A 72,089-nucleotide genomic window follows, 5' to 3' on the forward strand; every position below is an offset into this window, starting at 1 on the left:
CTCTGTAGACAATGTGATGCTTACATGCTGCATGTTGCGCCGCCATCTTGGGAGGATCATACTGCTGTAATTGTTTTGATGTGTACCGCACTTGCTTTGTTCAATATCTGGGGAAATCGAAAGTGAAAGTACCAGGGGCTTTTCCTAAACGACTTTGCGTAATGCTATTGCAGTTTTTAGCACGGCAACACTAAAGAAATAGCTTTATTTCCCAATCAAACAAGAACATCTAAATACTGCATTGAACACACTAGCAGTGATCCTCCCAAGATGGCGCAACATTCAACAAGGCTTGACGTAGCTTCACATTCTTTATTGGTGGATTCATACACTGACATCTCAGATCAAATCTCAAATCATGTTTACAAAGTAATCTTTGTTAGACCTTACATAAAAGATCCCTATTCAGCATTTCTCTACGTGTACATAATTTCTCAGTATCTTTGGAGGAGGTTAGCTTCGACGGATAGACCATTAAACAAGGCATGCAGCACACACACACATACGTTAGTTGAAATTAATCACTAACGCTCCACACCCTCATATCCCTTTCAAAGACGTCTAATGTCTAACCCAAGAGGCAATAGACTCCTTAATTTATTCTGGTTATTCTCTTAAGGTGTGAAAAGGCATACTTATTGACGCACGTAACCATCATGAGAGCTATAATAACGCTAACTATCGGTCATTCATTCACAGAGGTACTGATGCAGTGACATACTTGAGAAGTATTCCGGCTCTTTGAAGCAAGAACACCTTGTGAATGTTATGATCAAATGATTCAATGTCAATATCTGTGATTTGTTTTCATTGTCAGGTGAGAATAACAGCAGTATCACTTCCTGTTGCTTACATTACCAATTAACTGATAAATCTTTATTCTTCAACCCGAAGGTGTGGGTTACTCGTGATGTAAGTTGAAATGTTCCAAATGAATAAACAACAATAAATATCAATGACAGACTTTATTCAATGCATAACCATGTCAATAAGTTGTTGTTGATGACACCACAACTGGTTTTGACGAAATACATATTGAAATTAACTTTATCAATATTAACATTTTGGGATTCAAAATCTGGGACAGAAGTAAAATGCTCAAATGTACTTACAAACATTTAAGTTGTCATTTACATTTTATTTAATAAAGTTAATAAAAACCAACCCCTTGGAAATGAACATGCACGAGACTTTAAGTGCAATATTTTTCGGTTTACACATGCGCTCGTGTGCACAGGCACTCGAGGTGTTTATCTCAGGTTAAAGTGAGCCAGGTGGCGTTTGAGGAATGATTGCTAGCGGCAGGTCAAGCGAGCACACAATGGCCTGGTCATTTTAATGTGGCTGAGGTCAGAGTTCACATGTGTCTGTAGATATCATTAATATAAAGATTGATCTGTCTGTCTCTCTGTGTGTGCTGTACCTGTAGGGATGGCTGTAACCTTGTGCCGAATTCCACCACATTTACACAAATAACACCTGGGCAAATGTTACTTTTATACTATTACAAATACTATTACTTTTTATAGAATTAAAAAATATATATGTTATGTTTAAGAATGAGAGCTATTAGAAATGTAGGATGAAATACAGTTTAACATATTATGAAAACTCACTTATGGCTCATTTATTAACAATACTAGATGCAATGAGGGATACATTTTTACAGCTTGAATAAAGCTTTGTGCATATTCGTTCACTGTGCATTAACCAATGTTCTCTTTTGATTTCAAAATATATTTGTTCATGTTCAAATTTGCATGTCTTACGAACAATTGTATCGGCATTAAATAACATAAAATTATGAACTAATGTGTCATGTTATCACTAGTTGTGTGGATTGGCTAACATAAACTAACCAAGAGCAATATACATTATTTCTCAGCATGTATTAATCTTTTATTGTTAGTAAATGCTAATTGTTCGAGTTCACTGTGAGCAAATAAAATCTTATGTGTTAGATGAATAAAAACAGAATTGTTCATTGTTAATTGTTGTTATCTTAACTAATGAAAGTTCATTGTAAAGTTTCCAATAAAACAATATCATTAGTTTGACCTCTTCATGATAAAAACATTTATATATTAAGATATTTGTATTGCAGTGTTCTATAAAAAAACAGGATTTACATTTACAAAGCCAACATGCCAGTATTGATTCCTTGTTTCTTAGCGAGGGGTCTCCAAGGATCTGGGTGTTAAGTGAATAATATGTTTTTAACATTATCCCAGTCTGTGCCATCAAACACATGACCTAAAGTGCATTACTTGAAAAACACATTAGGAGGAAAGTCAAATGACTTTAATGGGTTTGACAGAGCAGGTGCAAGAACACATTCATGATCTATAAAAGTGTTGTTGTGTCTGCATTTAAATCAATAACCTCAAATATAGGCCAGCAAAGGGCTTTTGTTGTAGGGTATGTGTGTGCGGGGGGATGTAACATCCTCATTACAGATCCTCACACAGTGTTTGGTTTTCGTAGATATTATACAAGCTCTCGAGTAAGTTAACATCACATAGCTGTACAGTAGCTTCCACACTGTGAACCATTAACAGTGTAGCAAAGCGTGACAGCGCTGATCTGAAAATGCCATTTCAAAGGTGACATGCCACGCATACATTAAAACCTTGTTAAAAGAGAGCCAATGAAAGCACGAGGTCAAGAGCACATGACCCGAGAGTCGCTCTCCATCCCGAGGAATTCAACGTCCTCACGTATGCAGTCCTGACCACACGAAATCTCTTTATGCAGATCCTTCCGATGGTAAATCGTGTCGCATAACAAGTTTCAGTGGGCAAGAGGTGAGAACATAACAATGTGTCATGTGAAAAAAAGTCACATTAAATAACATTCAATCTTAAAGACAGAGAGCTGAGATCTCCATGGAAATAATGAAGTTAGAGGGCCACCTGGTGGTACTTCCCAGCACGTCCTCTCAATAAAGCCCAGTTAAGTTATTGTGGGAAAGGATTTCATGAGGTGTATTTGGGCCATTTTAAAATGATTTTTGACATGGTACTGTGGCAGCACCGTGATAATGTTTAAAGCTCTGTAACCTGGAGAAGCCTTTGAATGATGGCACGATAAAGTGGTACGGCCATTATTAAGTGACCGCACTTTATGTGTTGTTTTTTTAGAATCTTTTTTTGAATTTTAGAATCTTTTAGACTGTAAATCTTATTCTACAATCTTATTCTTATTCTACCAACTGATTTGAGACCTGTAGCATGCATTACATTTTAAATGAGCTAATTTAGTGGATAAAAGTGCAAAGTTTATCAGCTTAAACATTTGCTATGTTATCTATGTTCTATTGTGAATAAAATATTGGCTCATGTGATTTGAAATTCCTTTAGCTTTTATTTAATTCAAATTTAAAAAACGTCCCAACTTTTCCGGATTTCGGTTTGTATTTGTATTGTCATTGTGTTGAATGTCTGTACTAGAAGCTTCCAACACCAAAGAAGATTCCTTGTGTGTGCAAGCACACTTGGCAATAAAGCTCTTCTGATTCTGATCTCAAAATGAATTCATGCAAAGAGATTTTGCATCAATACACAAACAAAAGTACAAGATTTTGCGTTGAATTGTGTTGGTTTCTTTTTCTTCAAGCAAGCAAATTTAGGAGAAACATCTAGAAACACAACTTACGTCTGGAATACACTACAAGGTCTGAACAGATTTATTTTGAACTCATTGCAGACTTTTAGAAAGTTTCAGATAGAAACACACTATCTGATCCAATCTGCAGACTGGAACAGACTTTCTGCAACAAGTCGAGACTGAAAATATGAGCAAAAGCCATGATTTGTATTTTAGCCTTAAGACCTATCTCAAATCTGAGCAATTATTATTACATACCAGCGTGTCTAAGTCAGATTTCATTTAGCAGCTTTGAGCAGGTGTGTTTTGTGTTTTCTCATGATATAGTTTAGGCCGTTCAGCCACAAAAGACAGCTGGATCAAGTTTAGTCCGCAACTATCTTTAAAAGATCATCTTGGAATTAAGTATTTTTCCGTATCCGCTTTTCCCCTCTCCCTCCTCATCCAAATACACTTCCCCTACATTCAAAGACATTTCAGTATGAATCTGCCTATATTACAAAAAGAAGAAGCTGCTGTGTTCATGCACCCCTGATCATGCGGCTGACAGGCCCACAGTGTCGGGACGGGCCGCTGGGCAGGCGCTGAAGTGGGCGTAATGAAACCCGCAGACAGGTCAGTCATATTCAGACAAGCCCGACGAGGACCAGAGCACTTACATTAAAAACAGAGCTGAGTCAGAGGTGACGGGCTGGAGACAGTGGTAAGAGGCAGACATCATGCATCAGTGCATGTAAAGGGACGTTCTGTCCTGGGTATGCAAAACACCCACACGCTACCAAATTTAAACACATTCACATTTTAAAGGAGACCATTACCAATTCATGAAAGGTTTGAGAAATGTGTCCCCTCAATATCAAGGTGTCTTAACAAAGTTGCTACACGACAGGTTTCCAGCGACAAGTAGATTTTCCATCACAAGAATGTTTACATGAATGCGTTCGGCAAGGAGACTAGTAGGCTAGTAGGTTGTTGCTATAATTTAAAGTGTCATTTTCAAAATAACCACATTGCCACCATTTTGATTTGAGAAATAGTGTTCGGGACACATTGTAACCGCAAGGTGCCCTCTTAGAGAAGCTGTTATAAACGGAGCCACTGGCTCCACTTTAGATTCATTTAGTATGCCGGTGATACACGGCCTTTACAGGCTCAGGTTATCCATGTCGCCAAAATGACACTTCCCTCTTGTCCTAACACGTCTAAATGAGCAGCGGCCCTGTATCGCTTCCCAGAGTGCTCAGCGGTGATTTGACAGATGGGCCAAGAGTGGAAAGAGGGGGGGCGGAGGGCCACCCACCCGCCTGTCACAGCTGTCAAAGGGCTGCGCTCCAATCATCTTCAAATGACAACATGACCCGCCCCACATCTTAACTCTGAATGGCTAATGAGAGCCCATGGGACACCTTTACTTGTCCTCTTTGCAGGTGGCAGGGTCATTTGCATGAGTAGAGCGAACGGCTGGAAAAGAGGAAGCGAGTGAAGTGGGCAGTGCTCGACACCGATCTAAGATATTGATCAGCTCACGTGCACAGCTAATGATGATGAACATGTGAACCTGTTTCGAGAGATCATTACCCGTATAAGAGGCGATAGTGGTGTACCGCGGTTCGACTTACGAACATATCTGTCAATGCGTTTTAGGAGGTATGTTTCTCAGGGCCTCAAGACGGCTTTTTAAAATAAGCGACAAATAAAGAATTCAAGATATTATTTATGTGATTGGCCATATTTATAAGTATACGTGTGCCTAATATACAGCTACAGTACATCTATAGACCTCTTCAATGCTGGTCTGTAAGAACTTCCCGTTTCAGTTACACGGACGTTTGAACAATATACCACCAACATGAATATTTATAACCGATTAAAAAAGTTAAACATATATCAATAAGATTTGATTACTTATGTAGGATGAAAAACGGTAACACTTTACAATAAGGTGCTTTTGGTTAACTTTAGTAAATGCATTGGCTAGCAATGAACAATTTAGTTTTTTGTGTTTATAAATACTTGTCAATGCTAGTTCATGTTAATAGTTATATATGTTAGTTCATGGTGCATAAACTGACGTTAACTGACACAACGTTTGATTTCAATAATGTTTTAGTCAACATTTACATTTATTCGTTTGATTTCAATAATGTATTAGTCAACATTTACATTTATTCATTTGGCAGACGCTTTTATCCAAAGCGAATTACAAGTAGTTTTTTTACAGTGACACATTACTGCAGAGCAATCAGGGGTAAGGTGCCTTGCTCAAGGGCCCTTCAGTCATGACCTGATGGCACTGAGATTTGAACAGGCAACCTTCTGATCACAAGCCCAACACTCTAACCCCGAGGCTACAACTGTATATGCTGTACTAGTATTGTTCAATTTAGGTAAAGTGTTACCAAAATAACGAATAATAAATAAATACAACTGAAACCTGAAGTTCTTGGAGCAGTGTGTACATCTTACTGCAACTTTTTATTAAATTATACTATACTGACTATATGGTCTTCTATATTGTTAAGTGCCAGGATTGTCACATCCATAACAATACATCCTCATAATATACATATCCTCATAAATGGACACATGAATATTTGAATGAAGTAGCTATTTTATGTTCTATGAAGAGGCATTCCTTCTCCATTTGTTGGGTATTATTGCTTGTGGTTTTATTTCAATCTTTAAAAACTATCATTTTTGTCACGTTTATATCCCTTTTTTAAATAGAAAACTTGTGCATCGATGAATACTTTTCTGCCATTAAGACTCTATCAACAAGGGTCAAGTCAAATATAAACAGATGGTTCAGTATTTATGTCATATCGCTCGTTGCACCCTGAATTTTTTGTAAGTCACTTTGGATAAAAGCGTCTGCTATGACTAAATGTAAATTTAGTAACAGCAACATTCTCTGAGTGTTTATATCCATAACGCAAAATGTCACATCCATAATGCTGGAATTGCCCTTCTAATGTTATCTTTTTGTACTCCAACCAGACATATTTGTTATTGAATATCCTGTTTCAAGTCAGAAATATGTCACATTATGAAATGCAATGTGTGATTTCATTTCTTCCTCTCGTTTGGAAAACTAATGTTCAAAACGTCAGATCTTAAAATGTAAAAAAAGGACTTTATAAATACAAAATATGTACACACGTCTATAAAAAAGATCACTAAAAGTAACCTGAAGAACTGTCCTCTCAAACACATGCACACCTATGTAGAAATCTCAGCAGCACAAATAACAGTCACAACAGTATTGAATTCATTTATCGAGCACCCGCGTGAGCGCCACAGCTCGTCACGCGTGGAAATGAACATTAGCATTTTAAAGAGCCTGATTTAATCTCATTAGATTTCATTTTGCACCTTCAATAAAAAAAGCGTCGCCTGCCAAGGCGTCGGCTAATGAGTTTAACAGGCTTTTCATTATGCAGAGTTATTAAAGGGCTAAACATCAGCGCTCCATCAAACGCAACACTGCGGGCCATAAAGAGAAACATTAGGATGTGATTTCACACCGCAAGGGATCAAACATAAAAAGACTGTTTCGCTGCCATATGTTCTCTTCTCGCTGTGTGCCGTGTTTAAAGCCAAACAGACCACCATATTCACATGTTAAATCCTGTTTTGGTCAAATCAGACAATTAAAAAGAAATGATTCACGGAACATGTAATATCACTGACAGAACGACACAAATGCAAAATGTAAAACATTCCATTTTTTGAGAATTAAGTTAATGCAGAGAGAGGCCGATCGCGCTCTGGATCTTTCAGGATGGATGTCAGGGCCTCCAGAGCTTCAACAGTCACCACGAGACGGCCCATGACTTCACTGCTGTCCTGAACATCCACGACTAAATAATGCAAAGAAAAAACAGAGAAGGCATTAAAGAGCCATCAAGTGGCATTGTACATGGGTTTCTCTGCTTGCTCATTGTAAGTGTTGGATTTATAAGAAAAAACATAATTGTTGAAAATGATTGTGAAAAAATTCAAACAATATTGAGTTTGATTAATTTTTTATTACTTATTAATTAATTTACTTTTAATGTTGACTTCATATTTTTACTAGAACATGAAAGATCACTTCAGTCTTGGTTTACAAAAGCCTATAATTTGAGCAAGCAGTTACATCATTTTTACACTTGCTGAGGTGGTGTTGGTCAGTTTCAGATTCAAATCTTCTTCCACTGCCTTAAATTTTTAAGCTGTATTTTGTACTATCAACAGCCATTCATTTTTTCTAACAAGCCTTTTTAAGGCTTAAAGTCATTTACTCAGTGTTACACCTGTTTAATGTTTAAAGGGATATTTCAGTAACGAATCAACATTTCCCCATGCATCACCCTCAAGGTATACTAACTAAATATGGTTGTCTTCTGGAAGAATAGTGCAGTCTGAGTTATAAAACCACGTATCATTCTGCTTCAAAGCGGTAGAATTGGGAGTGAAAGGGTGTTGATTTTTTGAAGCTCCAAAAAGTGCATCCATCTATCAAAGAACTGCTTGACACGCCTCACCTTAACAAAGGTCTTCTGAAGGGAATAGATGCGTTTGTTCAAGAGAAATATCCATATTGACAGCGCTATTAACGTTGATGTCTAGCTAACGTCATCTCTCGAATGCGAGTGAACCAGAGGCTTGTTCTTCCAGCAAATGACGGTGACGAAATCTCCCGCCAGAGTAGACGCTATCCCACTGGCTTAAAACGAAAAATTAAGCATTCGTCACCAGAACTTACGACACCCCTGTGTCATCTGCCGGAAGAACAAGCCTCTTGTTCGAGAGCGTGCCTCTTGTTTACAATCGAGAGATGACGGAAGCTCATTTAAATGTTAACTAGATTGTGTTCCCTTCCTGTCTAGCCACGTGTGTTTAAAGTGAAAGTGACCTATTTGTCAGTTATGGTGAACCATACCTGAAATGTGACCTCTGCATTTAACCCATCCAGTGAGTAGTGAACACACGCACAGCAAGTGGGGAAAACACAAACACCCGGAGCAGTGGGCAGCTATCACTGCAGCGCCCGGGGAGCAGGTAGGGGTAAGGTGCCTTGCTCAAGGGCACCTCAGTCGTTTCCTGCCAGCCCTGAGGATCGAACTGGCAACTTTCTGGTCACGAGTCCAGCTCTCTAACCATTAGGCCACGACTGCCCACATATGAAATAAAATAAACTTTTGTCTAGTCAAAAGTGATATCCTGCTTCAAGATTTGGTTAATTGAGTTGGCTTCGGTAAAGAGCTTTATTTCTGTGAGAGACCTTCAAATATTGTCCAGTGATTTCTGGATAGGGGACTAAGGCTTTTATATGTTTTCCCAGCCCAGTGTCATTTTTTACAACTAAGTAGTTGTTTAAACTTAACCTAAAACACTGGTAGTAAATACAGCATTATGACAAACAATTCTCTCAGCTCCACCAAAGTCTGTTTACGGAAGTCGTGCCGCTCGGAGGCCCATGTTTGTAACACCCCTGGCAGCTATTAATGTCATGGAAAGTCCTCAGTCCTAGCTCCTTCAATGGGGGAAGGCAGATATTTCTATTTCACTAGCAAAAAGCACAATTAAACATCATATTTCCCTAATAAATATGCTATCAAATATTTAAAAATAACATAAACTGTATCATAACTTAGGTTTGCTATGCTTAATTGCCCTTAAAATTGCCTTTTTCAAGACCAGCTCATTTACTGGTCTGCGGACAGGCTGGCAAGCGCCTTACAAGAGCCCCGCCCCAGAGAATCGTCAGTCTTTACCGATTGACAAATGGCTCGTTTTACTGGAAGGCTGGACTTCCTTTGTTCGGTGGCCATATTGTTAGTTGCATTCCTCGCCATTCATTGTAACGTCAGTGGCACATCTTATTTATGGCTCAACGTTCTTCTGCAAGTCATAGGCAGAAAGCGCTTCAACAGTAATCGAACTTACTGTTCAGACTGACGTCCTTCATGTCTCTTTGTTTATCCACGATATCAAGGATACGTAGGTAAGCCACACCCACATCCTCACACTCTTCCTCTTGCTCCGCCTCCTCCGGAGGGTCACTCACTAATGTGAACTTTATGCTGCAAGAGCGAATCAGAGAGCCGGTCAGTTAATCCAGCTATAAGACGACATTACAAATGTATGAGAACAGACTGTAGAAGAGAAAGGGTCTCACTGCTCGAGCTGTCTGTTACGACCCTCCAGCACCGTCCGCAGAGTCTGACGTCTGGATTGGTTATTTTTCATATCCACGTGGATCGCTGTCAAAACAAACAATGTACATGTAATGTCACATTTACTGTTTACAATTACTAAACAAGTACATGCGCAAATTATTTGATCGAATTATTTTAAGAAGCAATTACAGGGCTTGCAGTATAACCAAAACAACTGCCAAAGATGAAGCTGCATAGAGTAGGCCTACTAGTTAAATGTATGAGCATGTTACAGAATATTAAATTAAACATAACCTTTTAAGCATTATAGTAGCCTAAACATCATCTGACCTGAATTTGATAAGGATTGAGAATAATCTTTGAATACTGTTCCTTACCATTGCTGAAGTTGTAGGAGACACTTTGTCCAGGCAAAGGTTTCTTTAGTGACAGCGGGGTCTCGACTGATGGCAGGCCCAGGAAACAGTACTCCACAAACAGCCGGACGATGTCACTGTCTTCCACTACTCTGGATCCCGGCTTTAAACTGAGAGACACAATCTCCACACGAATGCACTCGGCCGGCTGGTGAAGCAAAGCATCACGTGACCTCATCACAACTGACACATGATCGTAGACCAACTGACCACGTCTCTCAACTCGGTTTTAAGCTCACGATACTGTGCTAAAGAAATGCACCTAGTAAGATACTCCTCATGTAATCCTATCTAACCCATATGCTGTTTAATACCTGAAGCAAAAATGTGCATTAACCTACTGAAGTGCAAACGCTTAAATATTTGTTTTTAAGTTATAATTATGTTTAAATACAAATTAAAATATTATATTTTAATGTGTAAATATAAATAAATACATACATAAATGAATATATATATATATACAGTCATGGATTTAAAATGGACAATTTATATGCATGTGTTTAGGTAAAATGATCATTTTTATTCAATTCCGTCAACTACTAACAATATTTATACCAAATAAAAAAAAGAACAATATTGTTTTTATTTGCGGAAAATTAAAACTGTATTGCTCTGTATTTTTTCAGATCTCAAATACGGCAAGGAAAACAAGTGAGTTTCACAGCAAAAGGTCTGAATACTTGGGACCATGTGATATTTCAGTTTATCTTTTTTAATAAATCTGCAAAAATGTGAACAATTCTGTCAATGTGGGCTGTTGTGTGTACATTAATGAGAAAAAAAAGAACTTAAATGATTTTAGCAAATGGCTGCAATATAACAAAGAGTGAAAACGTTAAGGGGGTCTGAATACTTTCAACACAATCAAACCTCAGGAGTGACAAAAGCAATGTGAAAGACAGCATATCATTATATACAGTAACTATACTGTATATTTATAAACTTTAAATATTTAAGGCACAGAACAACCACACGCTTCATTTGTTCAGCTCTACCCACCTGTGTTTTATTCTGTCTGCTCTGAGCGGGAACAATGCACTCATCACTGTCCTCATCTGGACCTGCAGAGAACAAACGTTTTCTTTATTAACCTTCCTAGAACAATTCTTTGCCAGTTATGTCAAGCACCAAAACATCGTTGGATGGATCGTTGTTATTGTATCACATGGATGTGGTTTTGTTTACTATACTGCTGTCTCGAGCACACATAAGCAGGTACGAGAGAGGTGTTAGACATTAACACTTTAAAGACAGCCTCTTGGCCAAGGTCAACACACATTAACATTCATGTTGTTGGCTGTCATTGAAAAACTAAACTGGTTATTGGCAGCAGTGAATGCAATATTAATGATTCTCCATCAGTCAGGCCTGAAAAACAAAAACAAAACTGAATACCATCGCACTTCGCAATACGTTCGTATGAAGCTCAAGAGAGTACAAGTTCTGCTGGGGCCAAAGCAGCACATGGGCCTTCCCTTCTGCAATAACATAAATAAAACACACACTTTCCATACTACAAGCACTTTTGTTTTTGGCAACACTGAATAGTGTCAACTCTTCCGGTTTTAGAAGACTCGAAACTATAACGTGTCGTCGCACCTGTTAATGGATCCTGAAGGTCCTCAGAAATCTCAGACTCATCTGACTGAGAGCTGGAAGTGATCAGCTGACCCTCAGAGACGCGAGACTCCTCATCTTCATCTTCACTGACTGCAGCGGGCTGCATGGCCTCCACCACGCTGACCGTCTGAGGAATGGAACGTGACGGTGTGTAAATGTTTAGCTTTGGAACGGGAAAAAAAGAGTGTGTTGAATGTACCTTTGGTTCAGGGGTTACAGGTGAGGCCGTCTCATCATCATCATCAGCTGCTGTAGTCTGCTCCATCTAGGGGTGATCATTACAAACACACAATGTATGAATGAAGGTGATGTAGAACTGTAATACACTGCATCATTTTACATGTATAAAGGTTCATGCTCTTTTTGTAAATGATTTATACACACACAAACACGCACGCACACACAAATAAATAAATACAAATCCTCCCTTGTCTCCTTCACAACTTGACACAACTACTTTTAATACTTCACCAGGCAAAAACGCTCAAAAAGAGACTCATCACTTAAATAAATCATTACATGTCATCAATTTACAATGAAAGTTAAACTCTTAACCCCAAGTACAAGCACTAGACATAGTATTGTTTTGTTTAATGGCAAACACATCAGTATTAACACCGGAGCAGACGTAATTTACCTGTTTTTCAAGCTCTGAGACGTCCATAAAAGAAACTCTTTTAATGGTTGATTTTGTTAGAGTCCTCTGTCTGGGTTTGGGCACTGGAGTCTACAATATTTGTCAACACAGAATCAATAAGTATGAATAAATACACAGTTAAGGGCGATTTATGGTTCTGTGTCAGACATACGCCATATCTTGGGTTTTTATTTATACATGTGCATTGGTAACACATGCCAACCGCTAGTAGGCAGTGTCCACGGGCATGTTGCTGGCAGTATAAAGGCAAGCGCCAAAGAAGACGCGGCTTGTTGCGTACACCGTATTATAGAGGGTATGGATGCTACCTGCTTACTATATCAGGAAACGCACAACATTTCAGTGTCCAGGAACACCTGATTCCCTTGTAAGTCGTAGGGAAGCCGTGAGGATCGCCTTTGAATCCAGCTTCTTGTAATTTCAGCAAATAATTGCGTGTTTTAGTCCGGGTTTCTTTGTTTCTCCTATTCACATTTTCCTGTGTGTTTTACTCAGGGGGACGTGTCCTGGCACTCAAGGGGGGCGTGTCTCAGCGTGTTCACGTGGCAAAGTGATGCCAATGCATACCCTCTATATTATGCAGTACGCCCTCGGATAAGCATTTAGCAGTGATAGCTGAAAATAGACGGTGCGTTTTGTTGCAGCTTGAATTGTTAAATATAGAACAAATCATTTGTTAATTCATTTGGAAAGGCATACGAGTAAAACTACAGCAGAGTTTTTTTACCTGAAGGAGGGGTTCAAGCAGACCAATCACAGTGCTTGCGGTCTGCGTCCAGTTGACGCGTTAATTGTAACATTTTAAGAGAGGTGCTACGGCGTAGGGTATGGTGCACTGCGTAGCCTATGGCGTAGGGTATGGTGCACTGCGTAGCCTATGGCGTAGGGTAGGGTGCACTGCGTAGCCTATGGCGTAGGGTATGGTGCACTGCGTAGCCTATGGCGTAGGGTATGGTGCACTGCGTAGCCTATGGCGTAGGGTATGGTGCACTGCGTAGCCTATGGCGTAGGGTATGGTGCACTGCGTAGCCTATGGCGTAGGGTATGGTGCACTGTGTAGCCTATGGCGTAGGGTATGGTGCACTGTGTAGCCTATGGCGTAGGGTATGGTGCACTGCGTAGCCTATGGCGTAGGGTATGGTGCACTGTGTAGCCTATGGCGTAGGGTATGGTGCACTGCGTAGCCTATGGCGTAGGGTATGGTGCACTGCGTAGCCTATGGCGTAGGGTTAGTGCACTGCGTAGGCTATGGCGTAGGTTTGACGTAGAACCTTAAATCACCTTTAAGAGCTTCGATTTGAACCGCCTGTTCACTATTGTGTATCAGCAGCAAAAATGACATTTTTGAGAAAACATGTTAATCAATTGCTTGAGAAAATGTATAGGACATGTTGGCTAAGCCACTGTATGTTACCAATGTAGTCACTCTACTGCAGCACTGTATGTAAAAAAAGTCTGAATATATTAAAAGGGATAGTTCACACCCAAATAAAATTCTGTCATCATTTACGAACTCTCACGTTGTTCCAAATCTGTATAACTGTCGTTGTTACTTAACATTTCTTAAATACTTCATAGTCATTTTGCAGTCAGTGATTATTGACATCACCTCAGAAGTGACGGGCCGAGGTAATACACGAAGGTCTTTAGGCATCAGCGTCTCGCTTGGTAGTGTTTCCGTCTGTAATGTCGGTCTCTCTGGTGTCTCACTGCTGGCCATTTTGGTCTGTTGTGTTGTGACGGCTGAGGATGCTGCAGGGAGGTGTGTGAACTTCCATTTTAGCGTAACATTAATTTGACCGCTGGGCAGTCCCGCGGGGTCTGTGAGCTCAAACATACCTTAAAAGATACAATCACAGGAAACAGATTATGAAATTGCAACTAACTTTCTAATAATAACGTTCATACAGTTTTCATGCGAGACGTTCTAGAAAGCATTTTACTGGACAAAAACTTGTATACTGATGATTGTGGAAAGTAATTTGGTATACACTACATCATCCTCCACTTCCACGTCGATCTCTGCTTAACTTTCTATGCACTGATGATAATAGCTTGTCGGAAATCACAAACTCTCAATAAAAATAAGCGACTTGCGTTCATGACTTCTGTGTTTCTTCTCACCCGTGATGGTTTTATCGTGGGCCAGTGAGATGAGAGGTACTCTGGCCTTCCCCAGATACATCTCATCCTCGACATCCAAATCGTCAAACACGTACAACAGCAGATCCTCTGACCTCAGGAACGCATCAAGGTCAGAGTTCATGGCCAAGGGAAAGACCATGTGATCTTCAAACTGTGGCTCATTGGTTGAGGAAATGATTGGCGTATCATGATCAGGCAAGTGGTGGAGTTTGTAGATGACGTAGGGGCTGGGTTGGGTGTGTGGACCTCTGGATTTCAGATTACAGCAGGAGTGTATGGTGATGTTTAGTTCATTTAGATCACCCTCACTCAATGATGAAGAACGAGGAACATTATCCGACAAAACCTGGAGGAAAAAGCAGCGGTCAGTCATGGCGCAAACTACAAGGTTCTTACAAACTAGCATGTTTACCAGCTCCAGACTGGTTTGTGCAGTATATAATACCTGACTGTATCTGGTGCTTGTGTTGAGGTAACCAAGTGCTTTGACTCTCTCCTTATAAAGGCGAATGGCTTGTTCCATAGGAACCCTCAGTTTGAGCCAGAACTCTAGAGTACCAAACACCTGGATCTCATCTGTAACACCTACAAACATAGAAAAACAGATTGTAAGAATCTAGCTGCTGGTGAAGAGATTGTGCACATTTAGTACTTCTTTGCAAACTGATATCTCTTAAGACTAAGAAAGAGGTGAAAAGAGCAACAATATAGTGTAGTCCGATGAATCTGCCATTATTTCACCATTTAGCTGCTCTGGCGAATATATCGATTAAACCAATAATATGCCCGCTTAGCATTAAAGGGAAGGTTCACCCCAAAACTCCAATTTGCTGTTTATTTACTCACCCCCAGACCATCCGAGATGTAGGTGACATTTTATTTTTAGTAGAACCATAAAGAAGATTGTTTGGTAAATCCGATGCCCTCTTTGCTTAATATAATGGCATACCAGTGTCTGGTGCGTTTAGCACCACCTGCAGAAAGGGAGTGTTGAGCGACTGTTTCAGAAATGACGCTCTGTTTTATGAAAATATCGAATGATTCGCTTCACAAGATGTCAACATGTCGCCAGGAGCCGCTGTTTTGGATTTATGTGCTTTAGGAACTCTTAGACAGGTGGAGTCCATAGACTCCCATTATATGAAGCAAACAATCTTCTTTGATGGTTCTACTCAAGAAAAAAAGCACATCTCAGATGGCCTGGGGGTGAGTAAATAAACAGCAAATTTGAGTTTTTGGGTGAACTTTAAGTGTTTGCTTTCCTCAATTTTAATATATACCCAAAGCATTGTCAAGTACTACATGTTTGTTTTTCTCAATTTTTAATAAATAGGCGAATGTCAAACAATTGTTTTAAAGGCGTACATATATGAAAAGGACAGTTCACCCAAAAATGAAAATTCTCTCATGTATTACTCAACCTCAAGTTGTTCTGTGGCATCATTGACACCCATTAAAATGGTTTTCAAAGGTGCCCCAGAACAGTTTGTTTTCCAGAATGTGTCCAAATATTTTATTATAGAATAATTATTTATACTATGGTAGTCAGTTGCTAACATTCTTCTAAATATATTTCTTTCTGTTCAACCAAACAAAGAAATGTATACCGGTTTGGAACAACTTGAGGGTGAGTAATGACATTTTTGGGCGAACTGCCCCTTTAAGCCTTTCACGATTACTTGATCAAACACAAGTACACAATAAAAAAAACAGATTACCTTCACAAGTAAAGAATGTCACTTAAGTTGGACTATTTGACATAAATAAAATGCAAAAATGAACTTATTACCTGGATAATATGAAATCAAGTCGATTTGCACATCGGTTTCAAATACAAGCCTGAAGTCTTGTCAGATTGGCTATAAAAACCTCAAATAAATCAAAAGCTACGAATAAATGCATTTTATATTAATAAGACCCACCGACTAACTGGACGGTGCCAAACACCTTCCCATCCCGCTCCAGCAGCTGATTTAGCCTGAGCTGTCCAGCGGCCACTGTACGGAAACTTAAGCCCTCAGCATGCTGAACCTCGATGGTCACAGAGCTGCTGTGGAGGTAATTCAAGAAGAGCTCGTCCACTCTCACGATGTACTGAGATGTGAAGTCATATGCTGGACGGGCACCTCGGACCACAGCTGTGGACTGCAGCTCAAAGTCATAGAAGGCATATGTGCAGAAAGTGGATGGATCTTTGTCCTTCAAACACTCTACAGCTTCAGGTAAGAACTCGGCTCTTCCCAGATGGATCTCCAGAAGGTTTTCTCCTCGAGCCAGAAGAAGACTTTCATTAAACTCATCCGTAACGTCCTCATCGGTTGGATCGGGTTTAAAAACGTGGGTCTTGGTTCCATATGCAATGTCTTTCATCTGGGCTGCATGGACACGTGACAAATCGTTTTAAAGACAAATATCTGATTTATCTCGAAAGCCTTTACAAAGATAACGCTGATGCAGTCATACCTTCGAGTTTCTTGATCTTAGCAGCTCTCATGTCCAGAAGCTGAGCCAGTTTCTCTGTTTTCAACTCGTATTCAAGCCTTAGATCATTCATTTTCCGGGTAACCACGTCAACCTCAGCCTACAAACACAGAGATGGTAATAGTCAACATACCTAAAACATTTTCCTTTGGTTTCAACCTAAATTTTGGATCAAGGAAATTTGCGCTGGACAAGTTCATCCAAGATGATCATAAAAAGGTCATTGAGACTTGAGGACTTACCTGATAGTCTTTATTGATCTTGTGCTGGATGATAAGCATGTTCCTGGTCTTCTCCAGCTCTTGAATGGTCTCAGCGTGTGTGGCCTGCAGATGCTTTAGAGAACGCTCCTCATCCACCTTCACGTCCTCCTCCACCCTCTCTAGGAAACCCAGATCTCCACTCTTCTGACTCCTACGAACCTATCCAGTCATAGAACGGGTCTCATAAATAAGATACATGTGATGCGTCTTGTTCATTTCTGGTAGTTTCTCATTATTAGAATTTACCTTAATGAGCATCAGGGCTTCGCTGAGTTCTGCGGCATCTATTTCACTTTCCTATAGAAAGAATTGCAACTTTTAGACCCCAAAATTTAATCAAAATGTCGTTTTTATGTTAACCCTTTCATGCATAAAATATATGTTCTTTGATAAAAACAAGATCTAAACTTGTTTCTGACTAAAGAGACACTGTAGCCTTAATCTTAATTTCTTATTAAGAAATTACCCCAAAATTAAGAATTCCTTATAAAGAACTGTACCAAATGAAATGTTTAAAAATGGAAAACTTCCTTGTATTTCACTACAGCTATATGTAAAGCATTCACCTTGGTAAAAAACTTCATGCGATCCTCGATCTTATCCTGCTGTTGCTTCTGCTCAAGGTAACGCAGCTGATGTTCTTTGTTTTCCTCCTTGAGCTTTTCATTCAAATCTTGAGTAAAAGTCAAATAACAATGAGTCAAACAAAACCACAGTTTTGTACTACAGTGTGGTACTGTACCTCTCTCTGCCTTGATCTTATCCAGGATCTGGTTTTTATCTTGGAGGTCACATTTTAACGCCGTTTCCAGCTGAGCAATCTGAAGTTTGAGCTGCTGTTCCCTCGTCTTCCATTTCGGCTCCAGGCTCACATCGAATGCACTACACACAACACAAAAAAACAGATGTGACCCACAAGAGTAACAACTAACTTACATCAGTTTTAAATTCAGATGTCAAACTGCCATAAACTAAATTTTCACATCTCTCAAAAAAACTATCATACACGTCTTGTTTGGAATGCTTGATTCTGATTGGCCAGTAGCGACATTTGCAGGTTCGTTACTCCCAGATAACAACCTCTCAAAATTGATAACACAAGGTGAGCCGGATGTAGCAAATTATATATATTTTTTTCACATATGAAATATAAATGTCTTTTTAATAACACTTGTACGTCGTTTTGTACCTTAAAACCGAAAGTAAACGGCTGTTCCTCACGGAAGGTCAGCATTCGGTAAAAATAAGCTAATAAGATATTTCATAATATGAATGCTAATGTTCACTCAAGCAAATATGACTGATATGTTTCAAATAAAGAATATATACAAAACAAGGTTGTTTTTGTTTGTGTTTTTCTACCTTTTCATGAACTTATCACAGTTTTCCTTGAGCAGGTCTCTTTCCATTTCCAAGTCTTGGATTCGGTCTTGCAACTGTGGATTGTTTTGACAGAAAAATGTGGTATTTCAATTGCCAATTTATTGTAGACTTTTACAGTTCCGTCGGTCCGCTAGCATTCCAGTAATGAACCGCTGCTGTGTATTGTTACAGAATTATGAACAGTTGTGTATGTATGTACAGTATGATCCACCTCATGAGCGTGTCTCTGGTCCAGAGCTCTGGACTCAATCTGTGTCTCCAGCTCTAAAGTCTTCAATCTCTCCTCCTTCAGCTGTTTGCTGACTTCGTCCACCTTCAGCAGAGCTGCATTATGACTGGCCTTCAGAGACTTTAGACTCTACACAACACACACAAACACAGAGCATATGCATACATGACCAGCAGAGGGCGCAAAACCATAGAAAATGATATTTGCTGACACATTTTTATATTTGATGGAGCTACATTCTCTGTGTAACATTGGTCATTCTCACGAAACCACTGAAACATCAAGGCTGGAAAGATTTTGGTAATAAAACATAATTCGGTAAAACAAAATAAAAAATGTATACCTTGGACAAAGCATAATTTAAACATAGAAATGTGTATTTTATTGCTTTTTCAATATTTGAAAATACATTTATGGAAAATGTTCCTTTTTTCACGGTCAAATATTATATAGTAAATTTATATTTGAACATAAGCAAACTGACACTTTTTTTATATTTATTTAAATCTAGAGTGCAATAACATCATTAAGATATCAGTAAAACAGTAGATGTCATGTGTAAGTCTTTACTTAATATCTTTAGAATCAAATGGCTGCGGTTTCTTGTACCTCTTGTTGCTGTAGAAATCTGCCCTCCAGCACTGCGACTATGTTTCCCTTCTCTGCCAGCAGCTTCTGGAGTTTGATCATCTCCACGTTGTCCTTTATAGTCAACCTAAAAAAACACATTTTATTTATGCATGAGTTACAATAACATTCATTCAAACATTATCATTCTATATTTCACTAAAACGGCATACAATTATATTCTATATGAAAATGACAAAACAGCACCTCTGTCCACTGGCCTGATGTTCTCTCATATGGAGGAGTGACTCCTCATGCTCCCTCTCTTTTCTCCTCAGCTGATCTCGTAACATGTCAGCTGATCTCTCCATCTCCTCCATCTGAGCTCGCAGGCTCTCCGACACATTCTCCCTGTGATCAGTGCAAACAGGCAACAATAACATACATGCGTAATGTCATTTATTTGTCTGCAGAAATTGTATTGCAGTCCTCACAGGTTACGAATTTCTGCACGGGCCTCGTCCAGCAGACTGTGACCATAGCGTGGTAACAGACCCTGAGGTGGCTTTGCACTCGTGTCCCCTTCGACAAGCCTGAAACCTTTGAGACAAAACAACAGAAGCAAAAAGAGAACTTTCAATATGATCGTTTCTCCAATATCTCAAAGTGATAATGGAATAGAAAAGGAGCTTTATTATAGTACAGTACAATAGAATAGAATTAGATTTTTTATGAATAAAAGTACCTGTTTTTGGAGTGTGTGGTCTTGATGATGTCATAGGCATGTCGCCTCGGAGTCTGCGCAGGCCGGAATTAATGCGTGGTTGGATGTGGCTGTATGGAGTCTGCCTGTGGGTTTGGACCTGCAGCTGCTGCTTGGCTGCTAGCAGACGACGTTTGAGCCCTTCGTTCTGTTTCTCCAGCTCTTGAACCTTCTCCTGCAGCTCCTCCATCATCTCCTCCATCTCAACATCACGGCCGCCCGCCACACGACCCCCTGAGGACGCCCGCTCGACCTGCTTACGGTCCTTCACCAGACGAATCAACTTTGTGGCCATTCTGACACGCCAATACACATTTTACAATTGAAACCATTTTCTTTTTTGTTAATTTCACAGATATCATAACTTGCAGAATAAATAAACACGTTTGTGCTTGTTGTGTTTCTGGAGTTGTGTCTTATGCGTGTGGGAGTGTATGAACCTGTGTGCGTGTCTGTATTCTGTGTGTGTTCGCTTTTTTTGTATAGTTTTTACTTGTATAACTGTAAGACTGTTTTACTTATAGTCAATATGTTTCAGATACAGCTGCTTTGTAATAACGAAAACTGTAAAAAGCACCACCTAAATAAAGTTGACTTTACACAACAATTTTTATCTAAAATCACAGTCAACAGGAGCTATGTATAGAGATGAAATATAAAGACACCTGCGGATCTTGTCTTCTTGTTTGAATGCGTGTTGTTTATGTACAAGGTTTTCCTCCTGCATGCGTAAATATTTGTCTTCCAGTTCCTCCCGGCTGACCTTGGACACATTCTGCCTCTCTCTGGTGTTCTGAGACAACAGGGACTCTACAAACAGAGGGTGGATAATCATATTGTCACCCCTTGACTAAAAACTAATTCTGATAAAGACATTTAGCAGAAAATACTTGTTGATGTGATGTAATCTGGATTTTCTCCAGACCTGGTAATGTGGCACCGTTGGGGTTAAGAAGAGTGATGTCCTTGACAGGAATATCACCAGCCGTCTCATCATGGGCAAACATCATTCAATCTGAAAACATTCATTGCGATTAGTCCATCCAGATATTAAGAAACAGCAGAGACAGAGACAAAGTGATGTTTTATGCAAAAATAACAACAAATCAAACTTGGATTTCATTCAGCATAGAGCAGTCTGGGATTCTAGTACAACAAATGTTACCAAAGCCCATAGCAAAATGTTCATTTCAAAGAATTACATTGGTCAAGTCACAATATTATTTTATTTATTTATTTTGCTGCTTTTACTTATTTAGCCTTGAAGGGATACTTTGTAAAGGTACAAAAAAGTTGTCACAAATCAGTTTAAGTTTCTTTGTTCTGATGAACACAGAGAAAGATATTTGGAAGAATGATTATAATTTAACAGATTTTGCCCCCCATCGATTCCCATAGTAGGAAAAATTACTTTATCTTTTTTTCTATTGAACGCAAAAGAAAACAATTTGAAGAATGAAGGACAGCAAAGAGTTCTGGGGCACTTTTGACAACCATTGTATTTTTTCCCTGCTATGGGAGTCAATGGGGGTCAATATCTGTCTGGTTATAAGCATTCTTCCAAATATCTTAAAATTAGACCACGTTGTTCTGAAACTCAATCATACCGTATTATCTAAATATCCACAGACAGCGTGTATACAACAGGCATAATAGATGCGACATATGCATTTATACAGCATTTCCATTTGCAAGTCTAGTAACATACATAACAACAAGAATTTCTAAACGCACTCGCTCGCCCACGTTCAAGAAAAATGCAACTAGGTCGTAACCCCACAGAGAAACACAAACGACAATAATCAGTCTTCACAAAACAAAACATTAAATTAAAAAATACAATATTACCGTTCAAACGCGCTACACACAGTGCACGGCGACTGTTGCTAACAAACAACTAATCCACTTCCGCTTTGAAACTACGGTTTCCGGCGAACGCCTGTGGGTAATGTAGTTTCTTACCCCTACATTTAGCGGTTGAATTTCCACTGAAATCCCACAGCAGACGTGTTTAATGTGGACATTATGCTTAAATTATAAAGGACTGACACAGAAACGATTGAAATACGTTGTTTTAAAAACAGAAAAACTGTTATCTAAAAACCAAACTCGTTTTATAATGAGTTATGTCAACGGATGGATGGCATAATAAAAGCAGAAAGTGGGCGGGACGTCCACTTCCGTCTGACAGGGCCTGCGCACAGATGAAATTCGCATTCGTAGTTACGTCAAGTACTCTGCGCATCTCCTTCTCCTATTCGCTTCGGTTCGCACTTGGCGTAACTCAAAGACAGCCGGGGTGATCTGTCAGTCAAAGGACATTTAAATGGCTACACTATGCAGAACTGTGCTGTCATGAGATACTCTTATTTCGTCCGGTTTCTTTACTAGCTGCACTTCTTTTTTACATGACTGGAGATTATAGTTACGCGTATAAGTAAATCTACACGCGCCAGTCCTAAAATGAGCGACGAAGAGGATACATTGCAGAAAACAAGACATGCATTTGAAGATCTGTGTCGAGCTCTGAATATGGACGAGGAGTCGAGCAACAGCGCGTGGACGAGTTATGAAAACATTAACAAACATTACACGCTCGAGGTAAAAACTAACATTACGCAAATTTAGGCCGATATCACGAGACGTGAATTTGCGTGCTCTTGCGCGTACGCATTTGAATTGACACGCGTCACTGTTTTTGTTGTGAGTGTGCAGTATGTGCTTTAACACGTGTTTATTTACCGCACGTTTAAGCTCGTGCATCTCAAACGTGCGCATATGTATTTGACATGAGTGCAGAATGCGTGTGAGCGGGGCAGTGACGTCATGTGCGTTAGTAACGTCATCAGTGGACATTGGACATAATCTAGTAAACTGTATATACTTCAAAGTAAAAGGGTTTGAGGGTTACCATGGTAAAAGAATGGTATTGGATGGCATAGCTACTGTTGGTACAGAATTATTACAATATTACTATAAAGAATGTTTTTTTACATGCACATAATAATGTGCTGCACAGTGCACACCAATCTTGTAAAAAATGCACCTTTTGCGCTTAAAAATATGACTTTATTTAAATTGTATATGAATATTACATAAACCTTTTATTTTATTTTGCTCTCTCTCTCTCTCTCTCTCTCTCTCTCTCTCTCTCTCTCTCTCTCTCTCTCTCTCTCTCTCTCTCTCAGGGTAGTGAGCTGCACTGGTTGGCATGTGCACTGTATGTGGCGTGTCGGACTTCAGTGCCCACAGTCGGTAAAGGCACGGCAGAGGGAAATTATGTGTCGCTGACCAGAATACTACAATGTTCAAAACAGAGGTCAGCAAACCTTACGTTATCCTGAATATCGATGTTGTATAACAGTGTACAGTTTAATGTGGTTCAGACACACAGCCAGCTACTGTATATGTTGTGTTATTCCCAAGACAACAAGGTCAGCTGTGCATCCAGAGGGATTTGGATGAGCCAATGAGCTTTTACCATCGTACGGCTTGTTCACTATAGATAATAATACAATAGGCTTCTGTAATGAAGTAATAGCATATGTACATAAGTTGATTGTCATTCCAAGACCATCTTTGAGCTGTAGCTTTAGTATTGCCGATACAATTCTAGAAGTAATAAGAAAACTGCACTTTGCGGACAAAGTAGCAAATGTATTCTGAACACACTGTTAGGGCTCCTCACAGTTGTTGTGTCCTTGGGTAAATAAGCGTTTTTTTCTCTTTCAGTCTGATTGAGTTTTTTAATAAAATGAAGAAATGGCAGGACATGGCCAACCTACCCGAGGAGTTTCAGCAGAGCACTGAGAAACTCGAGAGAAACTTCACCGTAACAGCAGTCATCTTTAAGAAATATGTGCCTATTTTCAAAGATATCTTTAAGACGCCCACTGAACAATTACCCAGAACGCACAGGGGCAGGAAGCAGAGGTACTTGAACTAAACCCTTTCACTCAATGAAATGCATTATGGGTATTTTGTAATTAATGTTAACCACACCACCCATATACAGTAGCATCATACTTATGGTTGCTGAATAATTGTCTGAGGCAAATAATAGAAATTCCTAGTAAACAATGCAAGATCCAAACAATATTTATGCATTCGGGTTTGAGATTTCATAAATAACAGGTTTATAAATAAGAACATTTTACAATGGTTTAACATCGCTCACAAAAAAAATTAACTAAACAGCTTATACATATTGATATTTACATTTAACAAAACAATAACCGTTGAAGGATGAAATAAATACATTAATGGTTATTTTCTGAGCTCTTGGCTTTAAGTCAGTTGTTTATAATAGTTTTGGACTGATTTATATTTGTGTCCTCAGACGGCATCCCTGCACCGTCACCGAGGTCTTCAACTTCTGCTGGGTCCTGTTCGTACATGCTAAAGGTAACTAGGCCTTTTGATGCATTTTTCTGAACTCATCTCAGCAATACTAGTCAAGGTTTCTTGCACCAAAAACAGCCACAATATATTCTTGACCAAATTAGAGAGAAATCTTGAGCCGAACAGATTAGCTGATAAGGAGGAGATGGGGGAGGCGGTACAGTGTTCGATATTTTTGTTCCTCTTGTGAAGTGCCACACTGCCAAGAGGGTTATGAGCCAGGCGGTGTATCAAACATAAAGATGGGCCGTGATTGGCTGGGCGTGCAGATAGCTTGATCATGTGACCGTATGTTCATTATTTGGGCCTGTGCAGGCATGTTTGCCTCAGTCAGAGGCCACTGGGGACACAGCCAGCAGATTGTCTTGCATATGATCAGACATTGACATTTGTGATGTTTGTATAAGGGCGAATTGGGTATTTATTTGCCAGAAGGGTTTGTTTTAACCGATGAACTTTTGCCCGAACTGATCGTTTTTATTATTTATTATTCTTCGCGGAAGTTAACACTGTGTTGAAACTGTGTTGAAATTTCAACAAATATTAACAGATTTGTTTGTTTAGTTTGATTTTAGATTTGTTTATTAAACCACTGCTACACTCAACCCCAGACATCATTGCAGCGCAGTTGCTAGGGTGTTCTGAATGGTTGCTATGTGGCATGGATGCAGCAACATGCGAATGTTGTAAGTTAGTGATGTCGTTGTTGAAATCCGCTTTGATAAATTTAACAAAATGGGCCAATAATTGGAGGGTTGTTGAGATAAAGTGAGCAGCATCCAGGTGGTCATGGGATCTCAACATAAGCACTCCGTATAAAGTGAGAATATATTTTTAAATGTCTTTATTTTAAATATTTCTGAATGTACTTTAAATGAGCCAATAGCTTTAAGTACAAACGTATGAGCAATAGAAATGGCAATGGCTGTCTTTGCAATCGCCATTGACTAGAGAAGTCATGAATAAAGCTGAAATCTGCAGAGCACATGCTGGCTGAGCGCATTATTTCCTCATGTGTAACACACGTCACGTTTCATAGCAACCAGCCCAGATGACAAGTCAGGACTTGTCTGTGTGTGAGGGTTGTCTGGGGCCGATCTGTGTCCCTTTACAACTTTACAGAAAAATCATTCATTCTGCAGCTCATCCTGTAAGGATTCTCTGTGATTGTCAATGGTTGTCACAGTGTTTGGGAATTTAAGGAGAAATGGAATGTAAGTACTAAATGCAGATTCAATTAATTCAACTTAGCTTGAGAAAAGAAAAATGCTTGTATACGCAATGTATAGTTAGAGGTATAGAGGACAGGCTATCGATTTCTGGGTTATTGCTGCACATAAATACATATTTACTAGTGCATGCTATCAGCATTTCTGTGTCTTTTAATGTGGTTTGACATGTTTTTTTCTTTCCTGATCTTCCAATGAGAAAGGGAAATTTGGGCGGGACACACTGTAAAGGCCTTGACATTTTTACATAGTCAATTGCCAATAGTTCATAACAGCCTGTTAGTTTTATCATTAAATGTGAAATCGAAAATGACGAATGCTACTTCATCACGTGGCCTTATTAGATGCGTTTTTAACTGTGTGAGTGGGGCCCAGTTATCATCTTAGAAGAAATGCATTTCGTGTTTCATTCAAAATTGGTGTAAAATGTCTCTTGACAGACCAATCAAATAATAAGTAAGGATGGGGATGTTACAAAATATTTTTGGTTCATTTGTGGTTCAGGTCAAGTTGAGTGCATTGCATTGTGGGATACCTGTTGTGTACTGCAGATGTTGAGAAATGTCATTGGTTAGCTGCGATGGTTATCTTCAGGAGTACTATGGTGCTATGCCATTAAATAAAAAGAGGAATTGCAAATATTCTTTGGTATTTTTAACCAATGGCATTGTACTGAACAAAAATGTGGTATGTGCACCTTTGACCAAGATGCAATTCCATTTTTACGGCAGAGAAAACTGAAAAATGTCAATCTTTGTACTGCACATTTTAATCGGAAGTATTTTGTAATTTTTTAGGATTACACAGTAAACACAACAAAATCTGTTAATAGAATTCTTTATAATTTCCTTTTTCCATCAACTACACAAATTTGCTTTGTTATAGCCGTGTTATTACATATAGGACCAATGGTTTCTTTGCCTTGCACGGTCAGGTTACTCTTAAACTGAATGAAACAGGAAAGAATAAATCTAAACACTGTGGCCTAACAGCGTCATTTCATTTTTGCAGACTTTTCCTGTTGGTAAGGTAGACGAGGTAGAGCTGGCTGCCTGTCACCGTGATTTATATGATTTGGAGTATTTTTCTGCTGAAAACAATTCTTTCGTTTGACAGCTTCATTTGAAGAAATATGTTCCAACCCAACTCCGTGCTTAAAATGAAGCTTTCAGTCGGGAACAACAAGGGTTTTACTGTTTGGTGTCATGCAAGAGTATATTTTCATGTTATGAAACACTTTTTTCTATGATAAAAAATATTTATATACACGTATATTGTAGGTTCGGTGCATATCATCAGTGGTATGCTGCTGATTTCCAGAAATAGTACACTTAAAGCAAGCGGTAACAACAGTGAATCAATTCACATTCCAAACTGAGAGATTGGGCAGAGATTAGAGAACCTTACTTTCATTGTTTCGTGTAGGAAACTTCCCTATGATCAGTGATGATCTGGTGAACTCGTATCATCTGCTCTTGTGTGCTCTGGATCTGGTTTACTGCAACTCCCTCCTGTGTTCGAGTCGTAAAGATCTGCTGAACCCCTCTTTTAAAGGTGCCACACACATCACATCCTTCAAAACCCAGAACAAATCACTTCTTTAGTCCAGATAACAGAGTGTCCGTGTGTGTCTGTCTGTCCTCAGCACTGCCGGAGGATTTTAGCAGTAAGGATTATAAACCAGGCCCGGGTTCATTGTGTTTCATAGAGCAGTTGTGTGAACTTCATGATGGTCTGGTGCTGGAGGCCAAAGGGGTGAAGGAGCATTTCTGGAAGCCCTTCATCAAAAAACTCTTTGAACGCAAGGTACCTCAAATAGCACACAATGGACATCTATGTAATTACTTTACATCCTACAAACTCATTAAAGCCTTTGTTATTTTCTCTGCAACTTTTTTTAATTGTAAATAAATTCCTGTAAATAAAATACCAGATTTTGAAAGGGAAAGAAGACACGCTGACAGGAATCTTTGAGCCAGTGAATTTCAGTGACAGTCTGTAAGTTGCTTGCAGTCAAACACACTAGACATAAAGATGTTTAGATGTTCCTCCTAAATCTCTTGCTTCTCCCCCTTTTATTTCAAGCTCATCTCTGAACCGAGTGTACGAGGAACATGTGTTATCATCTGGTTCTTTGGATGAGAGAATATTTCTAGGAGAGGCAGCCAGAGAAGACGTCGGTACCCCCGGACCCTGTTTATGTGAGGGCATAGAGAACCAGGAGAGATCGGCCAACACCCTTGAGAACTCTCTGACAGTATGTGTAACCTATACACACAATCTGTTTGTTTTCATGAACAATAATAATGTTGTCGGATGTGTTTGTTTCCAGGCTCTTAGGGTTTCCACTCCACTCACAGGAAGGAGGTACGTTCCAGACAGCAGCATCGGTACCCCCGTATCCACTGCGATGCAGAGTGTGGGCCGCCTTCACACTCTGCTGACAGGATTTAAATACAAACCCAGCACGAGACTTAGAGACACATTCAGGTAATCCTATTTCAAACTAGTTTTCTTTTCTGTTATAAACTATATATATATATAAAATTTACATACTTTTGACTGCAATCACTGTCATCACATTTCACTGGAATCACTGCATCACTTTAATGGAGTTGTTTACCTTCAAAATGAAAATGAAAATCCATAATTTAAAAAGTCATCATTTAGTCATAAATCTCTTGTCATTTCAGACCTGAATGACTTTCTTTCGCAGAACACAATAGACGATATTTTGAAGAATGTTGTAAACAGCCCCCCACTCACTTGCATTGGTTACAATGGAAGTGACCGGGTGCTGTGCTGTTCTTTTAACAGCATTCTTCAAATATTTGATTTTGTGTTCTGCAGAGAAAGAATGTGATAAATGTTTAAAATCTCATTTCACGGCAATTAAAATTCACTGGAAACACTGTCATCACAATTGGCTGCACTTACAATTCACTGGACTCACAATTGGCTGCAGTCACTCCCGTCACATTTAACTTGAATCAATCGCATCACAGTTCTTCTAAACAATTTAACTAAAATAATATAAATTGCACCAATAAAATCAGATTTTTAGGGATTTAAATTACAATCACAATTCTTGTAAATGTAAATTCACTGAATTTAGGGCGCATTCTCACTTTAAGTTCGGTTCATTTGGTCCGGACCAAAGGCAAAAATTATACATTGTAGCATTTTTCAGTGGTGTTGGTTCCTTTTCACACCACACTGATTGCTTTGGTCCGAACCAGTTGAAACAAACCAAAATGCAGTCACGTGACAACATCCACATCACTCGTTGGCAAGAACTTATTTCCTAAACTGCTTTTTTAAAGTAAAAAAACTCACCGTCAACATGGTGTGTCAGTTTGCCCGGTCAACTGTGCTAGCATAATTTGCATCATTGTTAGCGGTGATGGCAATCCCAACAACATCCACCGGATCAACTTCTGGTTTTCTCCCAAGTAAATCATCGAGGTCATTGTATCAGGGGAACTTGTACAGTACTGCTGGCAGAGTTTCTTTACTTTAACCCTGGCACTTTACCACAGATACATTAAACTGCCATGCTAGTGCAACTGTCAACAAACACTTGTCCTCATTCCATAATGCACAGCGCAGCTGACTACGGCAGCTGGTTAAGTCCACAAAAGTGCAGTACTTTTTGCATTTGGGTCTGTTCGACAAACTAACAGCTCCCGGGTATGAAAGCGTACCTCTTCAAGGAGGTCTCGGTACGCTTTTGGTGCATATTCGAGTGGGATTGCTGAATTCACATACCCAAACGAACGGCATCAAGAAGAAAAAAGAAATGCAGTGCGATTCAACCGTACTAAATGAGTCTGTTGTGAAAGCACTCTTAGATTGCAGTAAAAATGCACTAAATTCACTGGTGACTTTTATTAAAATATAATCAGATCTTGTGGGAAAGACCCCAGTGAGTCGATAGCAGCCAGACTGAAGGAGATGTCAGAGACTTATCTTCAGAATTATGAAGGAAAAGGTGAAAACAACAAGTGTCTGGCAAGAGGTGTGCAAGTTATGTCATATTTCATTATAACAATTGTTTTAATGTTTGTAGTTTTTGGCACTGTTCAGACACTAACATCTATTTTGGTCATATACGGCAGATGTTGCAGTAAAGTATTTCTGTCTGGCTGAAGCTTTATATTTCAAATCACTGGAAGCAATAATCAACCAGGAGAAGAAACGTCTGGGAGACGTGGATCTGTCTGTAAGTTCATAAAAATGAATGGATCTGTAAGCGGTGATTGGTGCATTTAAGAACGGATCTTGTATACACTTAATGTCTACTAAACATAACATTGTGTGTCTCAGGGAATTCTACAACAGGACGTGTTTCACCGCTCGTTGATCGCCTGCTGTCTGGAGATCGTCATCTTCTCGTATCGACCACCGGGAGAGTTCCCTCGAGTCTTACAGATCTTTAACCTTCCCGCTTATCACTTTTACAAGGTAAATGAACACACAACAATGAATGACACACACTGTGTGTGTTTCTTGAACCATTTTTGTAACTTTTATTGAAGGTTATTGAAGTGCTGGTCCGGGCTGAGGAGGGTCTGTTCCGGGAAGTGGTCAAGCATCTTAATCATGTAGAGGAGCAGGTACTGGAATGTTTGGCATGGAAGGCAAATTCCCTGCTTTGGGACAGCATCCAAGAGGCCAAGAACTGCGTTCCTGCCTGCCAGGAGGTCAGAACAATACAACTGCTTAGTGGTGAAATAAACCTTAGAAGTTTGAATACATTCATGTCCATCCAAAAAGAGTAATTGTTGAAGTGTGAAGCTTTCTGCATGACAGGTGGTGCCTCCTCAACACCTGGAGGACAATTTAGAAAATAACAAAGTCACTTCAAGCAAGAGTGAATTCAGTGCCAACATCCCAACAGCAGGGAAAGGTAATACACTAAAAACAAGGTTTTGGATGGGCAGGGAGTTTTTACCCAGAACCATACCGCCAATGTAAACTAATGTGCTAATTGTTAATCATTTTGACGGTAGTGAACCCGGCAGAACTATAGTATAGTCTTCTCATTTGCCCAATAATGTGTAATGTTTTAAGTCTTTTAATTTGTCGTTTGATTCCTCCTCAGGTGTTTCTCCGTCCCCCACCTCTCTCCACGAGCGTTACAGTTCGCCCCCTACAGGCATGGCTAGACGCCGGCTGTTTGTCGATGGAGAGACGACCTCTGATCCCGCCCAACCTGTCAAGCTGGCTCAACCCTCTCTAGTCACCACCATCCCGGCCGGACAGACTGTGGTCACCATGGCAACAGCTACTGTCACTGCAAACAACGGCCAGACGGTCACCATACCTGTTCAAGGTACCTCAAGTCATTTGGACAATTTTTTTATGCCATTTTTCAATTCCTGATAGTCCCGCCCTTAATTTTTCTTTGTTAAATATCCTGTTTTTGACAGAAATCATTAGGGAAGTTTTGATATGCTGTGAATAGTGTTTCATGTTGACAAATATAGTTCAAGCTGTATATTAGTTTTATAAGTTGCTACAGTTTTAAATCGATTCAACATCTATGTTTGCAGGTATAGCCAATGAAAGTGGTGGTATCACATTCATCCCAGTGCAAGTGAGTGTGACGGGTCAGAGTGGAGGGGCTCTGCCAACCTTTAGTGCCCATTCTCTGACAGGCACACTTACTGCCCAACAGCTGACTGCCACGCCTGCCGGGACCGTCCAGAACAAGGCCACTCCTGCCAAACAGGACAGAAAGATCCCTCAGCAAGGGACGCCCACCAGCCGCACACAGAAGACCGGTTCGCTTTGTCTGTTCTTCCGCAAGGTACAAAGATCATCCGTGTTTATTTCTATATGGTTTAAATGACTTTAACCGAAAACAACGGCATCGACTCCGGCAGGTGTATCACCTGGCTAGTGTGCGTCTCAGAGACCTGTGCGCTAAACTGGATATCAGTACAGACCTGCGCAGGAAGATCTGGACGTGTTTCGAGTATTCACTTGTGCACTGCACTGACCTCATGATGGACCGACATCTGGACCAGCTGCTCATGTGTGCCATCTATGTCATGACAAAGGTATTACAGCCAAACATTTTTTATTTTAGTATTTTTTATTATATTACATGCACTGGTGTAGTTTATCTTCATGCTTGTGGGCAGTCAGATGTATTTAGACGGGTGTAATGACATTATAATGAAGATATTTATAAAGTCAGTATTGTGTGGAGTCAAGTTCTCCATAAAGCAGTTCCTTTAACTTCATGATTGTTGTTTAGGTTACTAAAGAGGACAAGTCCTTTCAGAACATCATGAAGTGCTACAGATCTCAACCTCAAGCCAAAAGCAGCGTAAGTATGACCTCATTTAACGCGAGATGGGATGAAGATGATAATGCAATGATATTAATGGAGTTGATGATGTCATCTCAGGTGTACAGGAGTGTGTTGATCACGGCGAGGAAGAAACGTCACTCAGGGAACAGTGAAAACACACACAGACAGAGCTCGCCCACAGAGGGAGCACAAGAACATGGTGATTAACATAGATTTAATACATTAAACAACCCTAGAAGGTTAACTGTTTTTGTGTGTTTAGTAAAAATGGATTGCATATTTTTCTGGTTTACAAGCGAGCGGTGAGAGCAGTCCTGTGTCCGTGCGATCCAGCAGCACTCTTCCTATTCCCCTGCCCAACAGCGCCCCTTCTACCCCGACGCGGGCCATCGGAGCCCAAGAGCAAGAAGAGGAGAGAGGAGACCTCATCCATTTCTACAACCACGTCTACATCAAACAGATCAAACAGTTCGCTCTGCGTTACTCCGGGAACTCTGCGAAAAATGGGGTGATTGCAACTTTTGACATTACTGATTTTACAATACATCAAAACTATTTTTACTGTAACCATCAAGTCTGCTGTGGTCATCCAATTATTTTCTACATAATAGGCTATAATTTGCTCAAATCATATTACAAACTACTTGTATAATTGTGTGTTTGCAGGCTGAAGCTCCTCCCCTGTGTCCGTATCCATCACTCCGGATTGGCTCTCCACGCCGGGTCCTCCTCTCCCATAATCACTCCATCTACATTTCTCCTCACAAGAGCCCCAGTCCTGTTCCTCCTCGAGACAAGATCTTCTACTACATCAGTTCTAGCCCGTCTAATGTAAGACAACAAAACAACAGTGTAAAACATTTCCTGTTCTGATTATATTTATATCATAAAACTCATAAAACCAGAGACATTAGCAACACTTCATATCTTGGCAAGAAATTACAGGAAGCAACTATAGTGACACCATACCAAAAACTCTTGCTTCATCAGATTTACACAAAATTGTTCCTTTCATATTCCTCCTTAGCGCCTCCGAGAGATCAACGTTATGATCCGTACAGGCGAGACACCCACTAAGAAGCGAACCATCGCCCTTGAGGAAGACCAGCAGTCTCCCGCCAAGAGACTTTGTCAGGAGAACCAGACGGCCCTTCTGAGACGCCTGCAGGATGTGGCCAATGACCGCAGCTTTTCACATTAATGGATAATTTTTTTAGCACAAACAGTAGAGAAACTGTTCAGTTAGGAGACACCCAAAGCAACTTACAAACACACATACATAGTTCCCGTTCTTCACAGGCTGATAAGCTTTTATGAAAAAAATGGAAATGATCAGCCAACCAATGATAGCGCTTGATTTTCTTGTAGAAGTAGTTTATATGTATTTTTAAAGGATCAGATCTGTGAGATTTTTAAGGAGATTTTAAGCACTTAACAAAGGTTTTGCTCGCAAATCTGGCGCTGATTTTATCATGTGTGCGTTTTATAAAAAGCTATTTTTCCTAAAAGGTTTTTTAATGTATGTAACAGAGTTCATCTTAAGAAATGAGAGATGTGTCTTGCTTTGTGTCTGTATTTGCTGTATGGGCGTGTGTGCTCGGTTTATATATTTATGCTATTTTTCTAACTTTCGTGAACGTAGTGTGAAGAGCGACATCAGGTAACAATCATGTTCAGAAAGTCAGTGCTCATATTTATTTGTTTGTTTGCATGTACGTTTTTATTCATTTTTGATAGGAATATATGCAATTGTTTGTGCTTTTTGACAACAGTTCGTCTTCTTCCCTCTGACCTATTACATGCCTATTTGTTTGTTGTAAGTGCCTTTTCTTCTGGAGCTGACATCCTCTCTTTGACCCTATAACATAGCAGCTAACATTAAATTCAAAATCATTTAGCATTTATAATAATAAAAAGAACCCTGACAAGCCAAAGCTCTGTCATTATTTACATATTATTTATTATGAACGTTTTTATATTGTTCCGTAATATGTCTAAAGTAAAAAAAATTGTGTGAAGAACATGCATGTAATAAACTATTGATTTTCATATAGCTTTTAACTAAATTAAATAAACTGGCATTATTTAGTCACAAGACCAAACATGAGCCAAGAAAAATGCTACTTTTGTTCTCACCATGACTCAATGTGTGACAAATGCTTGTTTTACGCATGATTTCCAGCTGATGGCGGACTAGAGTCATGTCTTGCCCCATTACACAGGATACAGTTGATTATTATTTTGACATCTGCATACATTTTGCCTTAAGAATTTTATTTATTTATTTTTGTACACAAATATGCTGTTTTATGGATTTGGGGATCTGTTGAAGCGATGCTTTAATAATAAAAAATGCAGTAGAGCGTTTGTCTGACGGCGACATTATTTCAGTGGAAGGATATTCAGACTTGCATTCAACCGGCAGTCTGGACAGATGGCAGCTCATGTTACTGTATGTGTCATCATACTTCAAAGCAGTCCGGAGAATAATATCTAGCACAATAAGCAATAACATAAAGTTCACAATAACAGCAGTGAACTGGAGACCTGAGTCATCTATCATGATTCAACATTGCTCATAAAAATACCCATTTCATTTATTATTCAATCTTCATTCCCCAAAGATGAATAAACCCAACAGAAAATGAAATGAGCGATTGATCTACTGAACAATACCATATGCATTATTTTACGCTTCGTTTTCACATGACTTTCATGATGTATTTGAATTCAGTATCCAGAACACTTTATAAAAACATTTTTGTGTGACATTTCCAAAAGTTGGGGTTGATATTCTTACATACGGTTCATTTTGGAGACAGAAGATCAAGTCAAGTGTCTCATTAAAAAAAATGTCACCTAAATGTCAATATTTAATGAGACAATAACAATTGTTAATTTAAAGAAGATGCGTGAAACACTGCTCAATCTTTAATTTAAGCAGGTGAAAGAACCAATGAAAAGTTCTTACCAGGAATAATCAGGCACGTGAGACAGCAGCTCTTGAATGAACATGTTGTTGATTTATGGTGTATTACACTTCATTGTCGTACTGACTGTACAGTATATGGGGTATGTTGTAAAATATCTCAGTCATCACTGGGAATTCATACACAATCTGTTATGAGTAATTATACATCAAGTGGCTGAATATGCTTGCTGAAGGACACCTGTGTTGATCTCTTTATTGTTGAAATGATTCAGAGCTGCTGGGAAACACTGTGTGTGTGTGTGTGTGTGTGTCAGCGCTTCTGTTTTAACTGAGAGTCAATGAAAGACGGCCATAGCCGAGGGCGTGAGTCACCGTCTGAAATATGACTACACGCTGCTCTTATTCACAGCGTGTGTGTCAGCCTATGTTATAAAACATTTAGGCCGTTTCCCAATTCCAAGAACACAAAGAACGGACTTGGTCTGCCCCGGAAGAACGAATTTGGATGGATGCGCCGCAGTGACTTCTGGGACTTCAAGTGAATTCCGCAGGCGTGCAAGACTTCATGATGCATCCTTGATATCGAGAACACATCAGGCTACTTCCAAGTGTTCTCTATTCTTGTGTTCTTGAATATTGCGAGAATGCGAGGACACACAGCTGAAGAGTGTAAATTGAGAAACGGACTTAATCAAGTGTTTTTAAGTATAAAGCATACCGAATCATGTTGAAACAAAGAACTAGATTAATTTAATTTAACAAACCCTAACCTAGAGGAAAATACTATTGCAGAGAAAGTATGAAACAAATGCAGATTTTGAAGAGGTCAAATAATCTGGATTTGGGAAAACCTCATGAGAAATTAGTTCATATTGAAAACATGAATAATATTATCTTCTGATTGGAGACTTGGTAAATCTGGACTCAGTTTGTGAAACAGTCTTCTGAAACTCAAATGGAGACTCCAAAAGTTCCCCTTTGCTTTCCATTCAATGGGTGTCTAAACAACGAATATATTTAAGGGGTGATTCGCCGAAAATACGTGTTTTTCTTTGTCTTTGGTGTGTTATAAGTTGCCCATGCATGTATTAGACACGTCAAATTGCAGAAATGTAAATGTCGGAACAAAAGACGTATTTTATCTAGAAGCGAATGCTCACCCAGACCTGACTGAAACACTTCGTGTAACCACACCCCGGCGACTCTACGTCAGTTCGTAACACGATTTGACTAAGACTGCCCCAATCTAAACGCAAGAAAGGTGGGCGGTCTTGTAAATCTCATTGTACCGGTCCGTCGCCGGCGCAGCCATATCGTGGAGATGATGTGTGTTTCGTTGTGAACACTGGTTGATCAAGAAGGGCCGAATCACTCGTGGTATTTATTAGGTTTCCATTCCCTGCTGTAATGCAAGCTTGTTTCTATCTCACACAAACTCTGTATGATGTATGGTTGTTTTTTATAGTTAATTACTCTTAACCAATCCTTTACATCCTGCTCGAGTCACGCTGGCAAAGTTGTATCAGCTTGATCTTAATTTTCCGGATCAGATTTGGGCTCGAATTGATAAGGATCGGTGCCATTTATCAGTAGTCAGTAGTGGATCAGTTGGAACCTGATGTTTCGAATATGGTAAGAGGCATTACATTTCCGTGCAGTATTTGACCAATCACTACTTGTCATTTGAAATTACTGTATATGTACTTCTTTCTTCTGCAGAACACATAAGAAGATATTTTGAGATATGTCGGTATCAAAGCCGTTGGTCACCATTGACTTGCATTTGTTGTGTGTCTATACAATAGAAGTCAATGGGGACCAATGGTGTTACCAACATTTTTCAAAATATCTTATATCTTAAATAAAAACACAAATATGCTTGTAGGAATATGTAATGTCGTTTTAACTAAAAAACATTCACACATTGATAAAATGCTCACAAGGAAATGTAGTGGTATTTGTCTGCGGTGACTAGTGGACTTTCAGCATAAAGTATGGACATTACAGCCCATAATAAGAGACATCCGGAGACATGCCATTATGTCCAATCTGTGACACTCCCTCTTGTTATTATTAGTGTTATTTCTCTGCTTTATTTGTCACAGATCAAAGTGTTGAGTCATACACATGCATGCTCCAATCATTGTAGTCCAGCTGTGCTTTATCACATTATTGAAAAGTTGTCATTATGTTATAAACTTACTACTCATGATTATTAGTCAACCTTGCACAGTGAACTCTAAAGCATCGCATTAACTTTAAAATCTTACTTATTGCTTATAAAGCCCCACATGGTTTAGCTCCTCACTACTTAAGTGAACTTCTCTGGTATTACAGTCCTTCACGTGCACTACGCTCTCAGGCGTCAGGTCAGTTGGTAATACCTAGAATTTCAAAATCAAGTGCAGGCGGCAGATCCTTTTCCTATCTAGCGCCTAAACTTTGGAACAGTCTTCCCTGCACTGTCCGGGAGGCAGACACACTCTGTCAGTTTAAATCTAGACTAAAGACGCATCTTTTTAATCTTGCATACACTACACTATCATAATATAAATATTCCGAAGGTTTAAGTTGCACTAGTTAGATCAACCAGAACCAGGAACACTTCCAATAACAACTGATGCATTTGTTGCATCAAAGAGTGCAGAACAGTACTCTACTCTCAGCCAGTCTTGTCTCTTTGTTCCAAGGTTACCAGAGCAGGCAGGACAAAGTCCATGCCCAGACCTGACAAAAGCTGTGATAATAGAGCTGGATAAAGGACACGGCGACTACAAAATTTCAGCCGCTATTCGATTATTAATGATAATCTTAAATCAATTTTATTTTCTGCCTTGTTATGCAAGCAGTCGAGATTGTGCAGAGGCTGCATCTTTCATCAGAGGGGATCTGGAATCCCCTGGTTAGGCCTGGTTTCCCTCTGAGTTTTTTTCTCCTCCAATGGAGTTTTGGGTTCCTAGCCACTGTTTGCATACTGTTTTGCACTGGTGGGGCTGCTAGAATTTTTTTTAAGTTTTATTTAATTAACACGGCATATAGGAATTTATTGTCAGTCTGATATTGACTTGCATAACCTTCTATGTTTTGCTTATAGTCAATATGTTTTCTTGTACAGCTGCTTTGTAACAATGAAATCTGTTGAAATGAATCTGTTTGTTTTGTTGGTGTTTTTTACAAGTGCAGATCATACTTTCTGTTTTTTTAAATACAATATTGAGTAGATGAATAAACATAAATGTGTTTCTTTAATGAAATCACTGAGGTGTTTTGATGTAATCCGTTGACAAGCTGATGAAGTTGATATTTCTGAAGAACTATTAATTCTGTCACTTACAGACCTGTCAATCTTCTAACTCGCACTTTACCCCAGACAGCTTTAGGGTCTAGATTTAGCACACATTGATGTCCAGCCTGCCAAACACAGCTGACACGTCATAAATATGCGCTATACGTTTATGTAGATGTCAAACACTGCTCTGTCAGGATGGCTGCATGAAACATTTTCAATATGTGTTCTCGTAAAAACTAAAATAAGCAAACTCGCAGGAAGACTTTCATTTATATACAAGGCCGTCTATAAAAACATTTTCATGGAAAATGTGTCCTTTATCAAACTTGAAAAGACGCCTGTTGGTAAGTAACTACCTCGGAGCAATACAAAGGAGCCAAGAAGGAAAAGCTATTTTATATACGAGTTGTAATTTATGTTTGTTTCATATCATCTCGTCTTAGATGTCGAGACAACAGCAGGAGTATACGAAACAATAAAACAAATAATATCAGTCTATGAATATGATGAGAACGTATAAGATTTCTGTGTTATGAAAGGCAAATCACAATTAACGAAATTGATTTTTTTCTGGAGACATTACTGAAAAGGAGAGCTCACGATCAAATCTTCATAGGAAGAGTTCATTTGCATAACAGATTGCTCCGTATTTCAAAAGGTTTACAAATCAAGCTTTTAATTGTGATTTTGGTTTTATTCTGTTAGTTAGCTGTACTTATTTCTGAGTACCCAACTGCAGTTTGATTGTTTGGTTGATTGAAATTGGAATGCAAACAAACTCTTTATATACAGAACAAATAACAGAACATTGGACAGGAATGTTTCCTCTATATTCTTTACCTTGAGGAGAATGAAGTATTTCACTCTTGTCCTTTCAACATAGTGGAAATTACAATGATTACATCTGTCGTCTGATGCATTGGCTGTCTGAGCTCAATCTACACAGGATATTGTTGAAGGCAGTTTACCCAGACCGAACACTGACAGACATCAATCAATAAATCTGAGACATCGAATATGGAAAGCACACATCAAGAAAGATTAAAAACATAAACATTTTCAAACGCAAACAAAAATCATTGTTACTAATTAAAGTTTTGGGCGTGTGGGTGTTATCAAAGATGGTGTCCAAGGGGGTGATGGGAAATGTAGTTTGTGGGGTTGAAGGTCCGGGGATCGAGAGCAGGTGAAACTGGGAAAGAGTGCTGGAGCAGGCGAGTGGGCATGGCCGGCTGGGGTAGTGAAGATGGAGGGAGTAGCCAGGAGTAAGTCTAGAGCAGGAGGAGCAGAATAATGACCCAGGACCACTCAGGAGGATGTCCCAGGGCAGAGTCGAGAGAGGGAGGAGCCATGGTGGAGAGCTGATTGACGACATCCTGGTGATAAGCGATGAAGAGGACCAGGGAGGAGTTCAGCCTGGTGGAGCCAGTGGGAAGATTGGCCACGGTGAAGACGAGGGAGGCAGGAGCTGAGGTGTAGCCGCTGGGTCGGAGGACCGAGGTGGAGTCTGGATCTAGTAGGCTGACGACGGAGATATGGGATACTCCATTTTTAGGGGTAGTTGGCGGTTGGAGATCCTGAGGTTCATCCTACCCAATGGCGCTGGCACGCTGAAGGTGAGCTGAGGGGTTTCCGAGTGCCAACAGATCCAGGGCTGACAAACTGGCTGACATAAGCAGAAGAGGCAGAGGGAGGGCAGGAGCTTCTTTGAGACTGGCGAAGGGGTGTTGGCTGCTGAGGAAGGGCTGGGCGGGGCCAGCGGGGGCATGGAAAAGCTAGACAGGACCAGCGGGGACGTGAAAATGCTGGGCGGGACCAGTGTGGACAATCATGGGTCTCAGGTGTGGGTGTAACCAAAGATGAGGTCCGTTGCAAGGGGGTAATGGGAAATGTAGTTCATGGGGTAAAAGGTCCTGGGATCGAGAGCAGGTGAAACAGGGAGAGTGTTGGAGCTGAGGAGGAGTCGTGGCCGGCAGACGAGAGGGGTTGTTACAAATATAACATTGGTGTGGAACATTAATTGGCAATAAAAAACATAATTTAGAATTGCTTTAAGTACAAAGCAATTAAAGTTTTTATAACAAAACATTGAAATTTATTAATTCCATAAATTGGACAAAATGAAGTCAATTTTGTCATTTATAGTTTCACTAGATCAGAAACACTATTCAAAAACACTATTTTACTTAAACATCTGGTTAATATCTTGATTTTATAATATAAGCCATGCATTATACATGCATCAGATCAGAAAGTGACATTACTTTGTATAGTGCTTTTCACAATACATATACAGCAGCTTTATAGAAAAATATATTGGTATTTGGTAAATGTCTAAAGGTGTACTCTCTTAAAAAGACTCTTTATTGCTGTATTGCATTTACATATATATAATTACACTCTCAAAAACAATCTTAAAAGTATTTAAAATATACAAGTATGAGTTTAGGAATGAATGATATATATGAATTAATATAATATAGTAATCTATACTAGGACCCATCCTTAGGACCCATCATACGGGCACACGGTTTCTCATAACACTGTTATGCTGATGACACCCAGATCTACATCTCGTTTCACCCAGACGATACCAATGTAGCAGTTCGCATAACAGCCTGCCTAGATGACATCTCAGCTTAGATGAAAGAGCATCACCTTCAGCTGAAACCGGCCAAGACAGAACTTCTCGTGTTTCCGGCACACCCCACGGTCCAACACGATCTCACCATCCAGCTTAGCAAGTCCCTCCGAATCAGCCAGGAACCTCGGAGTAATATTTGATGAACAGCTGTCCTTCAATGATCACATTGCAAAGACAACGCGATCATGCCGATATGCCTTATTTAACATTCGCGTTAGACCCTACCTCACTAAGCATGCAGCACAACTCCTTGTCCAGGCCCTGGTAATCTCAAGGTTGGACTACTGCAATGTTCTCCTTGCTGGTCTTCCTGCAAAGGCTATCAAACCACTTCAGCTGGTTCAAAACGCAGCAGCACCAACATCTTCCAACAGCCCAAAAGGGACCCCTTTTCATCTCTCTCCACTGGCTACCGGTTGAAGCCCGGATCAATTTCAAGTCACTGATGCTTGCCTACAGGACTTTCACTGGATCTGGACCAGAATACTTTCACACCCTACTACACTCAAGAACCCTGTGTTCAGCGGCGCCTTGTTATCCCTTCTCATAAATACATTTCCCGCTCATTCTCCTTCACTACTCCTTCCTGGTAGAACATTCTTCCCATGCTGTCCGGTCAACCACATCTCTCACAACCTTCAAAAAATGACTAACCCTCTTCTCTCAACTGGTAGTGGCCTAGCTTTTGATTAAACTAGTAACTTTGTACTATTGCTCTTTGTATGACATATCGCTCCCCGAACTTTGTAAGTCGCTTTGGATAAAAGCGTCTGCTAAATGACTAAATGTCAATGAAATGTAAATACTATGCATATGTTACCTGTATAGTTTGAATAATAAGAAAGTTAAAGGCCACTATTGTAATAAACGAAAAACATCCTGAGGGTTTTTGTGTAACACCGGCTCCGCCGACAACGCCCCCTACAACAGCGCTCTCTCACTTTCCGCACAGATCAAGCTCACCGGACTTCTGATTACAACTGCACCTATAACTCGTCAGCTCATTTGTTTGGACACTATTTAGGTTGTGCTTTTTGGTTCAGTCTTGGTTCGGTATTGATGTCGTTACCTGTTATGTTTGTTACCTGTTATGGATTTTACCCGTTTTGAAGGAATATACCAGAAGCCTGATTTTGGAGTTTATACATTTACTTTTTGAGAAATAACTTACCGGCTTTGACTTTTTGTTACTTATCTGCTTTTGGAGAGACATCCTTGACTTTTGCTTTATTAAATCCCACTTTTCTTATCCTGTTCGCCTGTGGTGTGTTCATCCGTCCGAGCCTGGCATGACAGATAGTAGTGAGAGAACCTCACCTGGGAAGTTCATCATGTAAGAAAAGTCTGAAAATATTGGTGTCAGACAGTGCTGGTTTTGTCAAAAAGTGTGTCATTTGTCCATACCAAGTCTGTTGCTAAGGACCCTAGGCCAAAGATAATAGCCGGTCCGCACAGCCCTTCATATAATGTACGGTAAAACATGACTCATACTACAGAGCACACCTGTTCACTTACACCACTCTCACACAAAACATAAATGACATATGTATTTATGTATTTGTGTGCCGCACGGAAGAACCATGAATCAAAAGATCAGGTTGACAGTAATAGTTATGTTCTTGCAACATCAAAGAGTGCAGAAAATTCCTCATGTATAAGGTAACCTGCTTTGGTCAACACATCACCGCAACACAAGCTGCCGAGAAAAATAACTTGTTTACATCGTGGTGCCATTTAATAAAACTATGCGAAATATATCATTAGATTCATTGAGGTAGTGTGTATCATTGTCTTTTAATGCATTTGACTGTGACTGTGCCTTTGACCGTGCAGTACACAGTCATTTTTTTGTGCCTGTGTGTTGAACAGTCAGGGAAAAAAATAATGAATGTTTGCGCTTCCAACCAATGTCACAACATGCTAAAAATAATTGACACCATTTGAACTGCACTAAATGCTTTTTTTCTTTTATTTCTGTCCATTTTAAAATGTTGTTATTATTATTTTTTACAGAAAACAGTTAAGCCGTCCACTCCACAGTTTAGCTGCTCATGCCACCTAAACTAAAATAAAACAGTGTATTTAAAGTTAAAGTCTACAACAACATAATAGCTGCATTGTATGCCACTGTAAAAAAAATCAAGGTTTTTAAAGTTATCTAGAAATGTATTTCTGTAAATTCTCTTCACAAAACATGTACAGCTTGTGATCATAACTGAAGTACAAAATTGGTCAATAGCAATTTCAATGTGGTCATGTGTAAAACATTCATCCTCCACATTTCCAGCCACTGATTCATTCGTTGCCCGTCTCTTTATGAACCCAGGCCCCTCCTCTTTACAGCATCCCAACGACTGAAACCCTCGAGAGGCGGATCAAAAAACACGTTGGCCAATAGAAGTGCATGTGGGCGGGGCACTGAATCTCCCGGTGAGCGTCCTCGTGGATTTGTCACGTAAATTGTGGTAATGAATGAAATGTGGATATCGACACGTATGTGAAGAATGTGCGGCATTACTCGTCTAATGTGATCATCATAAACTTCATTTCTGCAGACGTATTATTTGTCAGTCATGATAAACGAGTAACTTTTTGACACGGATGGATGTGGTTTTGAAACTTGTCATGAGTGGATATTCCTGAGGAGATCAACAGATTGTTTCCTTTCAGTATGTCCCGGAGGAAACAAGCAAAACCGCAGTATGTCCTCACCGGTACGTTTTACCAAAACTTTCTTCTGCAGTTTGACCGTAAAACGCGAACAAGTTTGTGTATTTAAGGTTAAATAACGGGGATATCACTTTCTGTATTACCATATTATAAATCTGAGAGTAAATATCTGTCGACGGGATTAGAATGTAATTATTTAATAAACATGGTTTTACTTTACCTGTATTTGTAGTTTTCAATTGAATTGACTATGATCTCACTACAGGAACCATATATATATACTGTTTATGGTAAAACTACACTTCAAAAATACAAATGAGTATTATGAGTACTTTTATTATAGTAGAACCACGGTTCATATTTCTAAAGGATAGCAGACCTCGGCATGTTGAATTAGAGTTGCATCCCTAAACCCCAATTGTGAATATATTATAGGCTATTGTTTGCAGTTTTGTGAAGGATGTATTTGTGTTGGTGTTTTGGCGTGTAATGTTTTATTACCTAAACGTCTACAGATAGATACTGTGAACAGTTTTTAATCCAGTCAAAAGTTTGATCATGTTTTTCCTTCTCCTAAAATCCTTACAAGGCTAAATTTACATTTATAAATTGTATCTTCATATTAAGATTATTTTCTGTAGGAAACATTTTTTTCCTTTAATGTAATGAGGCAGTCAACAAGTGTCCAGCGTTCACAATTCCCTCCTGTTTGCTTGGTTGAGAGAAGTGTGCAGAGCTGTACTGGAGGAAAGAAATGACTACTTTAAAGACACTTAAATATAAGAGCTTTGTTTAGCATTCCTATGGTCACTACATAGTTCCCTTGTTTTCATGCATATACATTTTTGGTGGTAAAATCTATTGTTTTAAAAAGTATAATCCTTAAATCCCGCTGTTAACGATAAAACAACAAAATACAATATGCATATGCATATAGTGGCCATTCCAGTCCAGTGTCCAGAAAATCTCATTCATTTTCAACAGCAATGAGGTTATCACATAAAAAATATTTAAAATTTTTCCTTAATAGCATATATACATATTACTGTTATTGCTTAAATGTGAATATGAAGAGCACCTTTTCTGTTTTTCTCCAGTTGTCATTTTCTGTTTATAAATGCAAATATAATCGATATTTTTATTTTGAAATTTGGGAGAAATATTGTAACTGTATTAGTTCATGAAATAAAACAATAATAAGAATAATTACTACTATAATAAATTGTAAATTAAAAAAATGAAAAAGGTCTTTGAAATGGTCTCTTAATATGTTACCCTTCTGCATTGTATCACTAAACATCTGGACTAAATTTTAAATCAAATTAAAATACTGAATTTGAGAACAAAAACAAATGTATTATTTAGAAGTCCATTTATGCTACAGTATTATGTTTAGTAACTATTGTGACATCTGTGGAGATGCTTACTTGTTTTACTTCTGCCTAAAGTTACAATGTTTTGTCTAATTTCTATTAAAATGTATCTTTTTGTTCATTTGTTTTTTAAATGTAGATATAACGATGGACAACTTCTCAACTCCAATGTGTGACATCCATATCTGTGAACAATGCTGTGCTGAATTTGTCAATATAACAGACTTTCACCAACATAAGAAAAACTGTTTAAAAGATCAATTGTTTCTGTTAGTAACTGCAAATGAAAGCCCAGCTTCTCCACCTTCTACCCTCACATGTTCATCACCCTTCAGATCTGAGGAGCCCTTGGGTGGTATGACAAAAAACAACAATACAAAGGAACCTGGTGAACTTTTAAAGGATGAAACATCAGTAGAAACGGACAAATCCTTAAATACGTTTGATGACATCACTTATGAAACTGCCAAAATCTCCAGTCCACATCACGATAATGGAATGGATGCAGTCCTACCTCAAGAGAACTGTTTACTTGAGTTATGTAAATTATCTGTCATTAATAGCAATGTTTTCATTGAAACCCTAGAGAATACCAAAGTTGCCGTGGCTCAGTTTTCACAGAAAAGTAGTCCAAATACAAGGAACGCTAGCAGCAGCAAATCTACCGCCTCTGGTTTGATCGAGCAGTTGTTAGATCTACAGCAACAACAGATGCAGCAACTCAAACTAATTGAAGAAATTCAACGGCAGACATTGCTTTTAGCAGACCAAAATACTGATACACCTGTGGCCAGTTCACTGATAAAACTCAGTTCAAGTGTATCTGAACAATTAGCAGCAACTGCTGAGCTAGCAGAAAACCTAGCAAGCCAGTCTGCCAATGCTAAACAGTCTAAACATATTTCACAGACCATCCAAAATGACTCTTGGAGTGATAAAGAAAACTCCCAAGTTACTGACCAGAACAGAGGCAACTCTATGTCCTTAAAAGTCAGCGGTGATATATGTAGTAACCAATCTTTGCACAACAACAGAGTTACTGATAAAGTTAGCCTAACAAATTTTAAAGAGCAATCCACAGCACATCCTTTGATTACTGATGGGATTTTAAACCAACTTGAATTGCTTCATAAACAAAACAATGCCTTGCCGAGTATAAGTTCAATAGTTGAGGACTTGAATGCTTTGACTGCATTAGCTCAGCAGAGGAAAGGCAAACCACTCAATGTGCCATTATTTAACCAGAATAGGCCATCTGAAGATTGTACACTCAAACACAAATGCAGGTTCTGTGCCAAAGTATTTGGAAGCGATAGCGCTTTGCAGATACATCTGAGGTCTCACACCGGAGAGCGACCTTACAAATGCAACATATGTGGAAATCGATTTTCCACACGTGGAAATCTTAAAGTCCACTTCCAGCGTCATAAAGAGCAGTATCCTAGAATACAGATGAATCCTTATCCAGTTCCAGAGCACTTGGATAACATCCCAACTAGCACAGGTATCCCATATGGCATGTCTTTGCCTCCTGAGAAGCCTGTCCCTATGTTGCTGGATAATAAACCTTTAGCAGGTAACTCAATTGGCTATATACTTCCATTATCTTTGTCAAGTCTTCCAACCATTAAAAAAGAGGAGGACGTGGTATCAATATGCAAACCTCAAAGTCCTTTCAGTGTCAGTGAGGTCTGTGAGAAACGTACTGGGCATCAAGATGGTTCTAGCAATAACCCTTCTTTAATTTCAAAAGAGAAATTTCAGGAGGTCACCCCAGCATTGAGCCTTGGCAATTTTGTAAGTTTTTCAAGAGAAGGTTCAATAAACCACAATGTTACCAAAACAATGGATTCAAAATTAACAACTGAGTTAAAACTGGAGCAGCTTGAATCCAAATTTCTTTTTGGAAGACTGCCTGATCTCACAGGAAGCTCAGAGACTTCGAAGCTGGAGTACCTGGTAGAGAACATTGATAAGAAATCCTCTGATCCCAATGAGTGTGTCATCTGCCATCGCGTTCTTAGTTGTCAAAGTGCCCTCAAAATGCACTACCGCACACATACCGGAGAGAGGCCATTCAAATGTAGAGTGTGTGGACGGGCTTTTACTACCAAGGGCAATCTGAAGACACACTACGGTATACATCGATCCATGCCACCCCTTAGAATACAGCACTCCTGTCCGATATGCCAAGATAAGTTCACAAATGCAGTTGTCCTACAGCAGCATATTCACATGCATATGGGTGGTCACATCCCGAATTTTCCACTTGACGATAACCACCCTTACTCTATGGACCAGTACACCGACCTACCAGATAAAAAGAACTCAAGAGTTGATAACTCTACTGACTACATGGAGGTTGTCGAAGGTGTTTCGGATTGTAAAAACCCAGACACATTCCCAGACAGTATAAGGTCATCTTCTTCTTCTTCTTGTTCAGAGTTTGCCAGAGCAACTGGACCAGAGTGTCAGAGTTCAAATGTGGATGCCAAGTTTACTGTGCAGAATGGATTAATGCATGGAGACTTCCTAACCCAGAAATCGTCTTCATTAAATCTGGACTGTCAGAGAAATTATTCAGGAAACACGGATGGAGCACACAACTGTAAGCCCCCTTCTTCCAACAGCTCTACTTCTGAATTACATGAGTACTCCACATCTGAAAGACACCAGACAACTTCGTCTGCTGAGTCGCATAGTTTAAGTCTTTCACATCTTAACCTTCGGTTACTAGATGGGACCTCTAGATACATCTCAAAAGACAGCATGTCCATGATTCTTTCCAGCAGCGAGAGGGAAAACCTTAAAAGTAATGTTTGCGATATTTGCAACAAGACGTTTGCCTGTCAAAGTGCTCTGGAGATCCACTACCGGAGTCACACCAAAGAACGGCCGTTCATCTGTAATGCATGCAATAGAGGGTTCTCAACCAAAGGAAACCTCAAGCAACACATGCTCACCCATCAGATGCAAGATTTACCTTCACAGTTGTTTGAGTCAGCAATTTTTGCACCAAACCAGTTTCGGACTTCAACAGAACCGATCATGTGTTCAAAAATAGTCGACCGCAATGGCTTCATTAAGAAATACCCTAAAGATTCCACAGCAGGTGTAGTTAGCCCCTCTGTTTCCACATTACCCACACTCTCCACAGCAACTTTAACAGCAGCACCACTTCGGCGATCAGCTAAACAGCACTTCTGCCACACATGTGGGAAGACCTTCTCTTCCTCGAGTGCACTGCAGATTCACGAGAGAACCCACACTGGTGAGAAACCATTTGCCTGCAATATATGTGGACGTGCATTTACCACTAAAGGAAATTTGAAGGTAAAGCAGTGAAAAGTGGTAAAAGGATTACAAACTTTGTTTGTAGTTCTTTAGGTGTTTCAAATCGCCTTTTAGTATTTGATTGGTTAATTTAAACAATTATATCTTCTCGGATGCTTGTTGACTAAGTACCTGCACTTTTTTCTTGTCCACCCAGGTTCATATGGGAACTCACATGTGGAGCAGCTCTCCAGCCAGACGAGGTCATAGGCTATCTGTTGATGGTCCGTTTATTAGATCTAATCCTGATAGATTTCAAGACACTCCCCCAGAAGATGTTGTGGGTCGAGGGAATAGTCAGGACTCCATAAGTCTATGGAGTCACCTTGCCTCTCTCACTAGTGGTTTGGCCATAAGAGCAAATGAGTTACCTGTCATACAAAATGGTGCCATAAGTCACTTGTCTGCCGGACACGTGGAAAGCTTAGAAAAATTTCAGCTCCACCGAGCTTTTACTTTGGCTTTTCCTTAATTTTCAATTCAAGTTGGATCAAGACATTCTTTTTGGGATACAAAATGATGCAATTTCCTGGGTGTTTGCTTTAGGTTTTTTCATACAATAGATATTGTATAGTGACAGTAGAAAATTATTATGCTGTGTAATATTGTTTGATGTAGTGTAAGTTGTATTGATTTTACGGTATTACAGCTGCAATCTGTAACTTTTGCCTCTCTATCACCATCTCTGTTTGAAACATAAAATCGCAGGTTATTTTGTGGACTTATCTTTAAATGTGTTAAAAACAAATTACATTTCCCACAGAATCCCGACCTGTCTGCTCGAAGTTTTATTCTTTATTATAAGCTCACCATTGTAAAGAAGGGGCTTGTTAGGAGACAGCATTTTTGAATTGTTCTTAATCAAAGAGTTACAAATTGCAGCTTTAGATCTGCGTAGGATTTTTTTAGTATTTTGGAAAGCTATTGTTATTGTGTAGCAACAGTCTTTCATTTGGAAATGAAGTACTTTTTGAACATGGAAGTATACATCTTTTGCTAAACCTTTGGTTTGCTTAAGGAACATTTTGACAATTTATATCAATTATTATTAAGAATACATTTGTGCGTTGTTGTAGGCTACTTATTTACAATGTAAAACAGTAATTGTGAACACTAAACCATAGTATTTATTTCTACATGTTGTAAACATACTCATGATGTTATTTCATGCTGTAGCATCATGTCATATATAAATATGCAATTTCAAGTTCTCCAAGCATTTTTTGTTTGTTTTTATTTGACTGAGTGGTTTAATTTATGTATCATTACATTTGGCCACAATGCACAACATCTTCTCGTTCCGTTTAAATACAATTAATGGAAATTTGCATTTGGATCTACTGAATATAATGTAAGTTGTACCATATGAGTGTATAGACCTGCTCAAAGAAGCACTGGTCTCCTTTTTCAACTAATTACCATCAACAAAGAAATGATTCTTGTCCACTTCCACATGAGTAGAATTCATGTCCTTTCTCTACTGATAAAAATCTAGGTCACCTTGTCCCCTACATTTACATTTCAATAAATTTAACAATAATAAGACATTGTGTTAATACGCAAAGATCTTTGCCAATGGAAGATGATACTTCTACGACCTAACAGAATAATAGAGACCATTCATCGAGCAGGTACGACCACACGTCTGTAAACCGCACAGACAGATGGTCAGTAACGGTTTGGCGTTTGCTGTCTGGACTCCTGATATATCTGTTTCATTGGTGATAAAATGCTTTATTGTCCAGTTGTAAATGCTGCTGTCATTATTACTTTGTACATGTTTTAAACATAGTTGCTCTAATTATTCTGTATTTTTCATCTGTCAACCCTAATGAGTAATGGTTCTACCTGTCAATTTTGGAGAAGAAAACACTCAAAACTGTTTTACCCTTCCTCATCTGACTTCAAACCTACCATATTTCCGTATATGTAGAGTATACATAGTCATACAACATCAAACCCTCTTTTGTCAAGCTCAGACAAAGGATAATATGTATGTAAATTTGAAACAAAACACAGCATTAACCGTATGATTTATCAGCTAACTGTGACGTCTCAACACAATCTCATAGCAAAATAACTATTTCGACATAATTTGTATGATTTTAGATGATCTGAATTCGTACATTTCAGTACGATTTGCTTTCGCTCCAGTTATGTAAGGGCTAGGGGCGGTGTTTAAGGGGAAGTTCACCCCAAAATCAACTCTGTGTGATTTTCTTCTCACCCACACGACGTTAAACATGTTTAGAGAACTTCCGGCGTCTTCGGAGCACAAATGAAGATATTTTGGTGACATCCGAGAGATTTCCAGGCCGCCTCATAGACATCATGGTGTCAGTTTTTTGCCAAGGACCAGAAAAGTACTAAAAGCATCATTAAATTGGTCCATTTGCTCATAGTGGCTCAGTTGAATGTCTTTGAAGCGACCAGACTGCTTTATGTGCGAAAAACAAACCAAAATACAGACTTCTTTATATTCTCCTCTGTCTTGTCAGTGTATGGCGCGTGTTCACGAAAGCACTTCTTCTTTGTCTTCCTCTTGGACAAGAGCACTGACGCATGCGTCTTAGGTTTGCCTTTATTGGATGCTGGCACTCTGACTCCTAACGTGGAAGTCATATAGGAGAATATATCGATTCAAGTCAGTAATTTGGTTTGTTTTTCACACATAAAGCATTCTCGACGCTTCAAAAAAATTCAACTGAGCCACTATGAGCAGATAGACCAATTTAATGATGCCTTTAGTACTTTTCTGGACCTTGGCAAAAACTAACACCATGTTGTCTATGAGGATATCTTTATTTGTGCTCTGAAGACGCCGGAAGTTCTCTAAACATGTTTAACGTCATGTGGGTTAGAAAAAAATCACACAATCACCCTTCCCCTTTAAGGGTGGGGCTTCAGTATTGCTTTTTTCCTAGTAATCGTACATTTTGGTACAATTCCCCACATACGAATTCATAGGAATAAGCCACCGCGTAAAATACTGTAGTTATGAATTCTCATTGGCATGTATCTCCACTCTCATAGTGATATTTGTGCAGAGTAGCTTTAGCACTGCCAAAAGCATGTGACTCATGAAGGTCCATTTAGGAATATGTCCATTGAGAGTCCATTGACCACATACCAAATCCCCTGGTTAATAAGATCTGCCATCCAAACTGTCAAATCCATGAAACACTCTTTGCAGTAGCAGCTGACGGGAACCCTATACCCCAGCACACACACATCATTAGCTTTATAAAATGAACAATCAGCTCGAATGAAACTCTAGGGAATATAAAGCTCACTGGATATCTGATTTAGACAGATGGGAAGCACTGTATTGTATACTAGGCAAGTAAAGACATAAGGAATGAGATGGTAGAGGAACAGAAAGTTCAGTTTCAACTTTTTTCTCAAACAAAACGATTTAGTTTTGTTTTTAACGATTTTAATTTTCAATAAGAAAAGAAATGTGGGATATCTTTAATGTCTTCTAAACTGCACTGAGATCAAATCTTTTGCATAAGTTTGTGATCTTAGATCTTCTAAGATGACTGAAATCTGACATACGGCATGTCAGATTTATCAGATCTGCAATCAAAATCTATGTTATTGAAGAATTCTATCTTGATTTAAACATTTTTTTATTTCTACATTTGTCTCGTTTAAAAAACGTTTAGATGAAACTTAAGAAAGCTGTCAAAAAAATATTTCATCTCATGGCCGAAAGAAAACAATGAGAATTCTGCTAAGCTAAAGTGCGTCATTTACGTATGTACTTTTTCTATCAGCGTACACATAATAAAAAATGTATAAATAATAAAATAAATAAAACTTTACAAATTTACTTTTTAATTTGCAGCAAAGTCGTGTTGTTCGCAAACATTTCTGACACATAAGTCTGATTCAGAACATGATTTATATACTTTGTTTTAAAATATATATATATATATATATATATATATATATATATCTGTATTAAATAGCTAAATGACACTGTCGACCTGTCCAAAGGCCTGGATGCTTTTTCTGGAACTCATCACAGAAGAACAAAACAATGTTTCTCCAATCATCACATATTTCTCTTCAAAACTGCTGACATCAGCCACTGTTTACAATGCAAAGAAAGAATTCCCCCGTGAAAGCATTTTCCCTGTGATCATCACGCTTTTTGTTGGCCCAACAATGGAAATATTCAATAACAGTGGAACGGACAAATCTCCAGCAGGGCTTAAATGTATCCACCCCAAACCAGACTATTGATAACAGTGCGATTATGGCTTTGTGTCAGGCATCCGTACGGCTGAGATCATATCTGATCATAAATGCTGTGTCGACTCTTTGATGCATGAGGAATCAGTCAGCGCTGCTATGTAACAGAATAACACACGACACGAGAGGTCTGAGTTTACGTAGGACGAATGCATATGGTGATGCAGCTTTGTTTCATTGATTTATTGAACATTCATTCATAAATATTTTATGAAATGAAATTTTGTGTGATTAAAGAATTCAGTATCAGAGCATGTTTGGTACTTTATAATTTGCATTCATCAGAGTAAAAAGCAACTTTTAAATATGAATGAATTGATATATAAATGCATACGATTGTTTATGAGAGGTTATAAGGATAATGCTTTATTTTCCTTTTGTTATAAAATGCCTTTTTTTGTATTTTATACAGTATGTATGCATTGCCAAACCAAGACTTTTCAAACCATGAATGAATATACACTGCATTAATATATATATATATATATATATATATATACATATATAAACATATATATACATATATATACATATTTATCTATACAGTTTCACTTCAGCCAAATATTTGGCTTCTAGTAGCACTTAATTAAAAATTATGACCACTTTTAAGCTTACCATGGTACTTATACGGTCAATAAAGAGCATATATAGTTAAAAAAGGCATAAATATTACTTTGAGTATAGCAGGATGCTTTAACAATGCTGTCATTTTCTTATAGTATATATAAATATAGTTAAACTGTGTTTATGACTGCTAATTGTTTCTCAATATCAAACTAAACAAGCAATTTGGTTTGGAAAATTAAATAAAAAACATTTTATTAAAAAGATTTGTATTAGTTTTCCAGCTCCAGCCTCCCTTACGATCTACGTTGATCTGTGCGTACCAAAGATCAGCCATCAGTATAAAAAAATGCTTATCTCCATGAAGACGACCATCATACAGAGCGGTTCTCCTTGACATTGACTCAAACACTAAATATGTATGCAGAAATGCAAGCAAACCTGCTGTGGTCATTTGTAAGTGTCAGTGGACTCTATGATACGAGAGCTGTTTTGATAGAGAGTGAAGATGAATGACCTCATGCCTCTTGTGTCTGAATGCATGCATGTGTCATCGCAATGAGGTCATTTAGATGCTCTCATAGCCGCTTTCCTTTTGCTATGCCATTATTGTCTGTTTGATCTTGTTTTATCCCTCTCTTTACCTTCCGCTTCTTGTTCTTTACCACTAATGCAGTAGTTGAAATAAAGGATACAGTATGGGATTATTATACCCCGAGTTAAGTCTTTTCCTCAAGCCGATCTTCACTGCAGACACTATGGCAAAAATGTTCACTTGCTTCAAGCCTAACCCAAAGTTTCGAGCAAATATTTTGAGTGCAATGAAAGTGAAAATACTCAACGTGTTTGTTTCATTTATTGTCAAGTGGAGTAGAATTTTCAACCAATGAATTTTGCTTGTGGGTGGAGCCACCGTGTCTGAAACCATGAAACAAGAACCCAGCGGCTTACAATGTCTCACTTATTGCTTGTTAAAGAGATGTGATCGGGAAAGAATGGTCATATTATACGCATTCGGCCTTCCTCTGACTACATGGATGACGTGGTTTGTGCTGGTCTCATTGTGTACTTTGTGATCCCACCCTGGATTTGTGGAATGGGGGGGAGTGAGGCACCTTTAAAGGGATAGTATTCCCAAAAATGAAAATTCTGTCATCATTTAATCACCCTCATGTGATTTCATAACTGTATAAATACTTTGTTCTGATGAACACAGAGAAAGATATTTGGTAGAAGTTTAGCCATTTTCAGTTCTGGGACATCATTGACTACCATAGTAGGAAACATTAAATGGAAGTCAAAAGTGCCCGAGAACTGTTTATTTTCTTAAATTCCTCAAAATATTAAATTTTGTGTTCAACAATGGTAGTGGATGTCGTCCCAGAACTGTACATTGCTAACATTTTCCATTAAATGAGTAAATTAAGACAGAATATTGGGGTAATACTATCTCTTTCAGGTCCCTGATATGTGCCAGGTCTGGTTTAGCAGAAAAGAGTCACGTATGATAGAGATTTTTAGAGAAATTAAGCTCTATAAAGAAGACAGGCTTATCAGACATCCCTCCGCAACCTGATCATCAATTCTGATGTAAGGTTGCTGCATTAAATGTAAAAGTACAATCAAATTGGTGTTAAAAAGCAAGTTCAATTTGCTATTTTACATCTTTAAATTTCAATCATGTTATCTTTATAAGTTACAGCAACTCCCAATTGGTCAACATGTAAAAAGTAAGTCTGAATGTAAAATATGAAAGGTAAAAATGTAACCCGAAAAGCCAGTTTGATTGCAGTTAGCCACATTTTTTTTCCAACATGTCTGAAATAGCCGGCCATGGGCGCAAAACAAGCTGCATTTTCCAAAATAATGTGCTCCATCAGATTTTGCCGATAGTGTTTTCAATAACCAAATATTAACCATAATATACAGTATACTATAATATAACCAAATATAATTTCATGGTAGCCCTGAGATGTTAAAATGTTGACTTCTGCAGTGATTTTTAATCACCATACACAAACATACGGTTGAAGAAGTAAAAAATGCATAATGGTTGGTGTTTGTCCTGCCCTGTGATTGGACAGCTAGGTAAAAAGTGTCCCCCCCCCCAAAAAACAAAAGAAACACAATGCGTCACCGTTGAGCGTAGAATATAACAGCTATTTTCAAAAGCATGGCCTCTGCCATTGCAAACATTCGAACCGAAAACCACTGTGGCCTCAGGAAAACGTTTTCATGGCATAAGATGAGCTTCTCTCCCACACAACTCAATACACCCCAACGTTAGTTAGTCTATGTAAATAAAAATGGTAAATACAACTCAGTCTCGCATAATTATATGGCTTTAGAAACTAACTCTTCAAATTCTTCTTTGTTCTACAATAATGGCAAAGTGTCTGTGACATCATATTCCTTTAAGGGTTTATAGGTGAGAGGTGTGGACAGCTGAAATGGACATGAATCTGTCAGTACTCTTCTCTTCTGTTTGTGCAGTCTATATCCACACACATCAGCATCAGAATCACCTCCGGTCAGCTCATATCGCACACGGGCTACATTAGCATCACAAAACACCGAACACTTGTACCACAGGAGGTGACATGAATGCAGGAAGGGGGCAATCGCGCTGGGGCATCTGTCATTGAGATCTTTAAATGATTCTCGACAGGCGTGAGACAGAGGAGGACAAATCTGAAAGAGAGCTGTTTACATGCTAACTACATGTTTTCAACATCCCATGTCACTGAGTTGTAGTACAACCATGACACTACATTTGTTGACACAGTTTGGAAAAATTGTGTGAAATGTCAACTTAAATATTATTTATCATTTGTTTACAACATAATAATAAAGTTATAGTTACCTTTATTAAATAGATCCTCATTTTTCCACGCAAATTGAGTTGCTCCTCCTCTAAACATATATGCACAGACCAGTTTAAACTGGTGTGTTAGATGTTTCAAAAGCTGAAATAAATGTGTTCATGAATGATGCTTGTTGTTTTAAAGACACCATTGCTGGGCTGAGGATCACCAGTTCCCAGCAAGTTTGCCTGGGTCAGTGCGGGCAAATGAAGAACTAAAGTGTTAATGGGAACAGCATGAGACTCAAAAATGTTTAATATTCTGATCTTTTGGCATTAAAATGGGTTTTGGTTATGTAAGTGCTTTTAAGAGGTGATGGACACCGGCATACACATGTATTTTCATCCCTCACAGCCTCATTTTCATTTGCACAGAGGTAAATATGCCGTCTATGGTCTATTGTTTGACATCTAGTGTGGGGGCCAAGGACACAGACAATGCATGTCTATGCTATCCACCAGACATATCTCAGAATTATGACCACATATCTCCTGATAATAAAATTTGGCAGGCAATTTTAACAAGACATCCCAACTCATAAAAATGCATATTTGTGAAAAAAGATTTGGTGGTGACTTGGACAACACCCATTGTTTACTGCATTCTGCAATAAAACGCAACAGATCTCACCTGATAGGACTTCTGGAGTTCAAATTCTAAAAGCATCTTGTTTTAACAATAAGAGCTTAACTTCATATCAATATGCCCAGGAGGTAAGGCTCGTGTAGTTTTCAGGTTATACCTGACTTTGACAGTAATATATGTGTGGATGATCTTGGCTGCGGGGCCTGATGGGACTTCTGCCTGTCTGAATAAACATCAAGCGTGTCATCGCAGGCTTATATCATAAACAGCACACCTGATCTCCTTTTCCTCACAGAGACGATCCACATTCATAAAGCATTTTAAAGCACCTGCGGCTACTGCCCACCCTGTGCTGGTCCTCACCGGCAGGCATGTTGAAGAATTCGTACATTTATTTGACCCTTTCACACTAAACTGGTGTGACTGACGCTAGTTTGCTAAAGAAAAATGTATGATGATGAAATCATAGATTTTCTTATAAACTTTAGTATACTGTATACTTTACACGCGTCTGGCTTTACTGTGAATGATTCTTCACTGCATGTCTATGTCACTGAGATAAGGCCCAGCAGAATGACTAACATAATTATAACATTAATTCAGTGTTTACTTTCTTTCCACTAATCCTTTTGTTTTTTTTAGCACTTTTGTATATTAGAAAAATAACCGTCTTGCTTGATACATTTTGTCTTCATGCCAAAAGCCTTACCTTATAAGTTTAGCTCTTGTACCAAACACCTCCAATAGGAGGCATTCAAAGCTAATATTGTAAAACATCCCCTCCAGACATTTTGCAAGATGTAAACAGCGCAGGTCCAGAACAGAACAAAGGTCCTGTTTCATATTTTTTAATTTCACAACTCTTAAAGCTGGTTTGACATTTTGCATTTGCTAGAAAGAAAATTGTATGTTTGTTGTATATTTCTCCAACTGTAACAAAGCGGAAACATTACGTGCTTCCGTACCAGTGTTGTTTACATCTTAAAAAATGGTCTATAGTTTATTTATTAAAACAATCACAACACGCAATAAACACACATCTGTATATGTTAGAAATCTAATATTAAATAACATATTAAATATACAGTATGTTAAATAATAGGCCTAAGTAAAATATATATTAAAGTATAAATTAAAGAATCATAAATTATGAAACAATAACTGTCTATTTATAGTGTCTAAAACATTAGTATTTTTAGATAAACTTCTGTATAACCAGGAACTTTCCAGGAGTACTTGAAGGTCACATACTGTATGAAATGGTAATACTGTCTCCTAATATCCCTTAAGTTTTAAAGGTCATTTGGGAATGTCCTTGATAAATGTAACTACCCAATACTCAAAACAAAGTACTAGAAACATTTACATAATAGTTTGTAGAAGAACCATTGTTTCTTACTTTTTATAATCTAAAGATCCTTTTTCCACCACAAAGGAAATGTTGTGGAATGTTTATGGTCCAGACAAAAAATGGTTCTTTCCTGGCATTGTGAAGCGCCTTTTGTATAAGTGCATGTGAAGATCACACACACGGCACTTGCTAAAAAGAAAATACACTCTTTTTATCTTGAATACACAACACAGATTACATGTGGAGTTGTTTGATCTGCACGTTCACAGCTCCATTTAACAGTTGCGGCTTATTTAAAAATGAAAGTAAACGTAAACGGGAGTGAGTGATTGTATGTATTTATCAACTGAATGCACCACCGACCAGCAGATTATTTACAACAATTTATGAAAATAGTTGAAATTATGGAAATCCTTGCGCTATAGGTTAATCCGGCATTTCTAAAGAAGTGAGAACTTCAAAACAATGTTCTGAAACACGAGAGAAGAACCAACACCAGTAAACAACCATTGTAAGTATTTCACATATCAAAATAATTTACAAACTTATACGATTCTCAAAGATACATAACATTTTTTAAATCCTCCCTGTTGTCCTCTTTAAAACATGTACCTGTATATGTCTCTTTCTTTGTGACCTTCCATCCAACTCAGATTCTGTTTGATCAATATCACCTTATCTGCACAAACCACAAGCCGAAACTGAACATGAGAGCAGTCAAAACACAAACATGCAGGAAAACACTGTGCATACAATGATGTCATTTAATAATGAAATAATGAAGAAGGTCTCTCGACATCACCAAGCCTCCGACAACGTTTTAAGAGATTAGTGCACATGTTGCATTATTTATGAGCTTTATATGCGCCATGACTTCTAACACCAACGGAATTAGTCGCTTTTAGCAACTTGTTATACAATAACGTTTAAAAAAATGGCAGCGGTCAATAATTGGTGTGTTTTATGTCTGGAAGACTTCAGGTTCCTTTCGAACACTTTCTGTGTTGTGGATCACCCTTAGAATCAAATCAGAAATAGGTTTGGTGGTTGTGAGAGAATTCTTCTGCAGATCTGGGAGCACGACAACAAGACACAGAGAGGCATCAAGCTTTTGAACTTATTTATTTCAGGTGAGACACGTCTTTATATAGTGCACAGTAAGACACCTGTTATAACCAAAATAAGGTATAGAAAACATGTCAGACAAAGAATGTTTAGTTTAGAAATAAATCCCCTTCCTCCACATTTAGCCAGCTGCCGCTCAGCGAGCAGTAAAACCACACATAGGCTACAGTTATTCATTCATTTATGTGGGTTTATTAATCTAGAAAATGAATCGAACGATGTCGTAGAATAAAACGTGAAAATATTTTTTCCACTTTCAGGCGATTTACCAAAAAAGTCGTTCAAAAAACCCAAAGACTTTGGAGCGAAGGAACAGGAAATCCTAAAATGCTATCTCGCTTTGGGTTTTGCATACAAAAATACATCATCTGCTCGGCTATAGTGATAGTGATGCTGAATGCATTAACGATATGAACAGAGAGCCCTATGAAAGAGAGCGTTTTTGATTCCTCTTTAGTCGATTCTCATGACACTATTAACTAAATATCAAACCAGAAACACAGAGTCACCAATGAGAAGTGTGAAATATAGAATTTGATCCATTTCTGAAAGAAGAAGAAAAACACTGAAAACCTTAGATGTTGTGTTTTCTTCTGCTTGTTTGTCACAGATGAGCATTAATGCAAAGTGGCTTAAGTCAAAAAGCAAACAGTAGTTGGTACAAGAAACAGTACAGAGGGGACAAAAGAAGACATGTGGCCAAAAGGCGTGTTATTATGACACATTTCTTCATAATATGTACAGTTAGCTGTGATATAAACTGTATAAATGTTTTTATGATATCATTTTGGTCATATACCTGAGACTAACGGCACAATTACAGTCTTGTAGACAAAGTAAAAGTCCACAAGGAAAATATGTCTTTATGAAATCAACACAGTTTAGGAGTAAGCATTTCTAAACTGTTCTTTAATATAAAGGTGCTACAAAGGATTTGGGTTCCCCATAGAACCATTCAGTCACAATTTCTTATAAGATCCATTTATTTCTCATTTTGAATAATCTTAAGAACCCATTTCCATATAAGACCCTTTTGTAAAACAGATTTGCATGTTAAAGGTTCTTCATGGAGCCATTCAATCAAAAATGGTTCTTTTATGGTTTTATATCTGGAAATATTGCATGACAGTTTATTTAGTGTCTGTCATGGTTTGTAAATGTCAACGAATCTACATTTCAACATTTACATCACTTACGTCTTTACTTTTCATTAGAAGTTGAATCAAATTTAACATTGATTCATAATCCTTCTAAAACAATGTCAAATATGTCATTTTAATATAAATTATATTCAAATCGTTCTTCCTTGTTGAGCTTGTGTGTTTATCTCCTGAACCTATCATATCTGCACTTCAGCAACACTTCATTTGTTTACTTCTTTTTAAAAAGTCATAGTTTTATATTTCACTTCCTTCATTGGGCTCTTATATGGGTATTCATTTGGCAGACACTTTTTTCTAAAGTGACTTACAAGTAGGAGAGCATATACACATTTTATAAACACGCTAAACGTTATCGTTTACACAGTTTACAAGACCACTAGGAGGAGACTACTAGGAGGATTAAAGGAGTAAGCAAGGGAGAGAATGAAAAACAAGGATTTTTATAAACAGACAGACAGACAGTTATTGGTTAGTGTAATGAGGTGTAGGACACAGCAGGATCCATTTTCAGCTTTATTTGGAACAATCAAACAGGCGAGGTAAATCGGGGACAGACAGAACAACGGAGATAAATCCCAGAGCCGAAGTGAGTCACAGGCAGGGGTCAAGACAGGCAGAGAGCAATCAGAGGTAGATATAACAATCCGGGTCGAGGCAGGTAGCAGAAGAATCAGAAGTCGATATACACAATCCAAGGTCGATAACAGAATCGCAAACACAATGACTAAACCGCTCAGAAATTGTATGCCAGGGCAATGCAATACTTAGTGATGAACAGGGTAAGCAGGGTTTATATGGATGGGTGTGGATTAGATGCAGGTGTGCATGCAATCAGTCCCAGGTGAATGGCATGATGGGATGTTGAGTTTGAGCCGGTTAATATACTGGCGAGTTTGTCCTACAGTGATGGAGAGGAAGCCTGCTCTGTAACAGTTAGTCAAAGAAATGCGGAACAGGTATGTTTTGAGCTGTTTACTTCATAAAGTCTTCTGTATTTCAGATCTTCTATTTTCATATTTACATAATGTAAATAATGAAAATACTAACCCGGTGCAGGTCCTCAAAATAAAAGGTATATTTGTTCCCTAATTTGCTTATTTATTATGTTTCTAAACAGCATCAACAACGCAAAAAATGCGAGTGTGGCGAACTGGATCGTCGTCACTAGCCGCCACATTGGACTGGCAAACAACTACGATGCGTCCAGACGAGCTGAGCTAAGGAAGTGATGTGCTGGTGGTCTGGGTGGTTCACAGCCTCAGAGCAGCGTGAGCATTCAACACGAGGCAGAAGAAAGCTTCAGTTGTCTTTTCAATGTCTCTTCGTAGTTTTGGTTGGATGTGAAGGTTCTAAATTTTATATTAAACAGTTACTTCAAGTTATTTTTATGCCATGTTAAAAACATTTATATACTTTATATTATTTAAAGCACAATTCTTTTTAAGATTATTTTGGATAAGACTATATCAAATATATCAACTACATTTAATGTACAGAATATTCTTACATTTAAATGTACAGAATATTCTGTGTCACACCTAAAAGAATCAGATTCAACCAGGCATTTCGTTCTTTTTTATTTGTTTATTTGGAAAACAAACATAAGTAGTATTTATCAACAATGTAGTTTTCACAGCAACATTATAGTTAAAGAAAAACTAAATGAGACAGATGTATTTGACAGACTTTTAATCTTTACATTGGGAGTAAGGGTATGAAACATTTGTGAAGATAAAGACAAGAGTGAAGAACCTACACCAGGAAACAAACACTCTTAATATTTCAATCCAAATAACTTATTTCCCCTACTTGTCACGGTTCTCGAGTGGTGAGACAAGGACAGAGGACCCAGTTGCAGACAGCGGTTAACATATATTTAATAAATAATAAAACAGACTCACGTGGGGGCAACATAACAAAACATGGATACAATAACATGACAGGACTAAGACTAACTACACTGAAACAAAACTTAAATTAACTCTTTGACATAAACTACATATGACTAAACTAACACAACACTGGAACTCACCACACAAATCACAATGAACCAGCACAAGACAGAAGACACAAGGGCATTAAATAAGGGACCAAATCAAGAGGGGAACAGGTGTAGGGCACGAATCAATAACGAGGAGACGAGAGGATGGGAACAGAGACAAGACCGGAGAGAGCGTATGGAAGGCCATAAGAACAATACTTGCCTCTCTCCACATTAAACATAAGGTTCTGTCATGATCCTGCCACTAAACCAAGAGAAACATGACATGATGTGGCAGAATCATGACACTACTATGGGAGTAAATGAAGGACGAGATCTGTGGGTTACTGCCATTTTTCTAAATATCTTCCTTTGTGATTATCAGAGAAAAGAAATGTGTACAGGTTTGGAACAGTCCGAGGGTGAGTAAATGATGACAGGATCATCTTTTCTGGGTGAGCTGTCCCTTTAAGATGCAGAAATAAATGTAATTTCACTCTGATATGAGCTCCTGACCTTATGATATTTATAAATCACACATGAAACAAAACATAACTAACATAACAGAATAATGAGTTCGAATGACTCAAACACAATCAACACACTACTTTACCATCATGATGTAGTGACGAAATGATCACAAAAAATATTTTTTTAATGAAATGAAAACCAAGGAATTAAAAAGGAACAATATCTATCTATCGCAGGATATGACAGACAATTCTCAATCATATCTGCTGCAAATGAAGTTGCGTCTCTCAGTTTCAGGAAGGCTGATCCAGCGATGATCTCCTCCAGACTGAACCGCTCCAGATCTCATCACAGTATCACAGTTCTTCACTGCTGTTTCATTCCCTTCAGCCCATTTCTCATAGCACACCATCTCTCCGCTTACCCAGTACCAAGTGTCCAGTATGCAGGAGTGACGTAACCCCAGCCAGACCTCTGCAGTAGAAGGGTCTTTAACCACTTTTTTCACCCAGCGCCAAATCTCCTCTGAATCAACTGAAACCAGATCAACGTGATTCTGTCTGCAGTGTATCAGAGCATCAGTCCAACTCAGATTCTGTTTGATCAATATCAGCTTATCTGCACACAGAACAGACATAACATGTAGATGTGCATGATAGCAGTCAAAACACAAACATGCAGGGAAATATTGTAGATAAACTGAGATCATTTGAATAATTAAGGAACTTTTTTCATCAATGGAGTGATGGTGAGGAAAGGATTTGGGAACAGATTGGCAAGTGATCCACACAAGACCTAAACCTGGGTCACATTAAATCACATTTCTTTCTAAAGAAAAGCTTGTTACAGATGTTTTATATTATTATAAAACTGAAAGGAAACACTGTGGATGAACTTCATATCATACGGATAATGAAGAACTGATAGACTATTATGACTCACCTTCATGACATACAAAGGTCTGAGAGTAACCACAACCAGCATCATTCCATTGACCCTTTGCAGGCATTTGGACCTCTGTACAATCTACAGAAGAATCATGATAATTATTCGGTTCATTAGACTTCCAGTCTCTGAAGGCGGAGTCACTGTTATCTGACCACTCCCACGAGTCTCTGAACAGACCAATCCAGACATGTGTCTCTTTATTATTAATGATGTTCTCAATCTGTTGATTCTCATTCTGGTTCCTCACACTGATCAGATCAGTTTGATTCTGTCTGCAAGAACTCTGAGCTTCTCTCCATGTCACTGAGTCTTTAATGATGTATCCTTTACTGCTGTCTGTTAAAGAAAGAAGTTTAATAAACTTTATCGACACACGTGTCGGTCGGTCACAGGAAAATTATTCTTTCAAACATAAATTTCTATGTTGTTTCTGATTCGTAGCAGTGGTGTTTATTATTGTTCTTATGTCAAATTTACACGATCATGTTTTGTTAGGTGAAGGTTTGCTGTCACTCACAATTGTAGCAGATGAAACTCCACTTCTTATCACAGTCCTCATGATGCCATGTTCCATTTTTCATAACAGTACAGTTTTCTTTATAGTTTTCCAGATGTCCTTTCTCCCAGTTCGTATAGTTCACAGGATCACCCAGAGACCACTTCCATTTATGTATACTTGTATTCTTCAGTCCAATCCAGACGTGCACCTGAGTGTTATTCACAGTCTTCTTCAGCTCTTTCATGTCATTCATGTTGTTGACTGTGGCCAGATCTGTGTACTTCTCTCTGCAGTATCTCTGAGCTTCAGTCCAGTTCATCGTCATGTTTATATAGTGATAACGGTGCTGAATGCATTCAGATAATGAACAGAGAGCTGAAAGAGAGTGTTTGATGCTTTATTCAAACATAATGGCATTATAAACTAAACATAAAACCAGAAACACAAACTCACCGATGAGAAGAAGCCTGAAATATAGAGTTTGATCCATTTCTGAGAAAGAAAGACATTGAAGACAATGAACTCTCAGGTATTAAGCATCTTCAGTTTTGTTTATTAGTTTTATACATTCAATTCAAATAAACATCATTTCTGTTCCACTTTTCACAATTTTGATTTGTTACAAAGACATTTTATTGTAAATACATATTGCACAAACAGCTAGCAAAAATATGACAAAAATACCTAAATAAATTGGTTTAAAAAACATGGAATGTAGCAGATAGTTTTGCATAAGATGTGCATTTAGATACAGTATGGGGCCAAACAAGAAATAATGATATATAAAATACGAACATATAGTTATAAATATGTATATATATATATGTATATATATAAATGTAAGTCTGAAAATATGGTTATAAGTCTGAATATATCAATTTTAATCCAAATATATAATTATGAATCCTGAATATATAAATGTAAATCTGAAGATAAAATTGTGAACCCTAAATATGTAAATGTATATCCGAGTATAATAAATTTGAAGATATAAATGTAAATCTGAATATACAGTTTTTCTGTGGTCTCCATTCACAACCATTCACAACCTAAGTTAATGTTAGTCAGTATTGTGCTTGGCCCTACGTGCCCGTATGAACTCCAAGCAATGTCCTGATGAGACGGCACATGGTCTCCTGTGAAATCTCCTCTCAGACCTGGATCAGAGCATAAGTGAGCTCCTGGGCAGTCTATGGTGCTACTTAATGGCTTTGGATACATGAGATCCCAGAGGTTCTCAACTGGATTTAGGTCTGGGGAACGTGAGGGGCGAGTCAATGTCATCAATGCCTTCATCATCCAGAAACAGCCTAGAGACTCTGGCCACATAAAGTCAAGTCAAGTCAGCTTTATTTATATAGCGCTTTTTACAATTTTCCTTGTTACAAAGCAGCTGTACAAGAAAACATTGACTATAAGTAAAACATAAAAGGTTATGGAAGTCAAAACACAGGTCAAATATCAGACACACAATAAATTCCTATATGCAGAGTTAATTAAATAAGACTATCAAATTCTAGCAGCCCCCCCGGCCAGGCAAACAGTGCAAAACAGTATGCAAACGGTGGCGAGGAACCCAAAACTCCATTGGAGGAGAAAAAAAACCTCAGAAGGAGACCAGGCCTAACCAGGGGATTCCAGTACCCCTCTGTCAAAAACTGCTGCCTCTGCATAAGCTCGACAGTGCTTGCACAACAAGGCAAAAATAAAAACAAATTTAGATTTAAAATTATCATTAATAATCTAATAGCGACTGAAGTTTTGTAGAGTCGCCACGTCCTTCGTCCAGCATTTGTCAGGTCTGAGAATGGATTGCGCCCTGCCCGCTCCGGTGACCTTGGACTGCGTCCTGCCCGCTCTGGTAACCTTGGAACAATGAGACAAGACTGGCTGAGAGTAGAGTACTGTTCTGCACTCTTTTGTTATTGGAAGTGTCCCTGGTTCCGGTTGATCTAACTAGTGCAGCCTAGATCTTTGAAATATATATATTATGATAGTGTAGTGTATGCAAGATTAAAAAGATGCGTCTTTAGTCTAGATTTAAACTGACAGAGTGTGTCTGCCTCCCGGACAGTGCAGGGAAGACAGTCAGGTATTATCATGCACCAGGAAGGCTCTGCACTGCAGCAGCATAAGATCTGACAATAGAGTTGAGGATTTCATCCCAGTATTTCATAGCACGTGGTGGTCTGTAAGACCCTCTGAGAATGGTCCTCCCCAGACCACCCTTGTTGTTGCCTCTCCAGTGTATTTATTTGCACCAAAACAAGTGAAAATGGTTCACAATGACTTATGCTTACTTACCGGGTTGATTGATAGTCCTGAGGGTTAACTGACTTGGTGTTGAGCTGTGATGATCCGGTGTTCACTTAATTTTTTTGAGCAGCGTATTTATATTTATATCAGATTTTATATAATTATTTCCTGTTTGCCCTAATGCAGTAATAACTGTAAATATTATTTTCTGTAGGATTGTAATACTGTTATATATTTTTAAGAAAGTATAAGTGTCTTAAAAGATCACCAAAAAAGTAATTTAGTAAATCTATAATGTTAAGTGTTACAACTCATAACTTCAACAAACATTGACACTGTCCATATGAAATCAACACAGTTATATAGGAGTAAGCAGCAGATTTATAAACTCCAGTAATGTCTAGTAAATAAATCTGGAAATGGCTTGTTGACAATAAATGTGTGAACGTGTCCATATGGTGCGACGGCAAAAATTAAGGGAAAAATTTATGATTTCTCCTTTTTTTTATTAATAATATAAATTAAAACATTTTTACCCATTTGTTTTCTAAAACTTTGCTATGTCACGCCATAGGACATAGGTGTGGTATATTCGTCAATTGCCCAAATAATATTTCAAATTTAGTTTAGAGTCTGTCATGGTTTGTAAACACTGCCTTTCTTTCTTCTGTAAGACTTCACCAATTCTTTATCGAACATTAAATGAAAATCTTTATCTATAAACAGTATGATTTCAATAGAAATTAAAATGTAATTTGTTCTTACTTGTTGTGAGCTTGCGTGTTCCTCCCTTGAGTCTGCTGTTTCTCTGTCTGTATGTTGTGATACAGCCCCTCAGCTTCTCTCTTCATTTGGTTACTTCTTTTAAAACAAAACCGATTTTCATATTTCACTTCCTTCTTTTGGTTCTTTGTTCAGGTGAGATCTTATTTGCATATTGTTTTGTGTTTCATCCTGTATCAGAAATATTTAGAGTTCCTGCTGTGAACTTTATTTTTATAATAAACAGAATTAAACAGGGCTGTGGTACCTGTGACTTTCTTTTAATGTGAAATTTACATTTTATTTGAAAATGTTTCTCTTCATGTTTATACATTTATTAAATTCTAGCGATATTCTAATCTTAACTACAGTAAGATTATTGAGAGTATTTAATGATAATTGGTTATGATTATTTAATGACAATATGCCACTTATAAATTCATACGCCTTTCAGATTTTCTTTAAATTATAAACTGTTCAAATGGGAACTCCTGTGCTTGAAGCCACAAATGCAACCCGTTTCTGAAACAGAATCCACTCTCATCATTTGTCCTTGTTGGCTGGTTAGTATAAAATCTCTGATTAACATGAAAAGATACAAATTACTTTCTCAAATATATGTTTTAAGATTGTCCGTGGATTAAAATCATTATAAAGATAGTATACATTAGGGTTCCCCTTCTGTCGGTCCCTCAACGTTGTGTCAAGAGACTGACTGGGGTTTGATCTTGAGAACCTATCATCTCCGAGATAAATTTAAAACGCCAATGGGCTTGGCGAATGGCACGCGCACGGCAGTCTCCGCCCCGTACATACGGGTATTAAAGGAAGATGGCGGCGGTCATTCATTTATCCTTTCTTCTTCGGAACCTGCGTGGCACATGTTGTCAAGCAAAATCGTCTCTGAGACTCACTTCAAACTGCTGGATTTACGACGAGGAGCAGTGGACTTCTCCCTTCTGAGCGGGATTCCCCATTGCGTTTCGGCAGCGAGCTACAGACCTAAAAGAGCAAATTTCTCTCGTCTGCGAGCACGTCTCGCAACTGTTTCCTTTGGTTGTGACAGACTCATCCCTTAGTCAGACGGTCATGAGACCTGCATCATATGCTTGGCAAGCATGCTGAGGGGAGTTTCGTTGATCCTGCATGTTCTGAGAATGGCTGGCGGCATTCTGGTGAATGTTGCCGCCACCCCATCTGCTTCCCAAGCGAGTTCGACTGCCGCTTGGGCGAGGTCAACCACTTTGGCGAGCAGCGGGGTGATTTGGAAGTACGTATGGAAGTTCCTCTGTCAGCTTTGGCTTCGCGGACCACCCATACCCCAGCACACTCCCCTGACTCGTCCCCGATGCGCGGCGGAAGACCGTACCATAACGGGCAGACCTCACAGAGGGGTGAGGACAAACTTTCTGTCATTGCATCGGACAGCTACCTTCTGGCATCAAATGCGGAAGATCTCTCTGAGCTCCTGCCTCCGAGCGGTCGAACTCAAGATGAGACTGATGCTGACATGTCAGCCATGCTTGCCCGGGCAGCCACGAGCCTCGGGTGGCACGTGCCCTCCCTGAGACGCTCGCGGCTGCACTAGTGGTTTCTGGGGTCGGAACGTAGTCAAAAGCCATGCTTTGCCCCGGTGCCATTTTTTCCGGAACTGCATGAGGAGCTCACTAGGTCCTGGAATAGAGGGCTCTGTAGCTATGACTTCCCTGGAGGGCGGGGCGGCCCAAGCCTACGTCAACTTCCCCCGGGTGGAGTGTGTGGTCGCAGGGCACCTGTGCCCACAAACAGCTGCCACCTGGGGGGAGTCGACCTAGGCTTCCGTCCAAGGCTTTTTCCGACACTCGTGTCGGGGGCTTGCAGTGCTGCAGTACAGGCCGCTTCTGCTCTCCACGCTATGGCGGTCCTCCAGGATTTTCAGGCTAAAACCCCTGAAGGACCTGGATGATGGGGGCTCCAGCCCAATTCGCATGAGCGAGTTACGCATTGCCACTGACTTCCCCAGGTGGAGTGTGCGATCGCAGGGCACCTGTGCCCGCAGACAGCTGCCACCTGGGGGGAGTCAACCTAGGCTTCCGTCCAAGACTTGTAGGCTCTTTTCGACACTCATGTCGTGGCTTGCAATGCCGCAGGACAGGCCGCTTCCGCTCTCCACGCTATGGCGGTTTTTCGGGCTAAAACCCTGAAGGTACTGGATGATGGGATCTCCGACCCAACTCGCATGAGCGAGTTACGCACTGCCACTGACCTCACTCTCTGGTGACGAAGGCCACGGCACATGCCTTGGGTCAGCCGATGTCAACTATGGTGGTCCAAGAGGGCATCCGTGGCTCATTCTCTACACCTTGGTGTGAGAAGAGAGTGCCCCAGTGCTTCTGGAGGACCTGTCCCTATGACCAAGATGTCCTCCGGGTTTTAAAGCCCGTACTTCAGCGTGCCCAATAAAGGGGGGGAGGGCTGCAGTCATGGTGGCACAGGACTCTATTAAGAGGGTGGGGGACCTTCAGGCATTCTCTGTGTCCCAAGGGTGCCTAGAGTTTCTCACGTTGTCCTGAGACCACGTCCCGGTCACATGCTCACGGTTCCCACCACTCCCTTCCGGGACCAGGTGGTGAACCTGTAGGCGCTCCCCTCTGGGGATGAAGACCCAACCTCCAATGTGTTGTGCCTTATAAGCCCTGAGCAGCTCTTGTCTGTTATGGGGGACAGCAACCGGGGAGGGCTGTCTCCAAACAGAGATTGGCGCACTGGATTGTGGATGCCATTACGGTAATACCAAGATCTCCCGTGCCTGCTGGCAGTGAGAGCCCACTCCACTCGGAGTATGGCCTCATCGTGGGCACTGGCACAGAGCGCCTCTCTGGCAGACATGTGTAACGCTGAGGGTTGGGCTATGCCCAGTACCTTCGCGAGGTTTTACAACCTCTGAGTGGAACCAGTGTCAGCCCATGTCCTGAGCGCTTCCGGTGTATAGGACAGGCACCTATTTTGGGCGTACACCTGCGAAAGCGTCTTCTCCCCTTTTCAGGTGAGTCAAGTGCATTTTCTAACATGTTGTTCAGTATTCGGCTCCGGACAGCACCTCGCTACTAGAGGCGTATGCCACTGTCCGTGATGACCGTCAGTACAGGCTTCTTAGTATGACCACTACTATTTTACTGGTAGATTACGTCTCGCTGTAGCACTCTTGTGATTTGCTAGTCTAGTCAGTTTAGCTCCGCTGGAGGTTGTGATACGGCTCAGCAGCGTAGTGTTTAGGTAGATCCCCAGTCTGTCTCTCAACACAACAAGAGACCGACTGAAAGGGAACGTCTTGGTTACGACTGTAACCTCCGTTATGTCTTCATGCCACAGGGCTTCGCCGAACCGCTGCAGCAACCGGGAGTTACCTCTCAGGTTCCTCAGCCCAAAGGGTGAATAAATGACCGCCGCCATCTTCATTTTATACCCGTATGTACGGGCTGAGACTGGTGTTCGCATGCATTTCGCCAAGGCCATTTGCGTTTTTAATTTATTTCTGAGATGATAGGTTCTCAAGATCAAACCCCAGTCAGTCTCTCAACAAAACTTTTCGTTCCCTCCATCAGGGAACGAAGGTTACAGTCATAATGGAGACGATTTGTAATTTGAGTTTGGCTTTCGATTGGTGCACATTGGACACTGTAAACCCAAATGTTCAAAATAATCAAACAGATTAAGTAACATAAACTTAATTTTATAAAATAATATTTTAAGTTCCTGAAACACTTTTTTACTTTTGAGTAAAGCATAATGATTATTTTTGATTAACTTGAAGATAATTCAACACAATTGGTCAAGATGGATTTCCATTTCCCAGCATGCTTTGTGTCAGACTGCATAAGGAGAGTACATTTTAAAATATGATAATTTCATATGTTTTTGGTAAAGTTAAAGATTTAGTGTTTAATGTTCACTTCACTTAGATATTTAGAAGAGTTTGACATGTATTCAGTTTTGTGGCTACTGTTGTTTAGAAGAGTGGTGCATGTGCTTAGAATCTGCAAACCTACATTTTACCTGTAACATGTGTTATGTTACTAGTGAGCAGTAATTGTGCTAATGCCAGTTCTGAGATTAGTCTCTTCTTGCTCATTTTGGATTGCATAAATCAAGGTGTGTGATTTATGCAAATTAAGACTAAGAAATATGCAAAATAACGAAAATGAAATAAATTAGTTTAGTTAACAATTTTGGTGTACTTATGAGTTTAAGTTCTGTCTACTTAATATCATAAAAAGTATACATTACATATTTAAGTCGCACTTGCTAAGATTTGGGAAGAACTTAAACTTAACAGTAATCAAAATTTGAAAGTTCTGCTTACTTAAACCAAGAACCTCTAAAACTCACAATATTTGAGTATTGACTAATCCGGGTTTACAAGAAATCATCAGCCTTTGTAGTTTATTATTACACATGAATTAAGAGTAATGCTCCAACATGAATTTTTGGGCTGTATGAGCTTTTAATATGATCACACTCACCTTACAGGAGCATGAGTCTCTGACACAAGCCATCGTTCCACACTGACACAGTCAGCCACAATCATACCAATTCCCAAAACATTATTTCCAGGTATTCTTAATGACTTTCGCCTGGTGGCACTTACTTCTGTGATTATGAAATTCTTCGAGAGGGTGGTTTTGCATCATATCAAGGTCAGTCTCCTCCTTACATTGGAACAGCATCAGTTTGCCTGCAAAAGAGAACAGGTCCACTCAAGATGCCATAGCCCTAGCTCTACACACATC

At 39.1% G+C, this 72,089-nt stretch overlaps 4 protein-coding genes across 6 annotated transcripts; 2 read left to right on the plus strand and 2 right to left on the minus strand.

Moving 5' to 3' along the window:
* Positions 1-6,721: 6,721 nt before the first annotated feature.
* Positions 6,722-22,241, minus strand: rpgrip1l (RPGRIP1 like). The gene is made up of 26 exons (XM_079450765.1): positions 22,147-22,241; positions 21,224-21,313; positions 20,964-21,108; positions 20,281-20,594; positions 20,030-20,135; positions 19,803-19,946; positions 19,578-19,683; positions 18,951-19,097; positions 18,719-18,792; positions 18,099-18,238; positions 17,923-18,029; positions 17,603-17,653; positions 17,336-17,515; positions 17,076-17,193; positions 16,535-16,987; positions 15,058-15,197; positions 14,592-14,958; positions 14,077-14,306; positions 12,447-12,536; positions 12,009-12,074; positions 11,789-11,936; positions 11,189-11,250; positions 10,148-10,334; positions 9,770-9,854; positions 9,538-9,674; positions 6,722-7,466 (listed from the first exon to the last, which is right to left on the minus strand). Exons 2-26 carry the CDS (start codon positions 21,306-21,308, stop codon positions 7,342-7,344), a joined length of 3,807 nt encoding a protein of 1,268 aa, XP_079306891.1. The 5' UTR covers positions 21,309-21,313; positions 22,147-22,241; the 3' UTR covers positions 6,722-7,341.
* A 339-nt stretch (positions 22,242-22,580) lies between these two features.
* rbl2 (retinoblastoma-like 2 (p130)) lies at positions 22,581-34,613 on the plus strand. 2 transcript variants are annotated; one of them, XM_079450291.1, is made up of 22 exons: positions 22,581-22,899; positions 23,487-23,617; positions 24,031-24,231; positions 24,638-24,702; positions 27,354-27,482; positions 27,574-27,734; positions 27,862-27,926; positions 28,014-28,185; positions 28,261-28,418; positions 29,834-29,946; positions 30,047-30,150; positions 30,255-30,392; positions 30,467-30,631; positions 30,741-30,837; positions 31,033-31,263; positions 31,484-31,740; positions 31,817-31,993; positions 32,194-32,265; positions 32,347-32,449; positions 32,547-32,758; positions 32,917-33,081; positions 33,278-34,613. In XM_079450291.1, the coding sequence occupies exons 1-22, from the start codon at positions 22,762-22,764 to the stop codon at positions 33,449-33,451; spliced, it is 3,228 nt and encodes a 1,075-aa protein (XP_079306417.1). In that variant the 5' UTR covers positions 22,581-22,761; the 3' UTR covers positions 33,452-34,613. The 2 variants fall into 2 exon arrangements, with proteins under 2 accessions (XP_079306417.1, XP_079306416.1); XM_079450290.1 differs by having other exon boundaries at positions 22,605-22,899; positions 28,014-28,418.
* Positions 34,614-43,582: 8,969 nt separating this feature from the next.
* Positions 43,583-49,705, plus strand: sall1b (spalt-like transcription factor 1b). 2 transcript variants are annotated; one of them, XM_079449592.1, is made up of 3 exons: positions 43,583-43,829; positions 45,298-48,429; positions 48,649-49,705. In XM_079449592.1, exons 1-3 carry the CDS (start codon positions 43,787-43,789, stop codon positions 48,699-48,701), a joined length of 3,228 nt encoding a protein of 1,075 aa, XP_079305718.1. In that variant the 5' UTR covers positions 43,583-43,786; the 3' UTR covers positions 48,702-49,705. The 2 variants fall into 2 exon arrangements, with proteins under 2 accessions (XP_079305718.1, XP_079305717.1); XM_079449591.1 differs by having other exon boundaries at positions 45,298-48,491; positions 48,649-49,703.
* Positions 49,706-61,993: 12,288 nt separating this feature from the next.
* Positions 61,994-67,388, minus strand: LOC306890583 (C-type mannose receptor 2-like). Its single transcript, XM_079450416.1, has 5 exons — positions 67,324-67,388; positions 64,756-64,794; positions 64,321-64,677; positions 63,798-64,139; positions 61,994-63,473 (listed from the first exon to the last, which is right to left on the minus strand). Exons 2-5 carry the CDS (start codon positions 64,790-64,792, stop codon positions 63,109-63,111), a joined length of 1,101 nt encoding a protein of 366 aa, XP_079306542.1. The 5' UTR covers positions 64,793-64,794; positions 67,324-67,388; the 3' UTR covers positions 61,994-63,108.
* Between the last annotated feature and the right edge of the window lie 4,701 nt (positions 67,389-72,089).

Source organism: Barbatula barbatula (assembly GCF_947034865.1).
Source record: "Barbatula barbatula genome assembly, chromosome: 25".
NCBI lineage: Eukaryota > Metazoa > Chordata > Actinopteri > Cypriniformes > Nemacheilidae > Barbatula > Barbatula barbatula.

Coding starts and splice junctions, on each gene's coding strand:
- rpgrip1l (XM_079450765.1), bottom strand. CDS start 21,308: ATGATGTTTGCCCATGATGAGACGGCTGGTGATATTCCTGTCAAGGAC. Junction 18,030..18,098: donor TAAGATCAAGGCAGAGAGAG/GTACAGTACCAC, acceptor CTTTTACTCAAG/ATTTGAATGAAAAGCTCAAG. Junction 17,516..17,602: donor AAGCCCTGATGCTCATTAAG/GTAAATTCTAAT, acceptor ATGACTGGATAG/GTTCGTAGGAGTCAGAAGAG.
- rbl2 (XM_079450290.1), top strand. CDS start 22,762: ATGAGCGACGAAGAGGATACATTGCAGAAAACAAGACATGCATTTGAA. Junction 22,900..23,486: donor ACAAACATTACACGCTCGAG/GTAAAAACTAAC, acceptor TCTCTCTCTCAG/GGTAGTGAGCTGCACTGGTT. Junction 33,082..33,277: donor TCAGTTCTAGCCCGTCTAAT/GTAAGACAACAA, acceptor ATTCCTCCTTAG/CGCCTCCGAGAGATCAACGT.
- sall1b (XM_079449591.1), top strand. CDS start 43,787: ATGTCCCGGAGGAAACAAGCAAAACCGCAGTATGTCCTCACCG. Junction 43,830..45,297: donor ACCGCAGTATGTCCTCACCG/GTACGTTTTACC, acceptor TTTTAAATGTAG/ATATAACGATGGACAACTTC. Junction 48,492..48,648: donor CCACTAAAGGAAATTTGAAG/GTAAAGCAGTGA, acceptor TTGTCCACCCAG/GTTCATATGGGAACTCACAT.
- LOC306890583 (XM_079450416.1), bottom strand. CDS start 64,792: ATGGATCAAACTCTATATTTCAGGCTTCTTCTCATCG. Junction 64,140..64,320: donor GAGTTTCATCTGCTACAATT/GTGAGTGACAGC, acceptor TTTCTTTAACAG/ACAGCAGTAAAGGATACATC. Junction 63,474..63,797: donor GACCTTTGTATGTCATGAAG/GTGAGTCATAAT, acceptor TTCTGTGTGCAG/ATAAGCTGATATTGATCAAA.